This window comes from Apium graveolens, chromosome 9, assembly GCF_009905375.1.
Source record: "Apium graveolens cultivar Ventura chromosome 9, ASM990537v1, whole genome shotgun sequence".
Classification (NCBI taxonomy): Eukaryota; Viridiplantae; Streptophyta; class Magnoliopsida; order Apiales; family Apiaceae; genus Apium; species Apium graveolens.
The window spans coordinates 5,057,140-5,129,228 of NC_133655.1; the positions used below are offsets into that span (position 1 = coordinate 5,057,140).

At 33.4% G+C, this 72,089-nt stretch overlaps 3 protein-coding genes and 1 pseudogene across 3 annotated transcripts; all 4 read left to right on the top strand.

Moving 5' to 3' along the window:
* Window positions 1-30,038: 30,038 nt before the first annotated feature.
* Window positions 30,039-31,241, top strand: LOC141687476 (geraniol 8-hydroxylase-like). The gene is made up of 2 exons (XM_074492768.1): window positions 30,039-30,326; window positions 30,472-31,241. Exons 1-2 carry the CDS (start codon window positions 30,066-30,068, stop codon window positions 31,084-31,086), a joined length of 876 nt encoding a protein of 291 aa, XP_074348869.1. The 5' UTR covers window positions 30,039-30,065; the 3' UTR covers window positions 31,087-31,241.
* Window positions 31,242-31,396: 155 nt separating this feature from the next.
* LOC141687475 (serine carboxypeptidase 1-like) lies at window positions 31,397-33,747 on the top strand (annotated as a pseudogene).
* Window positions 33,748-34,828: 1,081 nt separating this feature from the next.
* LOC141684897 (serine carboxypeptidase 1-like) lies at window positions 34,829-37,229 on the top strand. The gene is made up of 8 exons (XM_074490035.1): window positions 34,829-35,192; window positions 35,350-35,457; window positions 35,564-35,835; window positions 35,929-36,165; window positions 36,266-36,378; window positions 36,485-36,574; window positions 36,657-36,762; window positions 36,856-37,229. The coding sequence occupies exons 1-8, from the start codon at window positions 34,829-34,831 to the stop codon at window positions 37,003-37,005; spliced, it is 1,440 nt and encodes a 479-aa protein (XP_074346136.1). The 3' UTR covers window positions 37,006-37,229.
* On the top strand, window positions 37,200-38,148 carry LOC141684898 (uncharacterized). The gene is made up of 3 exons (XM_074490036.1): window positions 37,200-37,289; window positions 37,503-37,519; window positions 37,611-38,148. The coding sequence occupies exons 1-3, from the start codon at window positions 37,200-37,202 to the stop codon at window positions 38,146-38,148; spliced, it is 645 nt and encodes a 214-aa protein (XP_074346137.1).
* Window positions 38,149-72,089: the final 33,941 nt, after the last annotated feature.

Here is a 72,089-nt window from a genome sequence, read left to right on the forward strand (position 1 = left end):
GCGATATCCTACAAAATGCACTTGTTGATATTTTGCCTCTCGAGGTTGATTGCAGTATCTCATTGCTTTGTGTAATATTCCGTAATTTTTAGAATGAGATTAATAATAGAATAATAGAATAAAAAGAATTAAAATTAGATAAGGACCATGATTTAAAATTTGAATTAGACTAACGGGCCTAAAATTTGGATCAGATTCTAATATGGATGACTTGTGTGTTTCAATATAAAGTCAATTAGAGGCTCAAAAAGGCTAATTAAGATCTGATCGGGTTTTGAGGTAAGTTTTCGATCGATCTTGCTAGTATTTTTGAAATTGTAAGTCATGTGTCTATATTTGATTATCAAAATTTGGGCTAAGTAATGATATATTTGAAAGTATTATGTGTTATGGAATATGTATCGATGTATATGTATGATGTCTAGACGATAATTTGAGATCTCTGATTTATGCTATGGTTTGTGAAAATATCGAATAAGAACTTAGGACCACAGTCGCCGGATTGTAGTGACAATTTTGTGAAAATTTAGGACCGGTATCACCAGTTTGTAGTGATCGTGGCATGGATTATGGATTTTGAATTATTGTTGTTTATGTGATATGTGTATTGTGTGTATCTAATAAGAATAAGAATGTGTATCGAAAGTGTGTGTTTCGTATATCGTATCATATAGTTTATCGTATTTTGTTATATGTGTATATTTTACTTGGCCTACTAGTTGGAACGATTGGTTTCTTGCTGGGATGTTTAGCTCATTACTTACAATTTCAGGTTTCGTCAATTTCGACTGGGATAGCATTGAATTTTCGAGACCTTAAAATTGGAGTAGATTGACTTTTGGACTTCCACTTTTAGTTGCGCTTGTGTAATAGTCTCCTTTGTAATAGAATTTCGTATTAGTATATTTGTTTTGTATTAGTTTTGATTTAAAATTAATAGTCCGGAAGTGCGGGCTGTGATAAAAAAATTTACAGTTGGTATCAAGAGAGTGTATTAGGTATGTGACTAGTACATTCCCTAAGATTTGATCTTGTGGACCATTGATAAGTTTGACCTATAGGATATTAGAGGGAGTAGAAGTATAGATTTATTATGAATTTGGGGACTAAATTCTTTTTATGGAGGATAGTGTGTTATATTCCGTAATTTTTAGAATTAGATTAATAATAAAATAATAGAATTAAAAGAATTAAAATTAGATAATGACTAGGATTTAAAATTTAAATTAGACTAATGAGCCTAAAATTTGGATCAAATTCTAATAAGGATAACTTGTAGGTTAAGATATAATGTTTTGTATCGTTATAAATACACCTTATTCGTCTTCCTCATTTTTATTCATTAAAATTCGTAGGGGCTTTCCTTCATAAATCAGAAGTCTTGTAAAATTCGTAGAAACTTCATCGTAAGTCAGAATTCAGTGATCCTATATTTTTCGGAAAGCTCTTTTCGTTCTCTACAAATTTCTTTTTTTGTTTGTTTCAATATAACGTAGTTTAAAGGGTTAAAAAGGCTAATTCAGATCTGGTCGGGTTTTGAGGCAAGTTTTCGATCGAACTTTCTAGTGTTTTTGAAATTGTAAGTCATGTGTCTATATTTGATTATCAAAATTTTGGCTAAATAATGATATATTTGAAAGTATTATGTGTTATAGAATATGTATCAATGTATATGTGTAATTTCTAGACGATAATTTGAAATCTCTGATTTATGCCATGGTTGGTGAAAATATCGAATAAGAACTTAGGACCGCAGTCACCGGATTGTAGTGACAGTTTTGTGAAAATTTTGGACTGTTATCACCGGTTTGTAATGGTCGTGGCATGGATTGTAGATTTTGAATTATTGTTGTTTATGTGGTATGTGTATTACATATATCGAATAAGAATAAGAATGTGTATCGAAAGTGTGTGTTTCGTATATCGTATCATATAGATTATCGTATTTTGTTATATGTGTATATTTTACTTGGCCTCCTAGTTGGATCGATTGGTTTCTTGTTGGGTTGTTTAGCTCATTACTTACAATTTCAGGTTTCGTCGATTTTGACTGGGATAGCATTGCAGTTTTGAGACCTTAGAATTGGAGTAGTTTAACTTTTGGACTTTCGCTTTTAGCTACTCTTGTTTAATAGTCTCCTTTGTAATAGAATTTCGTATTAGTAAATTTGTTTTGTATTAGTTTTGATTTAGAATTAATAGTCCGAAAATGCAGGGTGTTACAAAAAATTTACAGTTGGTATCAAGAGCATGTTGTCCTTCGAAGTGTATTAGGTATGGGACTAGTACATTCCCTAAAATTCGATCTTGTGGACCATTGTTAAGTTTGACCTATAGGATATTAGAGGGAGTAAATGTATAGGTTTATTGTGAATTTTGGGACCAAATTCTTTTTAAGGAGGGTAGTATGTAATATTTTGTAATTTTAGAATTTATTTAATATAATAATAGAATAAAAAGAATTAAAATTAGATTAGGATTTAAAATTTGAATTAGATTAATGGGCCTAAAATTTGGATCAGATTCTAATAAGGATAACTTGTAGGTTAAGATATAGGATTTTGTATCATTATAAATACACCCTATTCGTCTTCCTCGTTTTTATTCATTAAAATTCGTATGGGCTTTTCTTCATAAATCAGCAGTCTTATAAAATTCGTATGGGCATTTCTTTAGAAAATTCATCGTAAGTCAGAATTCAGTGATGCTGGACTTTTCAGAAATCTCTTTTCATTCTCTACAACTTGCATTTTTTTGGTTTCAATATAACGTCATTTAGAGGGTCAAAAGACTAATTCAGATCTGGCCGGGTTTTGAGGTAAGTTTTCGATCGATCTTGCGAGTGTTTTTGAAATTGTAGGTCATGTGTCTATATTTGATTATCAAAATTTGGGCTAAGTGATGATATATTTGAAAATATTATGTGTTATAGAATATGTATCGATGTATATGTGTGATTTCTAGAGGATAATCTGAGATCTCTGATTTATGTCATGGTTTGTGAAAATATCTAATAAGAACTTAGGACCATAGTCACCAGATTGTAGTGAGAGTTTTGTAAAAATTTAGGACCGTTATCACCAGTTTGTAGTGGTCGTGGCATGGATTGTGGATTTTGAATTATTGTTGTTTATGTGTGTTTGGCCTTTAACCAACTGTAGAGGGGGCTGAATACAGTTAGTATAATCAATTCGAAAAAACTTCAACAGAATCAATAGTTTTTATATAATATGATAAAAACTTATTACACATGAAGTTTCTCGAAAGGATAAATAAATATCCTTGAGAGCTGCTAGGTTATGCGAAAGATATAACAATGTCGCAATGCTTATAGCATGAACCTAAATTATGCTTTATATAGAGCACAACTACCAATGTATAAGGAATCATATTCTATTAACAACAAGGAAACCTATACTATTGCTTCTGAGATAAAGTCCTTCACTGCCTTAAAGTTCTTGTTTCTGTTTCCTCTTCAAAGATCAACTAATATGACAAATAATGATTTCATTATCCATTGACATCATCATCATCCGTCGAAATTGTTATCTGTCGAATACCAACATTGGTTGATGTCATCATCATCCGTTGATGTACTTCATCATCATCCGTTTATGCTTGTAATCATCATCCGTTGATGCTTCTGATAGTTTCTGTTTGATATCATCAATTGCTCCTAACAATCTCCCCCTACTTGTTCATTATGGAATTATGGACAAGTTCCAATTGATGATGTCAAAACTATCTAAATGCAGGAATCAAGTATGCATATCCAATCTTGCTTCAGTGAATATCAGACTTTAATTCTTCATCATGAACTGCTTCTTTAACTTGAGCAATGTTAGAGGTTAATCCCACTTTCTCAGCTTAGAATGCTTCCAGAATCTTCTTTCCTTTGATCAGCTTGGATGATTTCTGCTTCGAATAATTTTTTTTCAGCTTTGTCTTTATTCGTTGAAATTCTTTGACTTTTCTTCCATCTTCTCCTTTCCTTTAAGCTTCATGTCAGCAGTTTCAATAGCTTATGATCTGAGAGATCTTTCATCTTCTACCTGACTGATTTCCCTTATAATTATACCTCTGGTTGGTCTGTTAGAAGGATCATCTTCATAAGGTACTTGAGAACCAATAGCAATATCAACATTTGTTGTCTTCGTAGAATTTTTAAAGTCTTCCTCTGTTTGCCTTAGTTGTTCAAGATCAACTCCAGGATTTTCTTTTGCAAATATTCTTCTACTCACCTCAGAGTCAAATAATTGAATCTTTGGATCCTTATAGAATAGAGTTGTCTTTCTTCATTTAACTTTAAGAGTTTGAAGATATTGGTTTGCTTCAAGACCAGCTTCTTTCTCGAGAATACATTGGTCTTCATCAGCAACAGTTTTGACTCATGAAGATTGTTGTATTTTAATAGTCATAGTCAATTCTTCAACTCTTCTTTCATTCCACTTGCTTTCTCTTTTTTTTCTAGACTTAAATCTAGTGATTGCTTTTGATGAACCACTAAGTCCAACTAGCTCTTCGCCCTTTTTCCTTTTGATCACCTTCTGTTCCCCCTTATTACCTTCATCAGAATTTTCATCATCAATACTTATCAATGACAGTTGTTTACATTTAGATTTATTAATTTTCTCCCACTTTTTGGCATCATCACCAAGTAGTAGAGAAAGAATCATCTCCATTGAATTATGTATTTCGGTAAGTTGATCAGACATTTGAGCTTGATGAGCTTCCAATCTAGCTTGACTGTCTTCAATTGCAATTTGTCTGGTAACTATTGGTGAAATTTGTTTCTGAATTTCCTGATGACTAGTCAGCTTTGAAGCAATAAGTGATTCTTTAATCTGATTGATTTGCGTAGTAGTTGCTTCATGAGCAGTGTGTAAGGATCTGACAACCAAAGTTGATGCTTTCAGATGATTTAGCATATCGGGATTTGTAATCTTTTGTTCTGCTGTTTCCAGATGTTCAACATCTCGATTTCTGGAAATAGGATATGGAGCATCTTTCCAATGAGAATTCCAGAGATTATCAGAATAATCCTGCTTCTTGTTAGCATCTAACTCGTTCATTTTTTTTGGTCTTACATGCATAGGCATATCTTCAGGAAATAAAAGATCATTCTCAAGATCTAACATAGCATTAGATACATGAGTTTCCTTGCCATCATTAGATTCTTCAATAGCAGCTGGATCTTAGACTAATTTCTGAACTTTATCTTCAGCTTCAGTATGCTAAATAGAATGAGAAATTGATCCAGTGGCTTTAGAATCTTCAACACCTTCAGTAGTCATCTCCACATCTTCAAGTATTGTAGATAAATGAATTGGAGCTTCAATAACTTCCAGAACTTCAGTTCTCGTAACATGTTGTGGTGATTCTTAAATGGATGAATCTTTATGAATGGACTTTTATGCTACTACATCTTCAACAACAATAGGGATTTCCTCAGGTGATGGAAAAGTAGAATGAATGGACTATTTTTCAACAAAAATAGGGATTATCTCATATGGTGGAATATTAGAATGTATGGACTGCAAGAAAGTATCAGTACTTAGACTTGTAGGGAGATTAAATACATTTGACACATCAGAGTGTTCCTTAGATTTAACAGACTGTTGTTCAACATCTGTTCCTTTAGTACTCTGAGATTCTGCAAACATATAGCAAATGAAACTTAATCTCTCTATTATTTTACAGTAGTCTCACTACTCTTCACACAAACATCTCATGACTTTTAATAGTCAGAGCTTCCTCACAAAGATTACTAAATCCTATCTCTCATCTACCTATCCTTTTGCCAGGAAGGATCCCGCCTCTCTTAAATTATGTGTTTCTCTCAATCTTTTCACACATATCACAGAAAAAGGCTCAGAAAGATTTTCCTACAGAAATAAAAGGTGGCTAAAAAGGGTGATTTGTGATCATACAACTAGAGGTAGTCCTTAATTAAGGTCTAGATCTAATCATGTCAACACGATTTATATCATGAAAAGCATACTATAAATGATGAAAGAACTAAATCAGTATTTAAAATAAATTTTGATAAAGTAACACTAGTATTTATACGTTGTGAATTCACAATTAGGCTCATAGTAAATACTGTGGTTATTACAGTTGTTGTTCATCAATAATGAGAACCTCCATTTGAATTGGAAAGGATTTGATCAGGTTACTATCATGTACCATGATCTCAAACCTTTGTTCTTTTTGCAAAGAACCAACACTTGAATGTGTTTAATGAAAGCTATCATAGATTCTTCAGCAAAAACTGATGAAACCTCCGTGTCTCTGTTAGATCATCAAGATCTACCTCAGCAAGAAGTCTCTAACCAACTAAAAGTTGTGTCTGAGTGGTGAACATAATTCAAGAATTATGACACTTGATTTTTGGCAATATTTGAGAAAAGTATTCAAGTGTTTCAGTTGTAAGAAGAAATTTAAGATGTAAGATATATGAAATTTGAGATTGAGTGTCGACAACTTTCTTGATCAGGAAAAGAAAGTTTCAAAAGATTTTGAATTGTAAGCAACACTCAAAAAATTATAACCCTTAGTGATTAAAAATTAAATCTTTCCTTAAATCTTCTTCTTCAACAACGGTTACTTCCTGTAGTGCTCAATCTGTATTGAAGTGTCACATGAACTTAAACAGAGATTAGTTTATTCATATGCACTATGAAAAATATCACAAATTTAGCATGCAGTACTGACTTAACATTTAACATTTAAGAACATTTAAGCACACATACAAGAAGTAATTAAGCAATCATTTAATGAAGCAAAAGAAGCTTAAATATTTTTATTAATTAAGAAGTAGAATACAATATTTTCATAAAATTGCAATCTATGAAAGACACTGACGTTTGGGATCTTGTCGACTTGCCTAAAGGCTCAAAACCTATTGGTTGCAAATGGGTATTTAAAACCAAAAGGGATTCGAGTGGTAACATCGAAAGATATAAGGCTCATCTATTCGCTAAAGGATTCACTCAAAAGAAAGGTATCGACTACAATGAGACTTTCTCTCCGGTTTCCACGAAAGACTCATTTAGAATTTTTATGGCACTTCTGTCTCATTATGATCTAGAGCTACATCAGATGGACGTAAAGACGGCGTTTCTCAATGGAAACATTGGCGAGACAATTTATATGGTGCAACCAGAAAACTTTGTCATTGGAGATCCAACGACTGTGGTTTGCAAATTAATGAAGTCCATCTATGGTGTCAGGCAGGCTTCTCGTGAATGGTATCACAAATTTTATCAAGTAATCACATCATATGGTTTCAAAGTGAACTTGGTGGAACATTGTGTATATCAAAAGTTCAGTGGGAGCAAATCTATCTTTCTTCTCTTATACGTTGATGACATCTTACTTGCTACTATTGATATAGGCTTATTGCACGATACCAAGAAATTTCTCACTAGTCAATTTGAGATGAAGGACCTTGAGAACGCCTCCTTTGTATTAGGAATTCAGATACATCGAGATCGCTCTCGAGGTATTCTTGGATTGTCACAAAAGAGCTATATCGAAAAGATCCTGAAAAGGTATGACATGAAAGATTGTGCACCAATGGATACACCCGTGTCTAAAGGAGACAAATTTAGTCTCAAACAGTGTCCTAAGAATGAACTTGAGATAAGGGAAATGCAAAGGATACAATATGCATCAGCGGTGGGAAGCCTAATGTATGCTCAAGTTTGTACTCGTCCTGACATAACATTCATTGTTGAAATGTTGGGAAGATATTTGAGTAATCCGGGAATGGAGCAATGGAAAGCAGTGAAACGAGTCTTACGGTATTTGAAGAAAACAAAAGACTATATGCTCACATACAGGAAATCAGATCATCTAGAAATCATTGGATATTTAGATTCTGACTTTGGAGGATGCAGAGATGAAAGAAAATCTACTTCGGGCTATGTTTATCTACTGGCTGGTGGAGCGATTTAAGGGAGATCTGCCAAACAGACGCTCATAGCTTCATCCACCATGGCTGCAGAATATATAGTATATTTTGTGGCATCCAATCAAGCTTTATGGCTGCGAAACTTTGTCACTGGTTTGCATATCCTTGATGGTGTTGAAAGACCATTAAAGATATTTTGTGATAATAAATCAGCAGTGGAGTATTCAAACAACAATAGGAGCACTACAGATGCATAACATATAGATATTAAGTTCCTAGTTGTTAAGGAAAAGATTCAGAGTGGACAGATTTCGATAGAGCACATTGTACTAACTCCATGATTGCGGATCCGCTCACTAAGGCGTTAACACCTAAGGTCTTTCATAAGCATACTGCTCATATGAGTGTTACCTTATGTGATACTTTGGTTTAGTGGGAGTTTGTATTTTGGTGTTTTATGTAATGAACATTGAGTTATTTATGTTCTACAAAATACAGTTGATGGATTTTTATTAAATGTCACTCTACTTTTGTTCAATTTTCTTATTGTGGTTTAACATTGAGATGAGAAAATTGGAATCAATCTTGTTAGAGATTGCCTAAGAACTAGTTGGAAATAGACATTATATAGATCACATTGCATGTAATTTCCATGCCACTTATCCATGCATTGATTCATGTCGTTGAATATATTTGTGTGGTGACCCTGGAAGGTTTAGTCATGTAAAGTTTGTGACGAATGCCGCCATAATCTCATACATATATAGTAGACGGACCGAATTGTTTTGGTAAAATCTAAGGACGATGAATAGCATAAAGTTGCGCACTAAAGTTTTGTATAATTGATTCTGGATTCATATAAAGCCCAAGTGGGAGATTGTTATTATTATTTTTAATAATAATAATTATTTTATGGGCTACATATAAATATATCAATTATATTTGCTATTTATTATATTGGGTTAAATTAAGTGATCAAATAAGAAACCCAATTAGATTTTAATTTATATATGGTATAGACCTAATAAGTGGATACCTAATACCAGACCCAATTAAATTATAATGGAAGATTTAATTAGGTGGTATATAAAAGGGTTATAGTCCCCAATATATCAAATACACGTAATGGCTTATCTTTTACCCATCAGAGAGAGCCATTGAGAAAATCCTAAGGAGTACTTGGTTAAGGAAGACAATAATCAAGAATATTATTCAGATTCAGATATCGTTACAATTATAGCCTTATGGATTATGGTACGCTTTCATCTTCGGTTTTAATCTCGATAATTAGATACGATGATTACGGTCCTTAGCTCTATCTTAGAGAATTATATGTTTATAGAATTGCTAGATTCTATCACATTCCTCAACAATATTTATCATGATCATTCTCTTTGAGAACAGTTTAAACTTGTCTCTGCAAGTGCCTAACAAATTTCTATCCGTGGATGGAAAAGAAACAAAATGCAATAATTGTATAATCGTATAATGCAATAATTACTAATGAGTTTTTATGTGGTTGGGTTGCTAGAAGAAGTTTGTAGTTTCTGCATAGCCTGGTTAACCTGTCTTGTTTGTAGTTCAGTTTTTCTTTCTAGATAAAATTTATACATGCTCTTCAACTTTTAATTTTTGCCCTTTCTGTTTGGAATATTTAATTGGGCTTAATTAACAAAGGTATTTAAAAATGCTAGCTCTATGTTTGGATGAGAAGTAACCAATCTCATGTAGAAGCACATCTGACACTACAAGAAAATAGGGTAAAACCGACCGGACATAACCGACCGACGTCGATTTGGTCACCTTAAAACCGACCGACGTCAGTGGTCGGTTATATGCCAACTAAATGACACCGTATCGATGACGTGACACACATAAAATTGACCATCCACTGTGGTCGGTTTTATTGAAAAAATGACACCGTTTTATATCCCTCATTTCTTGATTTTGGGCAAAAAATTAAAAAGACACCAGTGATTGAGGATTGAAGTGGAAGAGTTTTAAAAAATTGTAAGTTCTTTCCATATTTTGTAATTAATGTGTGTGTGTGTTTATGTTGGTGTATGTATTAAATGTTGTTGTATGTATTTAATGTTTTTATTTTTTTTATATAGTGTTTGTTGTGAGAATTGAAGTTTGGTAGTAGATAATTTGTAAGTTAGTTTCATTTATTGTAATTATAGTGTGTGTGTATGTATTTTATGAAATACATGAATAACTATGAGATTAATGATAAATTATTTGTTAAATATGTTTTTTTTAATTTTAAAAAATATTATTGTAGATGGAAACCATTGATCGAAGTTGGATTGGTAACCAATTGCAAAGCGATAAAATTTCATTGACCCCGGAATATAGAATTGGTGTAGAAATTTTTTTAAAATTTGCTAGCGAAAATGGAATGGAAGATGGCACAATGAAGTGTCCGTGTAAACGTTGTAAAAATTTGAATTGGTTAAAGATTGATGATGTTAGATTTCATTTACGTTTACCGTGTGGACATAACCGACCACCTACGGTCGGTTATGACTCAGTGCACAGTGACCCCACATTTGAATAAAATGCCCAGGAACTTAACCGACCACTATGTTTGTCGGTTATGAGAGTTAAACCCGACCAAAAGTCATAACCGACCAGGCTAAAACCGACCATGCCCTATGGTCGGTTATGACTATTTTAACCGACCTTGTTGTCTCTTAACCGACCGTTTTTGACTGTCGGTTTTGTCCTGTTTTCTTGTAGTTACACAAGAAATGGAAGCTAAAAGACTTGTTGTTTCGAAATGCATCCGAGGGTCATGAAACCAACAAGAAATATGATTTTCTGAGGAAAATTAAAGACGATGATTCGAAGAATTCGAGCAGAAACAAAAAGAGTAAAGAGAAGGCGCCTTTGTAAGCTCATGAACGGCATTACAGGGTGAACATAGCAGCAGCAGAGGAATTGAAAAGGAGAACTTACTTGCCTTACAAGCAAAACCTGACGATTGGTTGCATGAATATTGATGCTGCTGGTGTTAGAGACCCCTCTAGGACAACAATTAAATCTTAATTATTATAATAATCCCTCCGTCCCACTCAATTCTTTTCCCTCCGCCCCACTGAATTCTTTACATATTTTTTTCTGCGCATTTTAATTCTACTATAAAATATAGTTTTGTCATTTACTTTTAAAATTTTCTTTTTCTGTATAAATTAGATTAAATATTATTTTTTATTTAAAAAAATATTTAAACATACTTAGGAAACCATATTTTACGAGAGGCTTAAAATACGTGGCGAATTCTCGTTCTCCAATGTAAACAACAAGTGGGACCGGTAGAGTATTGTTTATCTAAGATCATTATTCAATATTTGTTATTGGGATTCTTAAATTTGTTATTCACAATCTTTTTGTCCATTGTTGTCCACTTTATATTTAGTACCTATAGTCCAAATGAAATGATCTGGCCATGAAACCAGTAAACACAGAAGATGATATTTTGAATTTATATGTCTTGTATGTAACATCAAAACCGAAAACACCACCAAACTGTAGATCAAAAGGTTTTGATCTTTCTTCTTTTAAAAATGCACTCCTTAATATATTGTATTTAGAAGATCCATTATGAGGTAGTGATTAATATCCATGGAGTCTTATCTTAAAAATGTTTCATAATTTCATAACATTATATCCTACATTATTTTGACTCTTTGATCTCATTTAGTTGTTGCATTCTCTTGAGTCAATAATTAATTCAAAAGAGTCACTCACTACGCCATATATAGATGGTCAGATGTAATTTTGTCCTGTTGTTACATTACACCCTTATAAAATGTTATATTAGGCCTAATACAACGCGTATTGACCATTATACCCGTGAGTGTGTGAGTGCTGCGTTTGATAGCTAATGCAAAGGTTTTGATGTCAAATGTAACCGTAAGTAAAGTATTGGATTAAGGCCCTAAAAACACTAAAATAAATTGATAAAATGTAACACTAAACTGTGTTGTATCAGCTTTCGGATAACCCGATTGAAATGAGTCGAAGTATGGGGCTCACAACTGCCATGGATGCAGTGCCATGTCAGTAGTGGGCCCATATGAAGGATTTGCGTCCAATCTCTCTTTGCAACGTACTTTATAAAGTCATCTCCAAGGTACTTGCAAATTGGCTTAAAAAGATTATTGACGCAATTATTTCGGATACTCAAAGTGCATTCATTCCGGGCCGATTAATTTCTGATAATATTATGATTGCACATGAGTTAATGCATTTTATGAAAAGAAAAACAACAGGAAAACAAGGATGGATGGCTCTCAAGATTGATATGAGCAAAGCCTATGATCGAGTCGAGTGGGACTTTTTGGCTGCAGTATTGATAAAACTGGGCTTTGATCATAGAGTAGTGAGTATGTATATGGCCTGCATTTCTTCAATAACGTACCAGGTTGCTCATGCTGGTAAGGTCTTTGGCTCCATTATTCTTTCTCGAGGCATAAGACAGGGGGATCCCCTCTCTTCATACCTGTTTCTAATATGCATCGAAGGACTAACATCTTTTATTCATAGCTATGAGAGGAGAGGTCTTTTGTAGGGTATTAGGGTTGTCCGTTCAGCCCCATCTGTTTCACATATGTTTTTTTGCAGACGATTGTTATATCTTCTGCAAAGCAGATATCACATGTGCGAGTCATGTTCAAGATATGCTGCAAACCTTTGAGCAGGCCTCAGGGCAGCAGATTAATATCGATAAGTCCTCAGTTATATTCAGCAGAAATGTTAGCAACAACCTGAAGGACAGTTTGTGCCAGCACTTGGGTTTTAAGGAAGCAGGTGAAGATTGCTTGTATTTGGGGTTACCAAGCTTCCTGCATAAAAAGAAAACAGTAGATTTTGGCTATATCAAAGAAAAGCTGTAAGACAAATTACAAGGTTGGGACAAAAAGAAGTTATCACGCGGAGGTAAGGAAATTTTGATTAAGTCTACTGCTCAAACTCTTCCAAACTACACCATGAGTGTCTTTTTGCTTCCTATGGATACATGTAAGGAGCTGGAACGCTCTATGTGTAAATTTTGGTGGAACACGAATGCAGCAACAGGAAAATCTATTCATTGGATGTCATGGGAAAGAATGAGCAATAGAAAGAGTGAGGGAGGAATGGGATTTCGGAGTGTGCATGAATTTAATGTTGCATTGTTGGGTAAGCAGGTTTGGAGGTTATTGGTTCACCCGGATAAGCTTGTATCAAGAATTTTCAAGGCCAGATATTATCCAATGGGCTCGATATTATCAGCAAATCTTGGCAGCAATCCTAGTTACATTTGGAGGAGCGTATTAGCAGCTCAGCATCTGGTGAAATAAGGAGTCTCTTGTTGTGTAGGGAGTGGTCAGTCTATTTTTATAAAGGATATTCAATGGTTGCCAGATGTCCTTGATCCGTACGTGCATACCAGTTCTGAGTCTTTGATTAATCAACCTGTATCCTCTCTTATGATTACAGGTACTAAACAATGGGATGTAGAACTCATTCGAGATATCTTCGATGACAGAGACTCTAATCTTATTTTATCTATACCTTTGGGGGACGATAATGAAGACAACTGGTATTGGAGACACGATAAACTGGGAATCTATTCGGTTAAAAGTGCATATATCACGTTGCAATGCAGTAGGAGGCAGAGTTTGAATGATAATACAAGCTTCTGGAGGAAATTATGGAATCTCAAAGTTCCTCCAAAAGTTAAAAAATTTCTTTGGAGATTGATTTCGAATTGCCTACCCACTAAAGATCTTCTCCGTGTCAAACAAGTTCGCGTTAACAGTTGGTGTCCAGTTTGTAATGAGGATACATAGACCATCTTGCATTCTTTGGTGTTGTGCTCTTTTGCAGAGAACTGTAGGATTGCAGCAGCTCTTCCCGTTATTACAGGCGAGTATCAATCTTTTGGTGACTGGCTTCAGCTGGTGTTTGAACAGTGTGACAATTTCTCAGTCATAGTTTCAGTTATGCTGTGTTGGATGTTGTGGAAGAATCGTAACGATCTAGTTTGGACTCAAAAATGTTTAACAACTATGGAGGTCGTGCAGTCAGCGTTGTCCGTTCTTAATCAATGGCAATTCGTCCAAGACAAATCTTTTGATAACTCTTTGGGTTTTATTCTTCCTGAAGAAGGTCAAGCAACCTGGCAAGCTCCATCATGTAACAAGATTAAGATTAATACTGACGCGGCGCTCTGTAGTAATTTGAACAGATATAGTCATGCTCAGGTCATTCGGGATCATAATGGTGAGTTAGTTAAGGCAATGTCAAAATGCTCTCAGGGCTTAGTCAATCCGAGAAAGATGAAGCAATGGGAATTCGCGAAGCGTTGAGCTGGGTAAAATAAAAACAGCAGCATGATGTGGTAGTGGAAATGGACTGCCTGGTGGTGGTCCAATGGATTCGAAGTTCCTACGCTGCTTTATCCTATTTAGGTAGGCTAATTGACGAGTGTAGGCAACTCTTAGTGGATTTGCAGGATAAAAACGTGATGTTAAGATTTATAAAACGATCTGCGAATAGCGTAGCCCATTATCTAGCGGGTTATAGCTCTTCTTTAGTTGATCGTAGGTGGGAAAAGGAAAATGTCCATTCAGAATTCCCTTCCATTTTATGTAATGATTTGAAGTAATACAAGTTCTCTTCTCTTTCGGCAAAAAAAAAACATGAAGACAACACCGACTGGGGGAGGAGCGTCGGTGGTGATGGTGATTTCGGATAAGACGGTCAAGGAAGAAGAGGGAGGTTGTAAGGTGCGAGGGTGTGGTTATTAATTGGTGTTGTGCTTGTGTTTGTGGTCGAGTGGGAGAGAGTTTGAGTGGGCATGAGGGAGGAAGGGAGATTGAGAAGAGAGATGGGATGGGATGATGATGTGCGTGTGTGTTTTGCAGAAGAGAGGCGGAGCCACCACCGTGGTGGTGGTAGCTATGGCGACGATGACAATAGTTAAAAAAGAGAGAGGAAGGGAAAGAAATTGAAAGAGAAAGGAAAGAAATTGGGAGGAAGCTTCGGCGCCGGTGCCGTCGGCAGAGATGACAGTGATGGTGTCGGCGGTAGAGGGAGGTTGTGGTTATAAAGGAAGAGGAGGGGGTTAAGAAAGAGGTTGTGGTGGAGGAAGATGATGTGAGGAAGGATGATCAGGGTAGCGGAATGGTATTTTTGCAATTTAATTATTTGTAAATTTAAAAAGGTAGTAAATTTACAAGACTTTAAGTAAGGTAGTAGAGTTGCAAATAATTATCCAAAAGTTGCTATATTTGACAAATTCCCTTATTTTTATCATTTTTTATTCCTATATGACTTATAATTCTATATGTTTATTTTTACTCATTTTTTAAATTTTCATAAGCCATGATTTTTTTATTATTTTTATACGTTTGAATCCTTTATTTAATTATATTTTAAAATAAATAATACATAAATTGGCTCAACTAAATAGTTTCCTAGAAATATAAATCACGACCAAGTAAATAGGCCATGTGTTTAAATTGGAATTTTTTAATTTAGAATTTTATAATTTGTTGCTGGAATTCCATTTTAACAAAATGGTATGAATATTAAAAAACTGTATTTTGGTTTCACTACTAGAATCTAATAAAATTGTTCAAACCGCAATATAATTACATTCTATTTTCGTAGAACTCTAAATTATTTATTGATAGTGTACTTGGTTTCATACGGTTACACCATATTTTGGTTTTACACCTATATTTATCTTTCATGTAGAGATCTATGTTGTTTTTTAACAAAATATAAATTGAAATCATATTATAATTACGATATTTATATTTTTCGGAGAATTCTTTTTTATTGTTTATTAAAATAATAAAATGGAATCCGTTAAACAGTGTTATTATTATTAATTAATAAGGAAACCATCTTTTAAGGATACATTTGGTTTCACCACTTTTTGATTTTACGAACTTTTGGTTTCACCCCTTTTTAAATCTTACTATAGTTATAAATATACCCATTTTGTTCTTTTTATTCATATATGACTTATAATTCTATATGTAATATTTTACCTATTTTTTGATTCTTATATATGAAATTCAATGGCTCGATAGATAAAATAATATTCTCACTGTCAAGGCAAAAGGGACAGTCTCTTATGCAAATGGGACAGTCCCTTTACAAATGAGACAATGAATGGGACAGTCTTAATTAACTGCACAAAGTAAATAACAGCAATTAAAATGCAGAATGCTGAAAAACTGAAAAGTAAAAACACTAGAAGTTTTCACTTGGTTCGGCCCCTACACCTAGTCTATGGCCTACATCCAAGTCCTCATGCCAACTAGCATAGAGAATGTATTATATCCACTTAAACAAAGTACTTACAAACTTTTCTTGATTACAAACTTGGCCCACTTGAAAGAAACCTTTCCCTAGCACACAGCTACCTAGCACAAAGCTACTTGGCCTTCCTGTTGTAATCAACCTCCCACAACCCGGGACAAGTGATATAATACACGATTCGGTTACAAGAATATAATGTGAAAGTTTACAACTAAAACTAGGTTTCTTGTTTTTCTGGATATATGTATCTCGGGTATGGAACAAGAAAGTAATTTCAGATGATGGAAGATTCTCGTGAAAGCGTTTGCTACAAATCTGAAATGAAGAGTTGTATTTATAAGCAAAGTTCTAACAGATTTATTTTCAAACACAAGATAAGGTAGATAAGATTTGAAGATAAGTTTGTTTGAAAATATTTGAATGAATACTTGAGAAGCTAATCTGTTAGTAATCAAGTAAAGGATAAGGTTTGAAAGATTTAAACTTGATTTATAAGATAGGGTTTGTTTGAGATAAGGTTTATCCAGATAAACAAGATTTACACAAAACCCTAACCCTTATCTAAACCTGAGATAGCTTCCTGAAATATCTGAGCAAACTGCAATGCTTGAATCTCGGTTACTTGCATTCTGTATATCTGTATTCTGGAAATCATCATAAACCTGAACGTCTAACATTCTCCCCCTTTTATGATGATGACAAAGAAAGTATAAATGCTCCCCCTATCAAAAACACTAAAGGCCTGTAAAACAAAGTTAGATAAAACAGAATATATTGCAGATTATAATATGTGCAACTATTATGAGAATGAGACAACTAAAAAAAATGAATGAGACACTATATCAAGATACATAAAAGAGACAGTCTCAAACATTAAACACTTAAAACATAACAACCCATCCATAAACCAGGATGTCCAGTTGCAAATGTTATCTAATCACATAAAGCACAAACTTCAAACAATCCAATAATCCAGAATATGTCAAATTAACACAAACTAAAACATCCATCAAACTAAAACATCCATCAACAACTAAGTCCAAACACCAACACACCAGCCAAAAACATAGTCTTAAAAACCCAAAAGAAACATCATCGTCTTAAAACACATAAAATCATAAAAATTTCTCCCCCTTCATCATAAAAGGGGTCTCTAATCAGAATCGTCATCAACATTAACTGGAGCTTTGTCTTTGCCTTTGCCTGAACCAGAAGCCTTGTTCTGGGATGAAGGAAACACTGGAGCCGAGCCATACTCTGAGAATAGCTTGTCAAAAGCTTCCTGAGCTGGTGCCTTTCCATCCCTTTCACGAAGCCAGTCAAAAATCTTTGCCTTGTATTCTTCTCTGGACATGCCGAAAACTAAAGGTGGAGGAATGGCAGGAAGTGGCAGAGGAGCAGTGATTTCTTCTAGAGTACAATCTCCAATCCAGTCTCGCTTCTTGTGCCAATACATCTTGCTCTTGTCTTGCATGGCTGACAACTACTGAGATAAAAACTTAGTCTCTGACCCAAGCTTGAAAAACAACTTTACAAACTCCTTTTCCCATGCCTTAGCAGAGGAAACCATCCCTTCTTGCAGAGTCCCAAACTCAAAATCTATGGTCTTAGACAACTTGACATCAGAAGTATGTAATACAGAGAGTTTGGCATTGATATCATCCAAAGAGGAACAAACATACTTCCTAAATAACTCAAAAGAAGCATTTAAAATACTAACTTCTGAAGTTAGTGACCCAAGAGATTTGACAGAAGCAAAATGCTGATTAAGATTAGCCAAAGCATAAGAATTCTCTTCTAACTTTACAAACAACGAATTTAGGACAGTATTGGTGTTTTGATCATTTGGGTCGGACGCATAATGGGGGGATTTGGGCAAACCACCAACAGAACGGTGGGCATCATCAAAAAATAAATCATTTGATTCAGAAACTACGAGACCATTCACAGTTAAAACAGACAAGTCAAAAACAACATTCAATCTTTCTGATTTAGCGGACTCAAAAGGAACACGAAAATACTGAAAAATCTTTGTTAACAAAGCAGGGTATGGAAGATGCATGGATTCATGTTTAGCACAATGATTCATGTTGGAAATAATCAATGAAGCCAAATTACAAGGGGTTTTCTTAACAAACACAGACAAGAGAATAGAATCCTGAAATGTGACTCTATCACGACCGGATTTATGAGGCAAAACATTCGTGTGAAACAATTTAAACAATAATAAGCACATAGGAGTTAAATCAGATATCAACGGTTTGACAGACACAGAAACAAAGTTGTCACCGAGAATAGCTTTGAGTTGTTCCTCATATTGCAATCCAGGAATCTCGTCAAAGGCCTGATGAGTGGTAAACGGGCAGGGGCCTTGATCGGATACTCCTGTAAGCCTGGCCAGCAAATCCGCCTTAAAGCAAACTAGACTTCCTTTCACCGAAGAGAATACAATATTGTCGGCCAAAATTGAAAAATTCGCATAGAACTCCTTCACCAAATCTGGATATATCACGTCTGACGGCGACAATAACCCAGCACACCCAACAGCTTCAAACAATGATGATACGCCAATCCTAGAGAGAAGATCAGTATCACACAACCTTTCTTTCAAAATGGACTTGTGCCATGCCTTAGTAGTGTTTTCCTTTGCATGACGTTCAGAAGAATTAGGAGATGCTTCGCTAGATGCTTCGGAAACAACTGCGGCCACACGACGACGCTTCGAACCAGACGGACCAGGGGTCGGGGTTTGGTTAGCGGTGGATCTCGAACGGCGAGCCATGGAATAGAGAAGATTTTAGGGTTAAGAGAGAAAGGATAGAATTTGGAGAGAATGAGAGAGTAGAATGAGAAAAGAAAATGAAAAGATTAAGAGAGAGAGTTTAAAAAGAAGTAGAAACTGAAGAGTTAGAGATGGAAGAGGAAGTGAAGAGGTGCAAAAACAGAAGTGATGTATTGAATGAATGATACATGCACGAGTTTCAAGGATATGATAAGTCTAATCAAGAGATTTACAAAATCTAACACTATTTACACGCATAAACATATGGACAAATAAAAATAATAAAAAAAATAAAACACAAATTCAGAAACATGAGTATAAGGTGTAATTAACACAGAACCTAATTACTCAAATAATAAATACACACCATATATTTGAATATTATGACATAATTCACATTTAAGCACATAAATTACATAAAATCACGTAATAAATTACAGAGAACACATACCTAATTCATGACGCATTTTACAAAATCTATCTTCAGCTAAGGGCTTAGTGAAGATATCTGCACGCTATTTCTCAGTAGAAAGATAAATAAGCTCAATATTACCTTTAGAAACATTATCTCGTAGAAAATGGTGACGAACATCAATATGCTTAGTACGAGAATGCATAACAGGATTTTTAGAGATATTAATTGCAGAAGTATTATCACAATAAATAGGAATATTTGAGTAAAAAATACCAAAATCCTGCAATGTTTGTTGTATCCACAAAATTTGAGCACAGCAACTTCCAGCTGCAATGTACTCTCCTTCAGCGGTAGAAAGAGCTACTGAAGTTTGCTTTTTGCTATGCCATGCAACTAAACAATCTCCTAAAAATTCACAAGCACCACTTGTGCTTTTTCTATCAATCTATGACCCTGCATAGTCAGCATCTGAAAAACCGATTAAGTCAAAGGAAGAGGAGCTTGGATAAAATAATCCCAAGTCACTCGTACCTTTCAAATATTTAAAAATCCGTTTAACGACATTCAAATGAGATTCTTTAGGTTGAGATTGAAAACGAGCACACAAGCATACACTATACATAATGTCAGGTTGAGAGGCAGTTAAATATAACAATGAACCAATCATACCTCGAAATTTAGTGACATCTACAGGTGTACCTTGTTCATCCTTTATAAGCTTAATTGAAGTACTCATCGGAGTTGATTTAGGTGAGACATGATCAAGTGCAAACCTTTTGAGTAAATCCTTTATGTACTTGCCTTGGTGAATAAATATTCCTGCATTAGACTGATTAATTTGCAAACCTAGGAAGTACTGCAATTCACCCATCAAACTCATATCGAATTCCTTATGCATGCAATCAGAAAACCACTTACACAGAGATTCGTTAGAAGATCCAAATACTATATCATCAACATAAACTTGAACTAAAAGAAAGTTATCACGTTTTTGAAAAATAAAGAGAGTTGGATCGAGTGTACCACGAATGAAACCATTGTTCACAAGAAACTGACTGAGACGCTCGTACCAACAGCGAGGGGACTGTCTCAATCCATAGACAGATTTCTTGAGCTTGTAAACATAGTTAGAGTACTTCTCGTGAATAAAACCTGGAGGCTGCTTCACGTAGACTTCTTCCTTAAGATAGCCATTTAGAAAAGCGCTCTTGACGTCCATCTGATAGAGCTTGAACTTCTTGTGAGCTGCAAAAGCCATTAAGATTCGAATAGCTTCTAAACGAGCTACTGGAGCATATGTCTCATCGTAATCGATTCCTTCCTGCTGGTTGTATCCCTGAGCAACCAAACGAGCTTTATTTTGAATGATATTTCCATCTTCATCCTTCTTATTCTTGAAAACCCAACGAGTACCAATGATCTTGGCATCCTGAGGAGGTGGGACGAGTTCCCAAACATCACAACGCTCGAACTGGTTCAATTCCTCCTGCATTGCCACAAACCAGTGTTCGTCTGCAACTGCTTCTTGAGTATTCTTTGGTTCAAATTCAGCAACAAAAGCACAGAATGCACACAGATTATGAAGTCTGCTTCGAGTAGAAATCCCTTGATCTAAATCAGTAAGAAGATTATCTGGTGGATGATTCTTCACAGTCCTAGAAGATTTGGATGTTGAATATTACTCATCTCTTCCTCATTAGAATTGTCTGCCTGGAAATGAATAAGAGTTGTCTCATTCAAAAGAGACTGCCTCATTTCCGCTTGTGAAGATTTATCCGGAGGAGTAACATAATTCACATTTGAAACACTATCGGGAGTCTTTGGAGAGCCAGAAGATTCATCTGAAGCTTCAGTAAATCCTGAAGAATTATCAGAAGACTGAGATGGACCTGGAGAGTCTTGACTGTTTGACTTGTCAGAATGAGACTGACTCTTTTCAGAATGAGACTGTCTCATTTGGGAATGAAACGATAGATCCGCAGTGTCTTCATCAATTTGAGATATATTCCTTGAGGATTCATTGAACGCAATATTGATGGACTCTTCTACTTTGTTCTTGACAGAATTATAAACACGATAAGCTTTGCTTGATGTAGAATATCCCAAGAAAATTCCTTCCGTAGATTTCGCATCGAACTTGCCTCGATTACTTTGAGTATCTAAAATAAAACACTTGGAACCAAATACTCGAAAATAACTAATGTTAGGAGTCCTTTTGTTAAGCAATTCATACGGAGTTTTAAGCAAAATAGGACGAATAAGTACTCTATTTTTTCTCAAAAAAAAAAGTACTCTATTTAAAACATAACAGGAAGTGTGTACCGCTTCAGCCCAAAATTTTCTTGGAAGCTTACTCTCATGCAGTAGAGTTTTGGCAGTTTCCTGTAAAGTCCTATTCTTGCGTTCTACTACTCCGTTCTGCTGAGGAGTTCGAGGAGCTGAGAATTCATGAGTGATTCCTCTCGATTTGCAGAAGGTTATGAAATCCTTCTCGAATTCTCCTCTATGATCACTACGAATAGTCTTGAGCTTAAATGAATACTTAGTCTCAAGGTTAGTAATAAGATCCTTAAACTCAACAAAAGCTTCATCCTTAGTTCGTAAAAATAATACCCAAGTAAAACGAGAATAATCATCAACTATAACAAAGGCATAATTCTTACCTCCCAAGCTTACATACCTTTCTGGACCGAAAAGATCTAAATGAAGAAGCTGCAAAGGAACAGAAGTTGATACTTTATTCTTAGCAATAAAGGAAGTTTTCACCTGTTTTCCAAGTTGGTATGCTGAACAAGGTTCTATTTTCTTGTACTTCAGCTTTGGTAGACCTCGAACCAGATCATGAGAAGATATCTTCCGAAGAAGATCCATGTGAACATGACCTAGATGTCGATGCCAAAGATTCTGCTGATCTTGAATAGTAGCTAGACAAATTTCCTCCTGCTGTTCATTAAAATCTAACACGAAAATATTTCCTTTTCTTTTGGCAACTAAAGCAAACTCGTTAGTCTTAGTACCAATATAACATACATCTTTATCGAACTTAACCTTATGACCAGCATCAGTAAGTTGACTTACACTAATGAGATTATATTTCAAACCATCAACTAAACGAACATTAGAAATGGCAAACCTGTCATTACCAATGGTGCCTTTTCCAATAATTCTGACGGTGTTTGAATCTCCAAGAGTAACTAAGCCACCTTCCTTGGCAACTAGAGATAGAAACTTGGATTTATCACCTGTCATGTGACGTGAACAACCACTGTCGATGATCCATTATTTTTCGCGGAACATGGACCTTCAAGCAAACCTGCAAGAATTGCTTTATCTCTTAGGTACCCACTTAACCTTGGGTCCTGGTTGGTTAGTATCACAAATCTTATATAAATGTCTATCTGATTTCTTAATCCACATCTGAACAATACTAACAAAAGTATTAGCAGATTTATATCTAGTAGACGATTTATAAAATGAGTTAGAGGAGTGGCCCTTGATACCACATAATCTAGATTCAGATGTAGGATGGCCAGCTTTGCCACAATCTCGACATTTCTCATAAGGCATCTTATATTTCATAGGAGCTCGCTTATACCCTCCTTGAAATGCACATTTCTTGATTGATTCACATCCTAAACCTCCTTTATCAAGAGAAGATTTTTGTTCTCCAAGAAGAGCATTCAAAGTTCCTTCTCCATGGAAACATTTAGCTAAATCCTTTTCAAGCTGTTCGACTTTCTGCTTTAATTCAGGAACCAAGGGATCAGGAGCACTGTATTCTTTAACGGTTTCTAGGTCAACAGATTTTGACTCTTTCTTCAAGGCTTCAAGGCATACATCCTTCATCTCAATCTCATTTTTGAGATATTGATTTTCTTCAGTAAGTTTTGAAACCCTTTCAAGCAATGATTTATTCTCAGCAACTAGGGCTTCTTCCTTCATGGGGTCATCCATTTCACTAAGAACTTCACTTAAAGCTTGCTTTATATAAGCATTCTTTTCTTTCAACTTCTTAACCTGGACCTGCAAATTTAAAATAGATGAAGATATATTTGAATTATACTTAATATTCTGTACCTCATCATTATCATTGAAGTTGTCCTCTAGTCCTGCAAAACAAAGTTGAGCAACTTCATCGTCTGAATCGATCTCCACGTCAGATTCATCATCACTCCAAGTAATTAATGCCTTCTTCTTGTTCTTCAGCTTGTAGTAGTCCTTTTTGAAGTGCCCTTTCTTTCCACACTCAAAACAAGTATCCTTGCTTTGATTCATTTTAACCTCCTTGCTCGGATTAGATTTGAAGTCTTTCTTTGGAAACTGGGACTTCATGGGTCGTTTGGAGGCATTCCGTTTGGCAAGAAATTTATGAAACTTCTTTGTTAGAAGAGCAATCTCTTCATCAGAATCATCAGGAGACTCATCTGCATCTGCATTAAGTGCAAGAGTTTTCTTACGAGGAACTTCATCTTCTTCATCATATCTGCGTAACTGATTTTCGAATTCTTCCAATTCACTGAACAGTGTTAGAGTGTCCATAGTCGAAAGTAGTGTTGAATCCTGCAGAATGGTAACCTTTGGAGCAAACTTCTTTGGCATTGCTCTAAGGATTTTCCTATTGATCTCAGATTGAGGAATGATCCTTTCCAGAAGTGAGATAGAGTTCATCAATGTCAGAAACCTCCCTTGAGCATCTCGCACACTTTCATCTCTTTCCAACCTGAAACCTTCATAGTCACTCATTAGCATACTTAATTTTACTTCACGTACCTTAGACGTGCCTTCGTGGCTGACTTTGATCGTATCCCAAATCTGCTTAGCAGTAGTACATGCTAAAACTTTTCTTAATTCTGTAGCTACCATGCCATTGAGAAGTGAGTTCATAGCTTTAGCATTGGAATTCATTGCGTTCACTTCTTCGGGAGAAAGATCCTTGAGAGATTTTGGCTTCCCTTCTTTCATAGGAATTGTGTAACCATTTTCTACAGCATCCCATTCGAATGCATCACGCTGGAGAAAGATCTTCATTCAAAACTTCCAGTCATTGTAGTTTTCAGCACCATGAAGCAGTGGGGGATAATTGTTTGAATACCTATCTGGTTGAGCCATGGATCGCTAGCAAAATAAACACTAAAAAGAAAATTAAATGCATCTGCTCTGATACCAAATGAAATTCAATGGCTCGATAGATAAAATAATATTCTAACTGTCAAGGCAAAAGGGATAGTCTCTTATGCAAATGGGATAGTCCCTTTACAAATGAGACAATGAATGGGACAGTCTCAATTAACTGCAGAAAGTAAATAACAACAATTAAAAAGCAGAATGCTGAAAAACTGAAAAGTAAAAACACCAGAAGTTTTCACTTGGTTCGGCCCCTACACCTAGTCTATGGCCTACATCCAAGTCCCCATGCCAACTAGCATAGAGAATGTATTATATCCACTTAAACAAAGTACTTACAAACTTTCCTTGATTACAAACTTGGCCCACTTGAAAGAAACTTTTCCCTAGCACACAACTACCTAGCACAAAGCTACACGATTCGGTTACAAGAATATAATGTGAAAGTTTACAACTCAAACTAGGTTTCTTGTTTTTCTGGATATATATATCTCGGGTATGGAACAAGAAAGTAATTTCAGATGATGGAAGATTCTCGTGAAAGCGTTTGCTACAAATCTGAAACGAAGAGTTGTATTTATAAGCAAAGTTCTAACATATTTATTTTCAAACACAAGATAAGGTAGATAAGATTTGAAGATAAGTTTGTTTGAAAATATTTGAATGAATACTTGAGAAGCTAATCTGTTAGTAATCAAGTAAAGGATAAGGTTTGAAAGATTTAAACTTGATTTATAAGATAGGGTTTGTTTGAGATAAGATTTATCCAGATAAACAAGATTTACACAAAACCCTAACCCTTATCTAAACCTGAGATAACTTCCTGAAATATCTGAGCAAACTGCAATGCTTGAATCTCGGTTACTTGCATTCTGTATATCTGCATTCTGGAAATCATCATAAACATGAACGTCTAACAATATACCACATTTTTATATTGTTTTTATATAAATGGAATCGTATATACATTGTAATTTCTAAATTCATACCTAAATTATTCTATTTTAGGACAAAATTCAAATTTATACATATATAATTAATATTTTATTAGAAAAAATTATGCAATTACAAATTATATTAAAACATAAATCCAGCTAACAATAAGAAATTTAATATGCAATATTGCCTCGTCTATGAACCCGGATTCTTTCATTGACAGAAGCTACTTTCTGGTTTATGAACCTCCACTTAACAGAGGGATATAGAAAACAACTAGAATAGTATACTTTAAACCTCAAGTGTAGTATGGAGAGGGACTATAAGATGGCCATAATGGCCATTACTGTTTGCATATTTTGTAAACAGATTAAAGATTTTATATATGTCTGCAAGAACTTTCATATACAACTTAACTAATAAACAATACTTAGCACAAGTGTTACATGTTTTACATACCAGTGATGACAATATTAAAGAGTATTAGAGAAATATTTTATACTCCCTCCATCTCACCTGTCTTATTTTGACTAATATATGATCAAATTAACCAAGTTTTGATCAATAATTATGATAATTTTATATGTTATTTTTAAAAATAAAAAGTACATTTGAAAGACAATTATATATATTTTCTAATGATATTAGTTTTAAAAATTATCTAATTATATTTTATATGTAATTAATAATTTGACCGTTAGACTAGTCAAAATATGACACATAATATGAGATGAAGGGAGTACTACAGATACTTTGTAAACAGGAACTATAGGAATCAGATGTAACAAAAAAACTATAGGAAGCGGTAACCTTAATTCCCAGCACCACTTGCCCCAGAATTGGCAGAATATGGTACTATTACATGGTGCACATTGGAGTACCGGTTTACCTCTCGGGGAAACTCTGCACAAACTTTATGCATAAAATATTTGCAAGGAGCACAACAATAGAATAGGCTCTCAGAAGTTAGAATGGGTTTGACACAACCATCGCAAAGCAATGATATTTCATCATCGTTTGTTCCATCATACCACTCAGTAATTGTAATGAGTTTAAGATCATGTTCTTCATGAGACCAGTGTTTAATACAATTTGTTGCACTAGAGATGCTACTATTGTCACAAGAATAAGATAGAGTAACCTTTTTCTTGATAAATTGTTGCATCAATAGATTTAGGGATAATTCATCAGCTGCTGGGAGATGCACCAAATTAGTGTATATATGTACTCTTGATAGATTGATAGATATAAAAATTGATGTTTAAGCATAGTACCACCTCATAATTGTACTTGATCTTGATCTAGCACATTGAAAATGGGTGAAATATCTCCAGCTGCTATAACAGTAAAGCCATTCTATAGAATGCAGCATTAAGTTTCTATGTAAAATATTAGTTAGGTCTTTCTGACAACAGAGACATAATAATTTTAAATTTCAAAAGAAAAATTGTAATAATAGTATCGTTTTATTTATTATATATTTTAAAGGATAACATAGACATAATAACGTTAAATTTGTTGTTCTAATCAAATTTTAGTTAATGAAAACTATATATAATTTCAAAAGAAAAATTGTAATAATAGTACCATTTTATTTGTTATATATTTTAATTATAATTTAAAATTATTTTTTATAATTATTATTTAATATCGATATTTTAATCTCGATCAACTAGTATAAGTAATACAAGAAGCATGAGTACAGTTCATAAGTCAAGTGTTTATGAGTTTATCCTATGTAATCCACGTCCTGCATTCCATCTGACTCACTCAAAAAATTTATGAGAACATATATTATAAGTCATATTTGTCAAGAAAAAATATTATACAAAGCATATTTGATGGACCAAAAATCAAGATTATTTGATATTTGTTGCAAATGTGGTAAGGATACTACAATCAAGTTAATTATGATAATACAAATACCAGTAATACTAAATAAATTATGAGACATAATTATCCAATACTAAATACTAATTGAAGTTAATTATGTATAACAAAAGCAACTTCAGAAAAAAATTATTAAAATAATGAGGTACATAAGAAAATTTTGAAAAAATACACTTTATCAATATTATAATTAAAAAAACATACATTAAAAAATCAGAATAGTGAAAAAATATATGCACACAATAAATAAATAATTTACTACTCATACAATGATTGACTACGAGGAAAGAGGAAAATTATTATAGCAAACTATACTTACTTTGTTTAAAAGAACTTTCAAACTACTTAGCAAAAAAAAAAAAAAACTTCAAACTTATACTCTCTCATCCCCGAAATATCAGGGAACATCACTCGATACACACTTTACTCTCTTATAAAATGTCGTCAATTAAATTTTTCTAATTTTTTTCTTCTAAATAAAATGTAATGCTCAAATTTGTATGTAAAAAAAATTAAAAAATTAAAAAAATTATGAAATTATACATTATAGTATTCATAAAATAAGTGGGACAAAGGAAATATTTGTGAGTTAAATGTATAGTGTGTACCTCAAGTTTCCACTTCATGCATTTTGTGTACCTTTGTTTTAGTATCTAGCATTTTGTGCACCTTTACTTACAAGATTCTAGCAAACTGTATACTTCAGTTAGATTGTGTTTAACACCGTGAAAACACAGGGGTAGTCTTGTAGTTTCACCATTGCCAACCACTTCACTTAAATACTAACTTATTCTTCTTCTTCTCGGACAGCCATTACAGTTGCAGTTGAAGATACTTTTGCCGCTGCACACATGGCGAATGAAACTCTAATCATTGGTGAGGGGCCATCTAGTGAGGAAACAAGCTACTGCAACATTTCGGTGCTTGCAGGCCTTGTTGATCGTTAACAATTGAGCTCGTGCTAGAAGAATTAAAATGATTAACCAACCAAATCCATATAACCTGAAGGTAATCAATATGCACATGTTGTGCATAGCAGGGGCAGGGAACTAATCAGACCATGAGGGGCCATGGTCTCCCAACTTTTTACCTTAAAGTATAGCTTACTTCACGTTTCTATCTCTCTCTGAGCATACATTTTTAAAACCCAGCACCAGTTGCAGCAGGTCATGCAGAATATGGTATTACATGGTGCACATTGGAAGACCGGTTCACCATGGCTTCGCTCGCCACATGAATTACATCTACGAACCTTTTTGTTCAAAACAAATGTGAGTCCGTGGGGATGGAGTCTGTCCATAGTTATATCAGTAGCCCCAAACTTGACATATTCGTACTGGCGGTAAGATGACTTTTCAAGACAATAAGGATCATATGAAAGATCACATTTACTGCAATGGTAGAACCATGTGTTTGTGTTTATTTCACGAGAGCAGTACTCACAGTCGAAGTCATGCTCGTGATCAGTGACCATTCCAGCATCGTAGGTCAAGTCGAGAGGGTGAGGATCCCACCTGTGCTTCATTGTTCTTGCATAAGTAATACATCTCGCACATATATAGAAATTGCATTTTTCACATCTGTAGTTGAAAACAGAGTTCAAAGTCGAACGGAATGTACCGTCAGAACTTCTGTACCCATATTGATCACGAGACATTCCGCATGCATTACAAGCATGACCGTCCTTCCAAACTTGTTCCAGTTGGTGAGGGTGAGCTTCGTGTTTTATAATTTTCGGTAAGGTCACACATCCGATATGAAGACGGATGATGCCCTTGCTAGGCAGATTCCAAATAAAGAATATACCATTGCAGTCAACTCCACAACCATCACACGTTTCGAACAGAAATGGTTCGCTAGACATATCTGCAAATAGAGTGTTACCTGGCCAAAGGTGGTGTTCAATCTCTCTAGGCAACTCCACACAGAGTTTATGCATAAAAAATTTACAAGGAACACAACCATAGTAGGATTGACCTTCATCAGTTCGGATGGGCTTCACACAACCATCACAAATCAATCGTATATCATCATCATCGTCATGTTTCCCATCACACAACTCGTTAATTGTTATTAGTTTAAGATCATGTTCTTCGTGTGCCCAATGTTTGACATAAGTTCTGCTTCTTAAAATGTTCTACATGCTGGTAAAAATGCCTCCAAATACGCACTAACACATGCGTGTTATCAAAGACATTGAAGGTTATATAAAGCAAAGGCATCTAAGGATATGAACCTCTTCTTAAGGTGGTGTGCACTGTGCAGCGTGCACTTAATACTGATATCAGATTACTCAGTAATCGGCTTATGTCACGGTGAACATGAATGCTGAAGAAGATTAGTTATATCGGAACCGTTAAGTAAACAACTCTCAAGTGAATCTTATATTATTATTATTTTTTTTGAATAAAAGGCGACTTTCATAAACTAAATCATATCCCTTTCCAGTACATCCAAAATAAAAACAGGGGGGCTATCAAACCATTCCCCTCCTTCTGGCATAGAATAGGCGACTTGCGCTAAAGCATGAGCAACACTATTCGCAGAACGATAAGCAAACTTAACTAGTACCAGATTTATGTGCTTTAATAAATTATATAGTTCATATATTTACGAAGTAAAGGAAAAAAGGGATAAATAATAGGTTCAATTGTATGGCCAAGCATGATCTATAACTTCGTATGGTTGAGTCTGGGAAGCCTAATATGGTGGATTACTTTCCTATTCTTCGTTGGATCGATCCACAAGGTATAAGGCGGCGAATGACAGGTCATTTTGAGAAGCTAATCAAGTTATTTGATGGTGTACTTAAGGAACGGTTGGAACTGAGGAGAATGGGGAAGGCTAGCGATAATACCAGTACGACAGACGTGCTTGAAGAACTGCTAAAGATGTTACAAACAGATGAAATCGATGAACCTCAAATCCATAACCTATTTATTGTGAGTTACAAAAGTACATCTTTAGATAATTTTTGTGTCATTGTGTGCGTTTTAAGGATAAGTACCATCGCAAGAACCTGCACGTGTTCTTGTACCTAGCTATGCTAGGATTTAATAAATTTCAGTCATTAAAACAAATCGGCAGGACTTATTTGCTGCAGGAACAGATACAACTTCAAGCACGGTGGAATGGGCGATGTCTGAGATATTACGAAATCCAAAAACAATACTGGTAAAGGTAAAAACTGAGCTGAACCAAGTGATCGGAAAAGGCAAGATTGTACAAGAAACAGACATTTCCAAGTTGGTTTATTTGCAATGTATTTTGAAACAAACTATGAGGTTACACCCCCCAGCCCCCTTCTTAATACCACGCCAAGTAAAAGAAGAAGTTCAGCTCTGTGGCTACACCATTCCAAAGAATTCGCAAGTGCTAGTCAATGCATGGGCTATTGGACGCGATCCTAAGCTATGGATAAATCCCCTGTCTTTTCAACCAGAGAGGTTCATGGACTCTCAAATTGACTTCAACGGGCATGATTACGAGCTTATTCCATTTGGTGCAGGTCGAAGGATATGTCCTGGAATGCCATTGGCTATGAGGATGGTGCCAGTTATGTTAGGCTCACTCATAAATTGTTTTGACTGGGAACTCGAAGGTGGGATTCTGCCAGAGAAGTTGGACATGGAGGAAAAGTTCGGGATCACACTAGCAAAGCTTCATCCGCTTCGTGCTGTAACAACTCTGGTTGTTCTTTAGCTAATTTTGAAAGTATGCTTTTCTTTAAATTTGATTACCTGAAGTTGTTGTATCTTACTTTGTAGCCAGATGACCTGATCAAACTTTCATTTCTTATAAAGTTAAAATAATACTTTCTAAGAACAGCCGGCTTATTCATTGGCCAACAAAAGATTCATTGCTAGTTTGGACAATCGAAATGATGAATTGTAGTTTAAAAGTGTAGCCGCATGGTTTATAAACTATTTAAGCATATGCTGTGAACTCGGCCAGAAGAAGCAATTAGTGAAACTTCCAACAGTTTTAGTACAAAAGTTAGCATGTATAAAAGGACTGTAGTATGAATGTAGTTGCAGCAACCAAGCAAGCTCTTATTTGCACTACTAGCAATCAAGAATGAAAGGCATTACATACCTTTTGTCACTTTCTTTGTTATGCCTGGTGGCTTATGTACAATGTTACGGTGGAAATGGATATAACCCTCTTGAAAAGCATATGAAGGCTCAGAAGGCGAAAAGAATGTCTACTTTCCATGTTGAAGGAACTCAAGAAGACGTTCTAAGAGCTGAGTATTCACCTGTGTATATTGGATCTCAAGATGGATTGAAGGAAGCTGAGAAGGTAGAATCATTGCCAGGGCAACCTGATGGAGCAACTTTTGAACAATACTCGGGATATGTCACAGTTGATCCCGTTGCTGGAAGAGCACTTTTCTACTATTTTGCACAGTCTGAAAATTCTTCTAGCCAGCCTTTGGTTCTTTGGCTAAACGGAGGTAAATATAGATCCCACTAAACTATAGTACTTTCTCAATTTGAAGGTGATCATGCCGGACTGCATGGTACAAAATTTGATTATAATAACTGTAATCGAATTGGATGACAGGGCCTGGCTGTTCTTCATTTGGAAATGGAGCAATGATGGAACTTGGACCTTTTAGAGTAAATAGTGATGGAAAAACATTATCCCAGAACAAGTATGCCTGGAATGATGGTAAGCAGAGTTTCTTTTTTTTTGAAACTCACTAATCTCTTCTTAAAATTATGACAAAAAACCACTAACAATTTAATCTCCTGCAGTGGCAAATGTGTTATTCTTGGAATCACCTGCTGGTGTTGGATTTTCATATTCCAACAGAACTTCAGACTATGCAACTGGAGATAAAAAGACTGCTGAAGATAGTTATACATTTTTAATTAACTGGCTAGAAAGATTTCCCGAATACAAAACCCGAGATTTCTTCATTACTGGAGAAAGCTATGCAGGACACTATATCCCTCAATTAGCTCAACTAATCCTTCACAACAACAAAATCACCAACCAGACTGTCATTAACCTAAAAGGAATTGCAGTAAGTTTTGTACTTGAAGCAATTATGTAACATTAATAGATTACTTCTGGTCACATGCTATGATATCTGATGAAGCTCGTGAGGGCATTTTCCTAAACTGCGACTTTTCACCAAATGTAAATGTTTCAGAAACATGTGAAACTTTTCTTGAACAAGTAGATCTTGGAGATATTGATCCTTATGATATATATGCTCCCTTATGCAGTTCTCAAAATGGTTCATTCTCGGTATGCTTTTTTACCATCTCTTTACAGTAATTTTATCCTTATACAACATATTTGTTCACTTATCTCATTACATTATTATGTTACTTTTACTTGAAATAGACATCAGGATTTGATCCATGCTCAGGTAATTATATCGACACCTACTTAAATACTCCTCAAGTTCAGGCATCACTTCATGTCACTATTCCTCCCAAGTTTTGGTCATCTTGCAGGTACTAAACTCTATCTTTTGTGCACGCACATGTACATAATTAAGTCGCGACTTATAATATATGCATTCAACAACTGTGCAACGCATGAGCTATGACAATGTGCAGGATGATATGATTACCCTGATGAATACATGATGATACTAATACCTTAATGGACTTACAGTTGTAGTTTATGACCTTGTAATAACAGCGCTAAAGTTAACTGGACGGAAGCCCCAGCAACAGTCTTGCCAGTCATCAAGGAACTAATGAACAGTGGCATCAGTATTTGGCTATATAGGTGAAAATAAATTTCTTTTCAGTAACAGATACATTTATGTGTTGATGTTTCAGATAAAAATTGTTAAGAACTTTCTATCAAATTTACAGCGGGGACACGGATGGTGTAGTGGCAGTAACAACAACAAGATATGCAATTGATCTTCTTCAAACATCTGTTAAAACACAATTCTACCCTTGGTACAATCAAGCCGAGGTACAGACACAATATAACGATATTCTACCCTAGTACGAGCACACACAAACTCATCCATGAAATGATTCTCACAATCTGTTATTTTCTTTAACGATATTGTTTAAGGTGGGAGGATATGCGGTTGGATATGAAAATTTGACATTCGTGACTGTAAGGGGATCTGGACATTTCGTTCCAAGTTATCAGCCTTCTCGCGGACTTGCAATGTTCTCTTCCTTTTTGGCTGGAAAGCTTCCTCCGTCCAAAGCCAACTAATTAAAGATTCAAAGTAGTCCATCCAGAAGAGGAGACTTCAAATTCCCTTTACTTTAAAGTACTATGTAGTCTGTACTGATGTTGTCAATGCCAATTCCCTTTACTTTAAGAAATGTTGGGACTCCTAAAACAACTTTAATTAATTGATTCCAGTTAACAATCTGAATGTTTTTACCAGTATAGATACTCAAATATTCATCGTGTCTTCTTGTTCTTGTTGTAAACATACCAAAAAATCTGATCAATGTGCTCAAGTTCATGGTGAGTATCTCATCGAAGACTTTCTATCTAGTTCTAAAGAGTCTATTTAATGGTGATGCTGGTCAGAATGGGCCGCAAGGATTATCCATTTGTTCTCCTTAATGGTATCGCCAGTCATTGCATGAATTACCGATCCATGCATGTGTGCCTTTCACTAAAGCATCAGGACTGAATATTACAACAGAATGTGGGAACCAACTTGAATTTAGAAAATGAATTTTGAATCTGTTCAGTTGACATAAGTTCTAATATTGAATATTTATTATGCAGTTTTGAGATTAATTTACATATTGTATCATCTGTGAGATTCAGATCAGGCCTAGTGCTTAAACAAGATTTAAACTGCTGTGAGATTCATACCAGTTTTTCATCTCCATCTTTTATAATTTCTTCAACTTGCAGAACCATTCCTCAACAATATTTATCATGATCATTCTCTTTGAGAACAGTTTAAACTTGTCTCTGCAAGTGCCCAACAAGTTCCTATCCGTGGATGGAAAAGAAACAAAATGACTGCAGTTTAAACTATATTCATCAGAATTTCTGCATAATCGTATAATGCAATAATTACTAATGAGTTTTTATGTGGTTGGGTTGCTAGAAGAAGTTTGTAGTTTCTGCATAGCCTGGTATTTAAAATTGCTAGCTCTATGTTTGGATGAGAAGTAACCAATCTCATGTAGAAGCACATCTGAGGCACACCTCATTTGCCTCTAAACTTTTAAGTTTTGTAAGTTTTGACTCAGCAGCTTGTGTTTGGAAGTCTGGAAAGATTAAAAACATCGTTCATAAGTAAACCCGCATGGTTTATAAGACCAAGCAAGTAAACTATATAAGCATAGGTTGTAAACTCAACCAGAATAAGAAACAAGTGATACACCCAACAATTTGTTACAAGAAATTACATGTATAAAAGGACAGCCATATTAATGTTACCAACATCAACAAAGCTAGCTATAGTTTCTGTACCTAGCAGTCAAGAATGACAAAGATTGCACATCTTTTATCACTTTCTTTGCTATGCTTTGTGGCTTCTGTACAATGTTATGGTGCAAATGGAAATAACCCTCTTGAAAAGCTTATCAAAGCTCAGAAGTCGAAAAGGATATCTACCTTTCGCGATGAGGTTCTAAATGTCGAGTATTCACCTGTGTATATTGGATCTCAAGATGGATTGAAGGAAGCTGACAAGTTAGATTCATTGCCAGGGCAACCTGATGGAGCAACTTTTGATCAATACTCCGGATATGTCACAGTTGATCCGGTTGCTGGAAGAGCACTTTTCTACTATCTTGCGCAGTCTGAAAATTCTTCTAGCCAGCCTTTAGTTCTATGGCTAAATGGAGGTAAATATAGGATCCTAAAGAAGTATAGTTTCTCAATATAATGTGCATGCCATACTGCATAGTAGAAAATATGAAACTGAAGGCTTTTTCTTCAATCTAGTATGTAAATTAACAATGAACCTCACTCGATAATTACTATGATCTTTTTGAATGACAGGACCTGGCTGCTCTTCCTTTGGGAATGGAGCGATGATGGAACTTGGTCCATTTAGAGTCAATAGTGATGGCAAAACTTTATCCCAGAACAAGTATGCTTGGAACAATGGTAAATAGATTAGTTGTTCATAAATAATTTCAAAATTACTCATCAAACAATAATTTCTAATATGTACATTGTCTGGTCACTAACAATAGTTGAATTTGCAATGCAGAAGCAAACATGTTATTCTTGGAGTCCCCAGCTGGTGTTGGATTTTCATACTCCAACACAACATCAGATTATGTAACTGGAGATACAAAAACTGCAGAAGATGCTTATACATTTTTAATAAATTGGCTAGCAAGGTTTCCCGAATACCAAACCCGAGATTTCTTCATTACTGGAGAGAGTTATGCAGGACACTATATTCCTCAATTAGCTCAACTAATTCTTCAGAACAACAAAATCACCAATCAAACTATTATTAACCTAAAAGGAATTGCTGTGAGTTTCTTACTTGAAGTAATTAAACGATCACATGGTAGCACGTATAAAACATGAACAATGATAACTGACATGGAGTACCTTAATTTGCAGATTGGTAACGCATACATAGACGAGGAAACTCAATTTAAAGGAACAATAGATTACTACTGGTCACATGCTTTACTATCTGATGAAGTTTATGAGGGCATCATCCTAAACTGCAACTTTTCAGCAAATGCAAATATTTCAGAAGCATGTGAAACTTCCCTTGATCAAGCAAATGTTGGCGATATCTTTCCCTACGATATATATGCTCCCTTGTGCGGTTCCTCAACTGATTCACCGTCGGTATGTTCTAATAAAATGGAATTTTTGCAGTACCATAATTTGCATACTGACTAATATTTTGTTTTCCTCACTGTTTTCTTATATTACTATTACTGAACAGATATCAGGATTTGATCCATGCACGGATAATTATATCTACACCTACTTGAACACTCAGCAAGTTCAGACATCACTTCATGTCACTATTCCTCCAAAGACATGGGAATCTTGCAGGTACACATATCTAGTAGATTGTTAAATCACAGCTTATCATCTAATCTTAAAATTATTTGACTTACAATTGGTACTCTGACTAATTATATAACGTTGTTATCTGTAGTGGTGTAATTAATTATACGGAAGCCCCATCAACAGTTTTGCCAGTTATCAAAGAACTTATGAACAGTGGCATCAGTGTCTGGCTATATAGGTGAACAATTTTTTTTCTCGAAATTAGAAACATTATGAACTGTTAAGAATTTGTATGACTAAAATGGAGTTTAAGTATGCAGCGGGGACACGGATGGCGTAGTGTCAGTGACAACAACAAGATATGCCATAGACTATCTTCAAACTACAGTCAAAACACAATGGTACCCCTGGTACACTCAGGCTGAGGTACAAATACTACATTATCAGCAAGCACACACAAAACCCTTCTTCTAATTGTCAAATCACGAATTCTTTCTTTCTTCAATGATGCTTTTCAAGGTGGGAGGATATGCAGTTGGATACGAAAATTTGATATTTGTGACTGTAAGGGGATCCGGACATTTTGTTCCAAGTTATCAGCCTTCTCGTGCACTTGCTTTGTTCTCTTCCTTTTTGGCTGGAGAGCTTCCTCCGTCTAATGAGAACTGAAAAAGATTCAGTGAAATACGGGAGAGGAAACTTTAATTTCTTATTGTAAAGATGATCACAACTGCCATTTGTGCATCTGATTATTTGATGTATGATCTTGTTATATGTCACACTCGCTGAATCAGATACGAATACATCCCAGCAACACATGATTGTTTTTATTCGACAAGTTAATGTATGTCTTAGTATGAAAAATGAATGAATACCCGAAACTAGTCCTAATCTCTGCCTCTCCCAGAGACGATGGACTTGTACAGTTTGATCTTCGTAATCTCCTCAATAACGTAATCTTCATTAAAAATTCAACATAAATTTAACAAGAAGTTGTTTCACGAGTTTATCTGCAGACTGTCTCCAGAATAACAGAATCTATCACTTTAGCACAGATAATATACACACCGGCCAGGCCAACAACATTAGTCCAATTACAAAAGCTGATGATTTTTTTTTCTCTGAATATGACCTTTGTAGTAATGTAATGCAATATTGACAATCAGACTAGGAGCCAGTTCGGGTTTGTTATCAATTGAGATTAAACTTCTTTTAGTGAACTAAACTTTGAAATATAATCATCATCGTGGTTTTGACGAAAAATATGATGACAGTAAGCCATTCGTGTTTATTCCTGGCGATCGCATAGATTTGATTCCTGTTTCTTCAGCTGATGAGCTCTTTGATGGTGGGAAGATCAAACCATTTGAGCCACAACTTCAGAAAATAATCCAGAGTAGCCTGTCTTTTGGCCGGAGTAACAAAGTTCATTCTGAGCCCTTTACAACGGGTAAAGAACACGTAAAAGACTCGTCTTCATCTTCGAGTTTAACTTTCAGTTGGTTACACAAGAAATGGAAGCTAAAAGACTTGTTGTTTCGAAATGCATCCGAGGGTCATGAAACCAACAAGAAGTATGATTTTCTGAGGAAAATTAAAGACGATGATTCGAAGAATTCGAGCAGAAACAAAAAGAGTAAAGAGAAGGCGCCTTTGTCAGCTCATGAACGGCATTACAGGGTGAACAGAGCAGCAGCAGAGGAATTGAAAAGGAGAACTTACTTGCCTTACAAGCAAAACCTGACGATTGGTTGCATGAATATGGATGCTGCTGGTGTTCGAGTCCCCTCTAGGACAACAATTAAATCTTAATTATTATATATTGTAAAAGCACTCCTTAATATATTGTATTTAGAAGATCCATTATGAGGTAGTAATTAATATCCATGGAGTCTTATCTTAAAAATGTTTCATAATTTTATAACATTATATCCTACATTATTTTTACTCTTTGATCTCATTTAGTTGTTGCATTCTCTTGAGTCAATAATTAATTCAAAAGAGTCACTCGCTACGCCATATATAGATGGTCAGATGCAATTTTGTCCTGTTGTTACATTACACCCTTATAAAATGTTATATTAGGCCTAATACAACGCGTATTGACCATTATACCCGTGAGTGTGTGAGTGCTGTGTTTGATAGCTAATACAAAGGTTTTGATGTCAAATGTAACCGTAAGTAAAGTATTGGATTAAGGCCCTAAAAATACTAAACTAAATTGATAAAATGTAACACTAAACTGTGTTGTATCAGCTTTTGGATAACCCGATTGAAATGAGTCGAAGTATGGGGCTCACAACTGCCATGGATGCAGTGCCATGTCAGTAGTGGGCCCATATTATGGGGCCCGCTGAGACCCACCGCTGACATGTCCTTATCGACGTGTCACTGTAGGCCCACCTATCTAATGCAACATAAATCTTTAATCTAATGTGACAGTTTTTTCTCTGATGGAACACTGCAATTTTCTTTATTGCAGTTTTTAGAATCAAAAGTTATACTCTACAGCTTTAATGTAATACTTTTTAACAATCATTAATAAGTGAAACCATTTTTTAGTGGTACACAAGTATTAATTTTGGTTTTACCAATTTTTCGTATCACCAACTTTTGGTTTCATTTATTCATTCATATATATCTTATAATTCTATTTTTTTTATGTCTTTTAATTCTTAAAAACCTTTGGTTACACCTTTATTTTATTAATGTATGTATATTTATACTTCTACATGTTTTATAATTTTATTAAGTTCGATTTTATTTTTGTTATCTTGTACTTCTGTATGTCTTATGATTCTAGTTTTATTTTTGTATTTTTATACTTCTACATGTCTTATGATTTTATTAAGTTTGTTTTTATTTTTATTTCACCTTTTTGGCTTTAACATTTGTGTTTGTAATTCCCTTATGTATTGCTAATTCAATATATTATACATTTTTTTATCGTAGGTAACCCGCAGCCGCTACACTTTGGGTGCGCATTGGGTAAACCCTACGGGCTCACGCAATAGCCTGCAAACCACGCGAACCACGGGCTCACGCAATAGCCTGCAAACCACGCGATCCAAGGTAAACCGCATTTAAGCGACAAACTCTGACTCAGAAGACATTATCATAAATTCTACTCCCGTCGGATTCGAACCTGTGGCCATGAGGATAGTTTCCTCTCTTTAACCAACTGAGAGAACCCTTGCGGGCTATTATACATTTTTGGTTTCATCAACTTTTTATTTCACCCCTTTTGAATTTCATTATAACTCTAAATGTATAATTTTTATTTTTTTTACTTCTATGTGACTTATAACTTATATATATTATTTTACTTATTTTTTAATTGCATTTCTTATATTGATTTCAACTCAGTAACATTATTTGTCATATGACTCAATAGTATATTTTAATAAGATAATAATTATAATCTTTTTATTATAATCATACCACAGATATTGTACTCAACAGTTTGGGCTGCGTTTTCTGAGTAAAAGTTAGAAATTTTGACATGGCGCATATATTATTATGATTTTTAAAAATTATTTAAATAAATTAACTCGGCCTGGATTATCCACTATTATGTAACAGTTTTGCCTTATATTGTTGCAATAGATATTATTTAAAGGTAACAAAAACATTTACTTTTGCAACACTAATACTAGAAGCAAATGTAAGTAGTGAAAATAACATTGGAATACATTATTTGTAAATATGCAATTCCCATTAAATTCAATCATTATTAAATCAATTCACAATCCATTTAAAATCCAACCACCAATTCAAAACATCATCACAATCAGCCACCATTTCACCGATAATAGTCACCATTGCACCAACAATAGTCACCACCCCAACAATAAACTACCACTATTAACTACATCATCAAATCGCAAACAACCCAACAAAACTTATATATAGTCTCAGCAAAATTACAACTAACCTCAAATTTCAAATCAAGCACAAGCACCTAAATCTCTTTGGGTGCTTAAAAGTATGTCATTATCACCTAGTTTTGGGTGTAAGTCCTTAACGAAGAGTGATGATGGGGGATAATGTCGATTTTTACAATTAAGTGTAAACTCCAAATTTTATACTTGTGCAGTCTGGGCCCCAACTTGATTTTTCTAATTTAGTGGGATAATTTGACGATTTGGATTTACGTGCTTGTAAACTGCCACAAACTGAGCATGCCTCACATCCACGTGATTGTAATGCATTTGGTCTTGTTGGAACTTCTGATCATATTTGTGACGATGCTTTTCAAACATGTGATAAAGAGTTCCTACAAGACTAAACACATGGACGTGAGGCATGCATAGTTTATGAAAATTTATAAGAACGTAAATCCAAATGAGAAAATTATGTAACTAAATTAGCAAAACTAAGTATTGGGCCAGACTGCATAATAGTTAAATCATTTCCTCACTTGAGTAAAAAATTATTTTAAAAATTATAAAAATATGTAGAGTTATAAAAACATGTAGCTAACTCTAAATTATTCACCACATAGAATTTAATTCAAAATAAAAATAAATTTTTAATATAAAATTAGTGTAAAGTATTTTAAATTTTAAAAAAAAATTATTTTTGATTTTTTAGGATATTAATAACTTATTTTCAAATAATTTAAAAGATTTATGTAACTTTGAAATTGTAATTGTGAATCAAGCTGAAAATACAATTTTTTGTCATATTTGGAATTCAACATAATAATATACTAAAATAAATCCTAAAATATTACTTATTATCCCATACTCCCTGATCCGGCGGGAGACTTCTAAGATATTTAGTTTTATATTTTTAGTGTTAGTTTATGTCTCTATAATACATGTGCATATCCCAAAACATGAGGTGTTTGGGTGTTGTTTTCAATTCACTCCCATCCCCCAAAGGACGCCTTTGTATGGATATTGTTCGGTAGCATTAAATAAAATATTCGAAATAAAACATAAATTATTTGGAAGATTCAATCTTAATAATTACTTCATATGAACTTTTATCTAATAGCATCGCAAGTCACTATATTTTGTCATACTCGAAAGAGATAATATGTATTTGAAAGACTTTTTGTAATTGACATTTTCATAGGTTCATCTTGATTGATCATAATTGCTTTGGAGGTTTTATTAATTTTGCGTGTCAAAATTGATCAAATAATTATATAAAATATTTTTCGTTTCATCTTCCGGTAATACTCCTTTATATTAAATGTACTGGTCATGATGATTGACACCAATAAATGGAACAACTGATTTTTTAAATTTATTTTTCTTATAGGGGAGGGTGACATCAAAACCTAACATCGCCACCAAATTACAGATAAGAAGTTTTTGACATATTATCCATAAATCGGAGATACATAATATCCCGCTTTCAACAACATCCATTTTAAAGTAGTGATCGTCATTCATGAATATCTTCTCTTAAAAATATTTTAAAATTCTTAACATTCTTTTACTACATTTTTTTCCTTTGACATAGAATAAACTTTGTATTGTCATGCGGTAATATCCACTTCAGCAGAGCCACTAACAAATTTGACCACCTTTGTAATTTTTAAAGATTTTTGACCATTTTGATGTAGTTCAGAAATTAAATTCTTGCATAATGTGACACTCACTATGAGATCTATAATTTATTACTTTTGAGAAAGTGTGAGTAAGGTCGTTATTGTGTATAAAACTTATCAACAATCCACTAACCATTCTCTATTGATATTTTACTTTACAATATATTTTAGTATCTTGGCTATATTTGACATCTTTTACAATTTGTCAGTTAACTTTTGGATATTTTTTTCTTCTTCGCAATATACAATTTTTTTCTTAGAACGTCATTTGTAACTCTTGACCTGACCAAATCACCCATGTAAATTATAATTACCCTTTATAGTGGGTAAGTGCTGAAAAAAGATAAGATTCATTCATCGTGGAAAAAACATATCCAAGTATTGGTTGTATATGTCTGGACATAGCAATTATTATGCTTTTATAAATTTTCTTGAATATATCTAAAATTTGAATTATAACTAACAAATGGTATAAATGTAATTTTTGACCTCAATCTCTTCGATATGCGTCATAAAAAATCTACAAACAAAATTATAGGACATTCTCACAAGTAGTTGGTGCTTACAGCAAAAACAATTAAGATTTGCAAGAAATAAATTTGAGAAAATTAAGGTTAAAAAAATTCAAACAGCCAACAAGTTAGTAAAATTACCAGTATAACAATAAATATGGTAAGCAATCATGCATGTTTTTGTACTTTTGATAAAACTGGATATGAATTCTCGTAAGAAACGATAAGAAATCAAAACTATTTTAGGAACTAGATAATGTAAAATCTAATACAAACAAGACCAAGAGGACGTAAAGACAATTCACCTTAATGTTAATGTTCGTATTATATTATTAAAGAAGTAGTATTTTTTCTACTTGGGTGGATAACATTCTAAAGTGTCATGTATGAACTATTTTCCCTATCATATAAGTTCTTTCGTATGAGCTAGAGGCGTATTTTCAAGCACCGAAAAAGAATTTTAGTGTTTGTGCTTTATTTGAAATTTGAGGAAAGTTGTAATCTTGCTGAAACTACTAGTTTTGTTTTAGAGAATTAATCACAAAGTCTTCATTAAATTGAGAATTACTTAATCTGTTATGTTCGACAAAGTACTCACAGAAAGACAGTATACCACTGTTATCATTGTTTGCATCTCATAATATTAAAATAAGTTTATAATTTAAATATGAAGTTGGACTAGGATTAAGGAAAAGCTTCATGTATTCCTCTTTAACCAGCACTATAACTATGACCTATGTCATAATATCTTGTTGCCTTTTCATATAGTTTTTGTTTTTCTATAGATGCCTAACAATAATTTCTCGGGGTAAGTTCAGATTCATTCATCATGAGTTCAATTATTCATTTCAAAAGTACTTTATTTGCATCCAACTGATGAACAACATCTTCAAATTTTTTGTAAAGCTCTTCCGTCCAAGCACATCTTTTTTAATCAGTTCATCACGAATAAAGCAAATAAAAAGTTTCAAAAAGAATAGTTGAACTCATGAATAAGTCTGAGCTTACTCGGAAAATTATTGTTAGGCATTTTTAAAACTACAAAAACTTTATGAAAAAGCAGCAGGATATCTTAACAAAAGGTCGTATTTATAATGTTAGTCAAAAAATGATACATGAAGTTTTCCTAAATCCTACATCAACTGCAAATTCAAATTATAAAGATATTTGATATTATGAGATGCAAACAATAATAATGGTGACAAAGGTATAATGTCGTTTAGCGAGAATTTTCCAAAATTTAGACACGTTAAGCAATTCTCGACTGAATGAAACCTTTGTGATTGACTCTCTAAACCAACAAAACTTTTGGTATCAATAAAATTAAAGTTTTTCTCAAATATCAAATTAGGGACAAACACCCAACCTCTTTTCGGTGCTTGGAAATACGACATTAGTGGGTGGAAAATCCTAGAGGAAGAGTGATGAAATAAGAAGTTAAATATCAAAACACATATGTTAATTGAAGAGTTTTTGTGTAAGTACAAATATTTATTTACTTTCTCGTTTTAGTACCAAAACCACTTCTTAAATACAAATGACTTTAATATGTTATAGTAATTATTATCCACGCCATTAAATTTTTCATTTAATCTTAGCCAAATTTTGTGCAAAGTGGGCAAAACATTCAATCAAAATGCTTCTAATTTTATCTTGAATTCATTAAGTTGAATTATTTTTGAAATAGAGTCGAAATAGAATAAATTTATGGACAAATAACGGTGTGAGATAAATTTCTTACCTATTAATCACCACGGCCATTCATCATCTTGTTTTGACCCTTTGTTGTTGCCATCCAAATTCCAATAATCGGCATTTCCGTCGCATCAATTCTTTCATTTGAATACATTCTTATTATGATTACACAAAATTGTATCCAATTCTAGAATGGCGAAACCTAGGGTTTTCTAAGACAATAGAAGAAAAGGAACTGAAAAAGATGGAGAAATTGTTGTATCCTTTTCAAAATAGGCGAGAAAACAAAAAAATATATAAATTGTGAGAGTGAAGCGAGCGATGGATCTAGAAGTATCTAGAATTATCGATATTTCTTAGTAATTTATCAGATGGATCTAGAAGCATCTAAAAATTAACATGATGGATCTTGAAGTATCTAGAAGTTTCGGTATTACCAAAATGTGAATAACATGTAAACCGTTACGGTTTACATATTTGTACACAATGATCACTAAAGTTTTAAAAAAATTCATTTCAATCATCAAAGTATATATCTTTATACACTTTAAACATTATTTGCCTCGAGGAACCAAAGTTTCTAGTTTTATTTTCGTTTTCTTTTAATGGTTTTTCCAAAACAAAGGATCCCTGCTTATAATCCCATCTTTCACCTTTCCACCATCCAACTGAAGTAAACAAATGAATGTACAAAATTATTGTATATTTAGAGTATTAATTTAGTTATTAAATAGATTATATGTAGTTTGCCAGCGATATCCTACAAAATGCACTTGTTGATATTTTGCCTCTCGAGGTTGATTGCAGTATCTCATTGCTTTGTGTAATATTCCGTAATTTTTAGAATGAGATTAATAATAGAATAATAGAATAAAAAGAATTAAAATTAGATAAGGACCATGATTTAAAATTTGAATTAGACTAACGGGCCTAAAATTTGGATCAGATTCTAATATGGATGACTTGTGTGTTTCAATATAAAGTCAATTAGAGGCTCAAAAAGGCTAATTAAGATCTGATCGGGTTTTGAGGTAAGTTTTCGATCGATCTTGCTAGTATTTTTGAAATTGTAAGTCATGTGTCTATATTTGATTATCAAAATTTGGGCTAAGTAATGATATATTTGAAAGTATTATGTGTTATGGAATATGTATCGATGTATATGTATGATGTCTAGACGATAATTTGAGATCTCTGATTTATGCTATGGTTTGTGAAAATATCGAATAAGAACTTAGGACCACAGTCGCCGGATTGTAGTGACAATTTTGTGAAAATTTAGGACCGGTATCACCAGTTTGTAGTGATCGTGGCATGGATTATGGATTTTGAATTATTGTTGTTTATGTGATATGTGTATTGTGTGTATCTAATAAGAATAAGAATGTGTATCGAAAGTGTGTGTTTCGTATATCGTATCATATAGTTTATCGTATTTTGTTATATGTGTATATTTTACTTGGCCTACTAGTTGGAACGATTGGTTTCTTGCTGGGATGTTTAGCTCATTACTTACAATTTCAGGTTTCGTCAATTTCGACTGGGATAGCATTGAATTTTCGAGACCTTAAAATTGGAGTAGATTGACTTTTGGACTTCCACTTTTAGTTGCGCTTGTGTAATAGTCTCCTTTGTAATAGAATTTCGTATTAGTATATTTGTTTTGTATTAGTTTTGATTTAAAATTAATAGTCCGGAAGTGCGGGCTGTGATAAAAAAATTTACAGTTGGTATCAAGAGAGTGTATTAGGTATGTGACTAGTACATTCCCTAAGATTTGATCTTGTGGACCATTGATAAGTTTGACCTATAGGATATTAGAGGGAGTAGAAGTATAGATTTATTATGAATTTGGGGACTAAATTCTTTTTATGGAGGATAGTGTGTTATATTCCGTAATTTTTAGAATTAGATTAATAATAAAATAATAGAATTAAAAGAATTAAAATTAGATAATGACTAGGATTTAAAATTTAAATTAGACTAATGAGCCTAAAATTTGGATCAAATTCTAATAAGGATAACTTGTAGGTTAAGATATAATGTTTTGTATCGTTATAAATACACCTTATTCGTCTTCCTCATTTTTATTCATTAAAATTCGTAGGGGCTTTCCTTCATAAATCAGAAGTCTTGTAAAATTCGTAGAAACTTCATCGTAAGTCAGAATTCAGTGATCCTATATTTTTCGGAAAGCTCTTTTCGTTCTCTACAAATTTCTTTTTTTGTTTGTTTCAATATAACGTAGTTTAAAGGGTTAAAAAGGCTAATTCAGATCTGGTCGGGTTTTGAGGCAAGTTTTCGATCGAACTTTCTAGTGTTTTTGAAATTGTAAGTCATGTGTCTATATTTGATTATCAAAATTTTGGCTAAATAATGATATATTTGAAAGTATTATGTGTTATAGAATATGTATCAATGTATATGTGTAATTTCTAGACGATAATTTGAAATCTCTGATTTATGCCATGGTTGGTGAAAATATCGAATAAGAACTTAGGACCGCAGTCACCGGATTGTAGTGACAGTTTTGTGAAAATTTTGGACTGTTATCACCGGTTTGTAATGGTCGTGGCATGGATTGTAGATTTTGAATTATTGTTGTTTATGTGGTATGTGTATTACATATATCGAATAAGAATAAGAATGTGTATCGAAAGTGTGTGTTTCGTATATCGTATCATATAGATTATCGTATTTTGTTATATGTGTATATTTTACTTGGCCTCCTAGTTGGATCGATTGGTTTCTTGTTGGGTTGTTTAGCTCATTACTTACAATTTCAGGTTTCGTCGATTTTGACTAGGATAGCATTGCAGTTTTGAGACCTTAGAATTGGAGTAGTTTAACTTTTGGACTTTCGCTTTTAGCTGCTCTTGTTTAATAGTCTCCTTTGTAATAGAATTTCGTATTAGTAAATTTGTTTTGTATTAGTTTTGATTTAGAATTAATAGTCCGAAAATGCAGGGTGTTACAAAAAATTTACAGTTGGTATCAAGAGCATGTTGTCCTTCGAAGTGTATTAGGTATGGGACTAGTACATTCCCTAAAATTCGATCTTGTGGACCATTGTTAAGTTTGACCTATAGGATATTAGAGGGAGTAAATGTATAGGTTTATTGTGAATTTTGGGACCAAATTCTTTTTAAGGAGGGTAGTATGTAATATTTTGTAATTTTAGAATTTATTTAATATAATAATAGAATAAAAAGAATTAAAATTAGATTAGGATTTAAAATTTGAATTAGATTAATGGGCCTAAAATTTGGATCAGATTCTAATAAGGATAACTTGTAGGTTAAGATATAGGATTTTGTATCATTATAAATACACCCTATTCGTCTTCCTCGTTTTTATTCATTAAAATTCGTATGGGCTTTTCTTCATAAATCAGCAGTCTTATAAAATTCGTATGGGCATTTCTTTAGAAAATTCATCGTAAGTCAGAATTCAGTGATGCTGGACTTTTCAGAAATCTCTTTTCATTCTCTACAACTTGCATTTTTTTGGTTTCAATATAACGTCATTTAGAGGGTCAAAAGACTAATTCAGATCTGGCCGGGTTTTGAGGTAAGTTTTCGATCGATCTTGCGAGTGTTTTTGAAATTGTAGGTCATGTGTCTATATTTGATTATCAAAATTTGGGCTAAGTGATGATATATTTGAAAATATTATGTGTTATAGAATATGTATCGATGTATATGTGTGATTTCTAGAGGATAATCTGAGATCTCTGATTTATGTCATGGTTTGTGAAAATATCTAATAAGAACTTAGGACCATAGTCACCAGATTGTAGTGAGAGTTTTGTAAAAATTTAGGACCGTTATCACCAGTTTGTAGTGGTCGTGGCATGGATTGTGGATTTTGAATTATTGTTGTTTATGTGTGTTTGGCCTTTAACCAACTGTAGAGGGGGCTGAATACAGTTAGTATAATCAATTCGAAAAAACTTCAACAGAATCAATAGTTTTTATATAATATGATAAAAACTTATTACACATGAAGTTTCTCGAAAGGATAAATAAATATCCTTGAGAGCTGCTAGGTTATGCGAAAGATATAACAATGTCGCAATGCTTATAGCATGAACCTAAATTATGCTTTATATAGAGCACAACTACCAATGTATAAGGAATCATATTCTATTAACAACAAGGAAACCTATACTATTGCTTCTGAGATAAAGTCCTTCACTGCCTTAAAGTTCTTGTTTCTGTTTCCTCTTCAAAGATCAACTAATATGACAAATAATGATTTCATTATCCATTGACATCATCATCATCCGTCGAAATTGTTATCTGTCGAATACCAACATTGGTTGATGTCATCATCATCCGTTGATGTACTTCATCATCATCCGTTTATGCTTGTAATCATCATCCGTTGATGCTTCTGATAGTTTCTGTTTGATATCATCAATTGCTCCTAACAATCTCCCCCTACTTGTTCATTATGGAATTATGGACAAGTTCCAATTGATGATGTCAAAACTATCTAAATGCAGGAATCAAGTATGCATATCCAATCTTGCTTCAGTGAATATCAGACTTTAATTCTTCATCATGAACTGCTTCTTTAACTTGAGCAATGTTAGAGGTTAATCCCACTTTCTCAGCTTAGAATGCTTCCAGAATCTTCTTTCCTTTGATCAGCTTGGATGATTTCTGCTTCGAATAATTTTTTTTCAGCTTTGTCTTTATTCGTTGAAATTCTTTGACTTTTCTTCCATCTTCTCCTTTCTTTAAGCTTCATGTCAGCAGTTTCAATAGCTTATGATCTGAGAGATCTTTCATCTTCTACCTGACTGATTTCCCTTATAATTATACCTCTGGTTGGTCTGTTAGAAGGATCATCTTCATAAGGTACTTGAGAACCAATAGCAATATCAACATTTGTTGTCTTCGTAGAATTTTTAAAGTCTTCCTCTGTTTGCCTTAGTTGTTCAAGATCAACTCCAGGATTTTCTTTTGCAAATATTCTTCTACTCACCTCAGAGTCAAATAATTGAATCTTTGGATCCTTATAGAATAGAGTTGTCTTTCTTCATTTAACTTTAAGAGTTTGAAGATATTGGTTTGCTTCAAGACCAGCTTCTTTCTCGAGAATACATTGGTCTTCATCAGCAACAGTTTTGACTCATGAAGATTGTTGTATTTTAGTAGTCATAGTCAATTCTTCAACTCTTCTTTCATTCCACTTGCTTTCTCTTTTTTTCTAGACTTAAATCTAGTGATTGCTTTTGATGAACCACTAAGTCCAACTAGCTCTTCGCCCTTTTTCCTTTTGATCACCTTCTGTTCCCCCTTATTACCTTCATCAGAATTTTCATCATCAATACTTATCAATGACAGTTGTTTACATTTAGATTTATTAATTTTCTCCCACTTTTTGGCATCATCACCAAGTAGTAGAGAAAGAATCATCTCCATTGAATTATGTATTTCGGTAAGTTGATCAGACATTTGAGCTTGATGAACTTCCAATCTAGCTTGACTGTCTTCAATTGCAATTTGTCTGGTAACTATTGGTGAAATTTGTTTCTGAATTTCCTGATGACTAGTCAGCTTTGAAGCAATAAGTGATTCTTTAATCTGATTGATTTGCGTAGTAGTTGCTTCATGAGCAGTGTGTAAGGATCTGACAACCAAAGTTGATGCTTTCAGATGATTTAGCATATCGGGATTTGTAATCTTTTGTTCTGCTGTTTCCAGATGTTCAACATCTCGATTTCTGGAAATAGGATATGGAGCATCTTTCCAATGAGAATTCCAGAGATTATCAGAATAATCCTGCTTCTTGTTAGCATCTAACTCGTTCATTTTTTTTGGTCTTACATGCATAGGCATATCTTCAGGAAATAAAAGATCATTCTCAAGATCTAACATAGCATTAGATACATGAGTTTCCTTACCATCATTAGATTCTTCAATAGCAGCTGGATCTTAGACTAATTTCTGAACTTTATCTTCAGCTTCAGTATGCTGAATAGAATGAGAAATTGATCCAGTGGCTTTAGAATCTTCAACACCTTCAGTAGTCATCTCCACATCTTCAAGTATTGTAGATAAATGAATTGGAGCTTCAATAACTTCCAGAACTTCAGTTCTCGTAACATGTTGTGGTGATTCTTAAATGGATGAATCTTTATGAATGGACTTTTATGCTACTACATCTTCAACAACAATAGGGATTTCCTCAGGTGATGGAAAAGTAGAATGAATGGACTATTTTTCAACAAAAATAGGGATTATCTCATATGGTGGAATATTAGAATGTATGGACTGCAAGAAAGTATCAGTACTTAGACTTGTAGGGAGATTAAATACATTTGACACATCAGAGTGTTCCTTAGATTTAACAGACTGTTGTTCAACATCTGTTCCTTTAGTACTCTGAGATTCTGTAAACATATAGCAAATGAAACTTAATCTCTCTATTATTTTACAGTAGTCTCACTACTCTTCACACAAACATCTCATGACTTTTAATAGTCAGAGCTTCCTCACAAAGATTACTAAATCCTATCTCTCATCTACCTATCCTTTTGCCAGGAAGGATCCCGCCTCTCTTAAATTATGTGTTTCTCTCAATCTTTTCACACATATCACAGAAAAAGGCTCAGAAAGATTTTCCTACAGAAATAAAAGGTGGCTAAAAAGGGTGATTTGTGATCATACAACTAGAGGTAGTCCTTAATTAAGGTCTAGATCTAATCATGTCAACAAGATTTATATCATGAAAAGCATACTATAAATGATGAAAGAACTAAATCAGTATTTAAAATAAATTTTGATAAAGTAACACTAGTATTTATACGTTGTGAATTCACAATTAGGCTCATAGTAAATACTGTGGTTATTACAGTTGTTGTTCATCAATAATGAGAACCTCCATTTGAATTGGAAAGGATTTGATCAGGTTACTATCATGTACCATGATCTCAAACCTTTGTTCTTTTTGCAAAGAACCAACACTTGAATGTGTTTAATGAAAGCTATCATAGATTCTTCAGCAAAAACTGATGAAACCTCCGTGTCTCTGTTAGATCATCAAGATCTACCTCAGCAAGAAGTCTCTAACCAACTAAAAGTTGTGTCTGAGTGGTGAACATAATTCAAGAATTATGACACTTGATTTTTGGCAATATTTGAGAAAAGTATTCAAGTGTTTCAGTTGTAAGAAGAAATTTAAGATGTAAGATATATGAAATTTGAGATTGAGTGTCGACAACTTTCTTGATCAGGAAAAGAAAGTTTCAAAAGATTTTGAATTGTAAGCAACACTCAAAAAATTATAACCCTTAGTGATTAAAAATTAAATCTTTCCTTAAATCTTCTTCTTTAACAACGGTTACTTCCTGTAGTGCTCAATCTGTATTGAAGTGTCACATGAACTTAAACAGAGATTAGTTTATTCATATGCACTATGAAAAATATCACAAATTTAGCATGCAGTACTGACTTAACATTTAACATTTAAGAACATTTAAGCACACATACAAGAAGTAATTAAGCAATCATTTAATGAAGCAAAAGAAGCTTAAATATTTTTATTAATTAAGAAGTAGAATACAATATTTTCATAAAATTGCAATCTATGAAAGACACTGACGTTTGGGATCTTGTCGACTTGCCTAAAGGCTCAAAACCTATTGGTTGCAAATGGGTATTTAAAACCAAAAGGGATTCGAGTGGTAACATCGAAAGATATAAGGCTCATCTAGTCGCTAAAGGATTCACTCAAAAGAAAGGTATCGACTACAATGAGACTTTCTCTCCGGTTTCCACGAAAGACTCATTTAGAATTTTTATGGCACTTCTGTCTCATTATGATCTAGAGCTACATCAGATGGACGTAAAGACGGCGTTTCTCAATGGAAACATTGGCGAGACAATTTATATGGTGCAACCAGAAAACTTTGTCATTGGAGATCCAACGACTGTGGTTTGCAAATTAATGAAGTCCATCTATGGTGTCAGGCAGGCTTCTCGTGAATGGTATCACAAATTTTATCAAGTAATCACATCATATGGTTTCAAAGTGAACTTGGTGGAACATTGTGTATATCAAAAGTTCAGTGGGAGCAAATCTATCTTTCTTCTCTTATACGTTGATGACATCTTACTTGCTACTATTGATATAGGCTTATTGCACGATACCAAGAAATTTCTCACTAGTCAATTTGAGATGAAGGACCTTGAGAACGCCTCCTTTGTATTAGGAATTCAGATACATCGAGATCGCTCTCGAGGTATTCTTGGATTGTCACAAAAGAGCTATATCGAAAAGATCCTGAAAAGGTATGACATGAAAGATTGTGCACCAATGGATACACCCGTGTCTAAAGGAGACAAATTTAGTCTCAAACAGTGTCCTAAGAATGAACTTGAGATAAGGGAAATGCAAAGGATACAATATGCATCAGCGGTGGGAAGCCTAATGTATGCTCAAGTTTGTACTCGTCCTGACATAACATTCATTGTTGAAATGTTGGGAAGATATTTGAGTAATCCGGGAATGGAGCAATGGAAAGCAGTGAAACGAGTCTTACGGTATTTGAAGAAAACAAAAGACTATATGCTCACATACAGGAAATCAGATCATCTAGAAATCATTGGATATTTAGATTCTGACTTTGGAGGATGCAGAGATGAAAGAAAATCTACTTCGGGCTATGTTTATCTACTGGCTGGTGGAGCGATTTAAGGGAGATCTGCCAAACAGACGCTCATAGCTTCATCCACCATGGCTGCAGAATATATAGTATATTTTGTGGCATCCAATCAAGCTTTATGGCTGCGAAACTTTGTCACTGGTTTGCATATCCTTGATGGTGTTGAAAGACCATTAAAGATATTTTGTGATAATAAATCATCAGTGGAGTATTCAAACAACAATAGGAGCACTACAGATGCATAACATATAGATATTAAGTTCCTAGTTGTTAAGGAAAAGATTCAGAGTGGACAGATTTCGATAGAGCACATTGTACTAACTCCATGATTGCGGATCCGCTCACTAAGGCGTTAACACCTAAGGTCTTTCGTAAGCATACTGCTCATATGAGTGTTACCTTATGTGATACTTTGGTTTAGTGGGAGTTTGTATTTTGGTGTTTTATGTAATGAACATTGAGTTATTTATGTTCTACAAAATACAGTTGATGGATTTTTATTAAATGTCACTCTACTTTTGTTCAATTTTCTTATTGTGGTTTAACATTGAGTTGAGAAAATTGGAATCAATCTTGTTAGAGATTGCCTAAGAACTAGTTGGAAATAGACATTATATAGATCACATTGCATGTAATTTCCATGCCACTTATCCATGCATTGATTCATGTCGTTGAATATATTTGTGTGGTGACCCTGGAAGGTTTAGTCACGTAAAGTTTGTGACGAATGCCGCCATAATCTCATACATATATAGTAGACGGACCGAATTGTTTTGGTAAAATCTAAGGACGATGAATAGCATAAAGTTGCGCACTAAAGTTTTGTATAATTGATTCTGGATTCATATAAAGCCCAAGTGGGAGATTGTTATTATTATTTTTAATAATAATAATTATTTTATGGGCTACATATAAATATATCAATTATATTTGCTATTTATTATATTGGGTTAAATTAAGTGATCAAATAAGAAACCCAATTAGATTTTAATTTATATATGGTATAGACCTAATAAGTGGATACCTAATACCAGACCCAATTAAATTATAATGGAAGATTTAATTAGGTGGTATATAAAAGGGTTATAGTCCCCAATATATCAAATACACGTAATGGCTTATCTTTTACCCATCAGAGAGAGCCATTGAGAAAATCCTAAGGAGTACTTGGTTAAGGAAGACAATAATCAAGAATATTATTCAGATTCAGATATCGTTACAATTATAGCCTTATGGATTATGGTACGCTTTCATCTTCGGTTTTAATCTCGATAATTAGATACGATGATTACGGTCCTTAGCTCTATCTTAGAGAATTATATGTTTATAGAATTGCTAGATTCTATCACATTCCTCAACAATATTTATCATGATCATTCTCTTTGAGAACAGTTTAAACTTGTCTCTGCAAGTGCCTAACAAATTTCTATCCGTGGATGGAAAAGAAACAAAATGCAATAATTGTATAATCGTATAATGCAATAATTACTAATGAGTTTTTATGTGGTTGGGTTGCTAGAAGAAGTTTGTAGTTTCTGCATAGCCTGGTTAACCTGTCTTGTTTGTAGTTCAGTTTTTCTTTCTAGATAAAATTTATACATGCTCTTCAACTTTTAATTTTTGCCCTTTCTGTTTGGAATATTTAATTGGGCTTAATTAACAAAGGTATTTAAAAATGCTAGCTCTATGTTTGGATGAGAAGTAACCAATCTCATGTAGAAGCACATCTGACACTACAAGAAAATAGGGTAAAACCGACCGGACATAACCGACCGACGTCGATTTGGTCACCTTAAAACCGACCGACGTCAGTGGTCGGTTATATGCCAACTAAATGACATCGTATCGATGACGTGACACACATAAAATTGACCATCCACTGTGGTCGGTTTTATTGAAAAAATGACACCGTTTTATATCCCTCATTTCTTGATTTTGGGCAAAAAATTAAAAAGACACCAGTGATTGAGGATTGAAGTGGAAGAGTTTTAAAAAATTGTAAGTTCTTTCCATATTTTGTAATTAATGTGTGTGTGTGTGTTTATGTTGGTGTATGTATTAAATGTTGTTGTATGTATTTAATGTTTTTATTTTTTTTATATAGTGTTTGTTGTGAGAATTGAAGTTTGGTAGTAGATAATTTGTAAGTTAGTTTCATTTATTGTAATTATAGTGTGTGTGTATGTATTTTATGAAATACATGAATAACTATGAGATTAATGATAAATTATTTGTTAAATATGTTTTTTTTTAATTTTAAAAAATATTATTGTAGATGGAAACCATTGATCGAAGTTGGATTGGTAACCAATTGCAAAGCGATAAAATTTCATTGACCCCGGAATATAGAATTGGTGTAGAAATTTTTTTAAAATTTGCTAGCGAAAATGGAATGGAAGATGGCACAATGAAGTGTCCGTGTAAACGTTGTAAAAATTTGAATTGGTTAAAGATTGATGATGTTAGATTTCATTTACGTTTACCGTGTGGACATAACCGACCACCTACGGTCGGTTATGACTCAGTGCACAGTGACCCCACATTTGAATAAAATGCCCAGGAACTTAACCGACCACTATGTTTGTCGGTTATGAGAGTTAAACCCGACCAAAAGTCATAACCGACCAGGCTAAAACCGACCATGCCCTATGGTCGGTTATGACTATTTTAACCGACCTTGTTGTCTCTTAACCGACCGTTTTTGACTGTCGGTTTTGTCCTGTTTTCTTGTAGTTACACAAGAAATGGAAGCTAAAAGACTTGTTGTTTCGAAATGCATCCGAGGGTCATGAAACCAACAAGAAATATGATTTTCTGAGGAAAATTAAAGACGATGATTCGAAGAATTCGAGCAGAAACAAAAAGAGTAAAGAGAAGGCGCCTTTGTAAGCTCATGAACGGCATTACAGGGTGAACATAGCAGCAGCAGAGGAATTGAAAAGGAGAACTTACTTGCCTTACAAGCAAAACCTGACGATTGGTTGCATGAATATTGATGCTGCTGGTGTTAGAGACCCCTCTAGGACAACAATTAAATCTTAATTATTATAATAATCCCTCCGTCCCACTCAATTGTTTTCCCTCCGCCCCACTGAATTCTTTACATATTTTTTTCTGCGCATTTTAATTCTACTATAAAATATAGTTTTGTCATTTACTTTTAAAATTTTCTTTTTCTGTATAAATTAGATTAAATATTATTTTTTATTTAAAAAAATATTTAAACATACTTAGGAAACCATATTTTACGAGAGGCTTAAAATACGTGGCGAATTCTCGTTCTCCAATGTAAACAACAAGTGGGACCGGTAGAGTATTGTTTATCTAAGATCATTATTCAATATTTGTTATTGGGATTCTTAAATTTGTTATTCACAATCTTTTTGTCCATTGTTGTCCACTTTATATTTAGTACCTATAGTCCAAATGAAATGATCTGGCCATGAAACCAGTAAACACAGAAGATGATATTTTGAATTTATATGTCTTGTATGTAACATCAAAACCGAAAACACCACCAAACTGTAGATCAAAAGGTTTTGATCTTTCTTCTTTTAAAAATGCACTCCTTAATATATTGTATTTAGAAGATCCATTATGAGGTAGTGATTAATATCCATGGAGTCTTATCTTAAAAATGTTTCATAATTTCATAACATTATATCCTACATTATTTTGACTCTTTGATCTCATATAGTTGTTGCATTCTCTTGAGTCAATAATTAATTCAAAAGAGTCACTCACTACGCCATATATAGATGGTCAGATGTAATTTTGTCCTGTTGTTACATTACACCCTTATAAAATGTTATATTAGGCCTAATACAACGCGTATTGACCATTATACCCGTGAGTGTGTGAGTGCTGCGTTTGATAGCTAATGCAAAGGTTTTGATGTCAAATGTAACCGTAAGTAAAGTATTGGATTAAGGCCCTAAAAACACTAAACTAAATTGATAAAATGCAACACTAAACTGTGTTGTATCAGCTTTCGGATAACCCGATTGAAATGAGTCGAAGTATGGGGCTCACAACTGCCATGGATGCAGTGCCATGTCAGTAGTGGGCCCATATTGTGGGGCCCGCTGAGACCCACCGCTGACATGTCCTTATCGATGTGTCGCTGTGGGCCCACCTATCTAATGCAACATAAATCTTTAATCTAATGTGACAGTTTTTCTCTGATGGAACACTGCAATTTTCTTTATTGCAATTTTTAGAATCAAAAGTTATACTCTACACCTTTAATGTTATACTTTTTAACAATCATTAATAAGTAAAACCATTTTCAAGTGGTACGCAAGTATTAATTTTGGTTTTACCAATTTTTTGTATGACCAACTTTTGGTTTCATTTATTCATTCATATATATCTTATAATTCTATTTTTTTATGTCTTTTAATTCTTAAAAACCTTTGGTTACACCTTTATTTTATTAATGTATGTATATTTATACTTCTACATGTCTTATAATTTTATTAAGTTCGATTTTATTTTTGTTATCTTGTACTTCTGTATGTCTTATGATTCTAGTTTTATTTTTGTATTTTTATACTTCTACATGTCTTATGATTTTATTAAGTTTGTTTTTATTTTTATTTCACCCTTTTGGCTTTAACATTTGTGTTTGTAATTCTCTTTTGTATTGCTAATTCAATATATTATACATTTTTTTATCGTAGGTAACCCGCAACCGCTACACTTTGGGTGCGCATTGGGTAAATCCTACGGGCTCACGCAATAGCCTGCAGACCACGCGAACCACGGGCTCACACAATAGCCTGCAAACCACGCGAACCAAGGTAAACCGTATTTAAGCGACAAGCTCTGGCTCAGAAGACATAATCATAAATTCTACTCCCGTCGGATTCGAACCTGTGGCCATGAGGATAGTTTCCTCTCTTTAACCAACTGAGACAACCCTTGCGGGCTATTATACATTTTTGGTTTCATCAACTTTTTATTTCACCCCTTTTTGAATTTCATTATAAATCTAAATGTATAATTTTTATTTTTTTTACTTTTATGTGACTTATAACTTATATATATTATTTTACTTATTTTTTAATTGCATTTCTTATATTGATTTCAACTCAGTAACATTATTTGTCGTATGACTCAATAGTATAATTTAATAAGATAATAATTATAATCTTTTTATTATAATCATACCATAGATATTGTACTCAACAGTTTGGGCTGCGTTTTCTGAGTAAAAGTTAGAAATTTTGACATGGCGCATATATTATTATGATTTTTAAAAATTATTTAAATAAATTAACTCGGCCTGGATTATCCACTATTATGTAACAGTTTTGCCTTATATTGTTACAATAGATATTATTTAAAGGTAACAAAAACATTTACTTTTGCAACACTAATACTAGAAGCAAATGTAAGTAGTGAAAATAACATTGGAATACATTATTTGTAAATATGCAATTCCCATTAAATTCAATCATTATTAAATCAATTCACAATCCATTCAAAATCCAACCACCAATTCAAAACATCATCACAATCAGCCACCATTTCACCGATAATAGTCACCACCCCAACAATAAACTACCACTATTAACTACATCATCAAATCGCAAACAACCCAACAAAACTTATATATAGTCTCAGCAAAATTACAACTAACCTCAAATTTCAAATTAGCACAAGCACCTAAATCTCTTTGGGTGCTTAAAAGTATGTCATTATCACCCAGTTTTGGGTGTAAGTCCTTAACGAAGAGTGATGATGGGGGATAATGTCGATTTTTACAATTAAGTGTAAACTCCAAATTTTATACTTGTGCAGTCTGGGCCCCCACTTGATTTTTCTAATTTAGTGGGATAATTTGACCTTTTGGATTTACGTGCTTGTAAACTGCCACAAACTGAGCATGCCTCACATCCACGTGATTGTAATGCATTTGGTCTTGTTGGAACTTCTGATCATATATGTGACGATGCTTTTCAAACATGTGATAAAGAGTTCCTACAAGACTAAACACATGGACGTGAGGCATGCATAGTTTATGACAATTTATAAGAACGTAAATCCAAATGAGAAAATTATGTAACTAAATTAGCAAAACTAAGTATTGGGCCAGACTGCATAATAGTAAAATCATTTCCTCACTTGAGTAAAAAATTATTTTAAAAATTATAAAAATATGTAGAGTTATAAAAACATGTAGCTAACTCTAAATTATTCACCACATAGAATTTAATTCAAAATAAAAATAAATTTTTAATATAAAATTAGTGTAAAGTATTTTAAATTTTAAAAAAAACTTATTTTTGATTTTTTTAGGATATTAATAACTTATTTTCAAATAATTTAAAAGATTTATGTAACTTTGAAATTATAATTGTGAATCAAGCTGAAAATACAATTTTTTGTCATATTTGGAATTCAACATAATAATATACTAAAATAAATCCTAAAATATTACTTGTTATCCCATGCTCCCTGATCCGGCCGGAGACTTCTAAGATATTTAGTTTTATATTTTTAGTGTTAGTTTATGTGTGTATAATACATGTGCATATCCCATAAACATGAGGTGTTTGGGTGTTGTTTTCAATTCACTCTCATCCCCCAAAGGACGCCTTTGTATGGATATTGTTCGGTAGCATTAAATAAAATATTAGAAATAAAACATAAATTAATTTGGAAGATTCAATCTTAATAATTACTTCATATGAACTTTTATCTAATAGCATCGCAATCACTATATTTTGTCGATAACATATTTTCTCGTAAACTAGTCCACCTACTTTTGAAATCTTTAATAGCTTTACTAAACACCTATTTAGAAAATATTTTCTCAGTATGCCAAACACAATATGATTAAATATTCTCAATAACATGCTTGTAACTTGCCATACTCGAAAGAGATAATATGTATTTGAAAGACTTTTTGTAATTGACATTTTTATAGGTTCATCTTGATTGATCATAATTGCTTTGGGTGTTTTATTAATTATGCGTGTCAAAATTGATCAAATAATTATATAAAATATTTCGTTTCATCTTCCGGTAATACTCCTTTATATAAAATGTACTGGTCATGATGATTGACACCAATAAATGGAACAACTGATATTTTAAATTTATTTTTCTTATAAGTGAGGGTGACATCAAAACCTAACATCGCCACCAAATTATAGATAAGAAGTTTTTGACATATTATCCATAAATCGGAGATACATAATATCCCGCTTTCAACAACATCCATTTTAAAGTAGTTATCGTCATTCATTAATATCTTCTCTTAAAAATATTTTAAAATTCTTAACATTCTTTTACTACATTTTTTTCCTTTGACATAGAATAAACTTTGTATTGTCATGCGGTAATAACAACTTCAGCAGAGCCACTAATAAATTTGACCACCTTTGTAATTTTTATAGATTTTTGACCATTTTGATGTAGTTCAGAAATTAAATTCTTGCATAATGTGACACTTACTATGAGATCTATAATTTATTACTTTTGAGAAAGTGTGAGTAAGGTCGTTATTATGTATAAAACTTATCAACAATCCACTAACCATTCTCTATTGATATTTTACTTTACAATATATTTTAGTATCTTGGCTATATTTGACATCTTTTACAATTTGTCATTTAACTTTTGGATATTTTTTTCTTCTTCGCAATATACAATTTTTTTCTTCGAACGTCATTTGTAACTCTTGACCTTACCAAATCACCCATGTAAATTATAATTACCCTTTATAGTGCGTAAGTGCTGAAAAAAGATAAGATTCATTCATGGTGGAAAACACATATCCAAGTATTGGTTGTATATGTCTGGACATAGCAATTATTATGCTTTTATAAATTTTCTTGAATATATCTAAAATTTGAATTATAACTAACAAATGGTACAAATGTAATTTTTACTTCAATCTCTTTGATATGCGTCATAAAAAATCTACAAACAAAATTATAGGACATTCTCACAAGTAGTTGGTGCTTACAGCAAAAACAATTAAGATTTGCAAGAAATAAATTTGAGAAAATTAAGGTTAAAAAAATTCAAACAGCCAACAAGTTAGTAAAATTACCAGTATAACAATAAATATGGTAAGCAATCATGCATGTTTTTGTACTTTTTATAAAACTGGATATGAATTCTCGTAAGAAACGATAAGAAATCAAAACTATTTTAGGGACTAGATAATGTAAAATCTAATACAAACAAGACCAAGAGGACGTAAAGACAATTCACCTTAATGTTAATGTTCGTATTATATTATTAAAGACGTAGTATTTTTCCTACTTGGGTGGATAACATTCTAAAGTGTCACGTATGAACTATTTTCCCTATCATATAAGTTCTTTCGTATGAGCTAGAGGCATATTTTCAAGCAGCGAAAAAGAATTTAAGTGTTTGTGCTTTATTTGAAATTTGAGGAAAGTTGTAATCTTGCTGAAACTACAAATTTTGTTTTAGAGAATTAATCACAAAGCCTTCATTAAATTGAGAATTACTTAATCTGTTATGTTCGACAAAGTGCTCACAGAAAGACAGTATACCACTGTTATCATTGTTTGCATCTCATAATATTAAAATAAGTTTATAATTTAAATATGAAGTTGGACTAGGATTAAGGAAAAGCTTCATGTATTCCTCTTTAACCAGCACTATAACTATGACCTATGTCATAATATCTTGTTGCCTTTTCATATAGTTTTTGTTTTTCTATAGATGCCTAACAATAATTTCTCGGGGTAAGTTCGGATTCATTCATCATCAGTTCAATTATTCATTTCAAAAGTACTTTATTTGCATCCAACTGATGAACAACATCTTCAAATTTTTTGTAAAGCTCTTCCGTCCAAGCACATCTTTTTTAATCAGTTCATCACGAATAAAGCAAATAAAAAGTTTCAAAAAGAATAGTTGAACTCATGAATAAGTCTGAGCTTACTCGGAAAATTATTGTTAGGCATTTTTAAAACTACAAAAACTTTATGAAAAAGCAGCAGGATATCTTAACAAAAGGTCGTATTTATAATGTTAGTCAAAAAATGATACATGAAGTTTTCCTAAATCCTACATCAACTGCAAATTCAAATTATAAGGATATTTGATATTATGAGATGCAAACAATAATAATGGTGACAAAGGTATAATGTCGTTTAGCGAGAATTTTCCAAAATTTAGACACTTTAAGCAATTCTCGACTGAATGAAACCTTTGTGATTGACTCTCTAAACCAACAAAAGTTTTGGTATCAATAAAATTAAAGTTCTTCTCAAATATCAAATTAGGGACAAACACCCAACCTCTTTTCGGTGCTTGGAAATACGACATTAGTGGGTGGAAAATCTTAGAGGAAGAGTGATGAAATAAGAAGTTAAATATCAAAACACATATGTTAATTGAAGAGTTTTTGTGTAAGTACAAATATTTATTTACTTTCTCGTTTTAGTACCAAAACCACTTCTTAAATACAAATGACTTTAATATGTTATAGTAATTATTATCCACGCCATTAAATTTTTCATTTAATCTTAGCCAAATTTTGTGCAAAGTGGGCAAAACATTCAATCAAAATGCTTCTAATTTTATCTTGAATTCATTAAGTTGAATTATTTTTGAAATAGAGTCGAAATAGAATAAATTTATGGACAAATAACGGTGTGAGATAAATTTCATACCTATTAATCACCACGGCCATTCATCATCTTGTTTTGACCCTTTGTTGTTGCCATCCAAATTCCAATAATCGGCATTTCCGTCGCATCAATTCTTTCATTTGAATACATTCTTATTATGATTACACAAAATTGTATCTAATTCTAGAATGGCGAAACCTAGGGTTTTCTAAGACAATAGAAGAAAAGGAACTGAAAAAGATGGAGAAATTGTTGTATCCTTTTCAAAATAGGCGAGAAAACAAAGAAATATATAAATTATGAGAGTGAAGTGAGCGATGGATCTAGAAGTATCTAGAAATATCGATATTTCTTAGCAATTTATCAGATGGATCTAGAAGCATCTAAAAATTAACGTGATGGATCTTGAAGTATCTAGAAATTTCGGTATTACCAAAATGTGAATAACATGTAAACCGTTACGGTTTACATATTTGTACACAATGATCACTAAAGTTTTAAAAAAATTCATTTCAATCATCAAAGTATATATCTTTATACACTTTAAACATTGTTTGCCTCGAGGAACCAAAGTTTCTAGTTTTATTTTCGTTTTCTTTTAACGATTTTTCCAAAACAAAGGATCCCTGCTTATAATCCCATCTTTCACCTTTCCACCATCCAACTGAAGTAAACAAATGAATGTACAAAATTATTGTATATTTAAAGTATTAATTTAGTTATTGAATAGATTATATGTAGTTTGCCAGCGATATCCTACAAAATGCACTTGTTGATGTTTTGCCTCTCGAGGTTGATTGCAGTATCTCATTGCTTTGTGTAATATTCTGTAATTTTTAGAATGAGATTAATAATAAAATAATAGAATAAAAAGAATTAAAATTAGATAAGGACCACGATTTAAAATTTGAATTAGACTAACGGGCCTAAAATTTGGATCAGATTCTAATATGGATGACTTGTGTGTTTCAATATAAAGTCAATTAGAGGCTCAAAAAGGCTAATTAAGATCTGATCGGGTTTTGAGGTAAGTTTTCGATCGATCTTGCTAGTATTTTTGAAATTGTAGGTCATGTGTCTATATTTGATTATCAAAATTTGGGCTAAGTAATGATATATTTGAAAGTATTATGTGTTATGAAATATGTATCGATGTATATGTATGATGTCTAGACGATAATTTGAGATCTCTGATTTATGCTATGGTTTGTGAAAATATCGAATAAGAACTTAGGACCACAGTCGCCGGATTGTAGTGACAATTTTGTGAAAATTTAGGACCGGTATCACCAGTTTGTAGTGATCGTGGCATGGATCGTGGATTTTGAATTATTGTTGTTTATGTGATATGTGTATTGTGTGTATCTAATAAGAATAAGAATGTGTATCGAAAGTGTGTGTTTCATATATCGTATCATATAGTTTATCGTATTTTGTTATATGTGTATATTTTACTTGGCCTACTAGTTGGAACGATTGGTTTCTTGCTGGGATGTTTAGCTCATTACTTACAATTTCAGGTCTCGTCAATTTCGACTGGGATAGCATTGAATTTTCGAGACCTTAAAATTGGAGTAGATTGACTTTTGGACTTCCACTTTTAGTTGCGCTTGTGTAATAGTCTCCTTTGTAATAGAATTTCGTATTAGTATATTTGTTTTGTATTAGTTTTGATTTAAAATTAATAGTCCGGAAGTGCGGGCTGTGATAAAAAAATTTACAGTTGGTATCAAGATAGTGTATTAGGTATGTGACTAGTACATTCCCTAAGATTTGATCTTGTGGACTATTGATAAGTTTGACCTATAGGATATTAGAGGGAGTAGAAGTATAGATTTATTATGAATTTGGGGACTAAATTCTTTTATGGAGGATAGTGTGTTATATTCCGTAATTTTTAGAATTAGATTAAAATAAAATAATAGAATTAAAAGAATTAAAATTAGATAAGGACTAGGATTTAAAATTTAAATTAGACTAATGGGCCTAAAATTTGGATCAGATTCTAATAAGGATAACTTGTAGGTTAAGATATAAAGTTTTGTATCGTTATAAATTCACCTTATTCGTCTTCCTCATTTTAATTCATTAAAATTCGTAGGGGCTTTCCTTCATAAATCAGAAGTCTTGTAAAATTCGTAGAAACTTCATCGTAAGTCAGAATTCAGTGATCCTATATTTTTCGGAAAGCTCTTTTCGTTCTCTATAAATTTCTTTTTTTGTTTGTTTCAATATAACGTAGTTTAAAGGGTTAAAAAGGCTAATTCAGATCTGGTCGGGTTTTGAGGCAAGTTTTCGATCGATCTTTCTAGTGTTTTTGAAATTGTAAGTCATGTGTCTATATTTGATTATAAAAATTTGGGCTAAATAATGATATATTTGAAAGTATTATGTGTTATAGAATATGTATCAATGTATATGTGTAATTTATAGACGATAATTTGAAATCTCTGATTTATGCCATGGTTGGTGAAAATATCGAATAAGAACTTAGGACCGCAGTTACCGGATTGTAGTGACAGTTTTGTGAAAATTTTGGACTGTTATCACTGGTTTGTAATGGTCGTGGCATGGATTGTAGATTTTGAATTATTGTTGTTTATGTGGTATGTGTATTACATATATCGAATAAGAATAAGAATGTGTATCGAAAGTCTGTGTTTCGTATATCGTATCATATAGATTATCGTATTTTGTTATATGTGTATATTTTACTTGGCCTCCTAGTTGGATCGATTGGTTTCTTGTTGGGTTGTTTAGCTCATTACTTACAATTTCAGGTTTCGTCGATTTTGACTGGGATAGCATTGCAGTTTTGAGACCTTAGAATTGGAGTAGTTTGACTTTTGGACTTTCGCTTTTAGCTGCTCTTGTTTAATAGTCTCCTTTGTAATAGAATTTCGTATTAGTAAATTTGTTTTGTATTAGTTTTGATTTAGAATTAATAGTCCAAAAATGCAGGGTGTTACAAAAATTTACAGTTGGTATCAAGAGCATGTTGTCCTTCGAAGTGTATTAGGTATAGGACTAGTACATTCCCTAAAATTCGATCTTGTGGACCTTTGTTAAGTTTGACCTATAGGATATTAGAGGGAGTAAATGTATAGGTTTATTGTGAATTTTGGGACCAAATTCTTATTAAGGAGGGTAGTATGTAATATTTTGTAATTTTTAGAATTTATTTAATATAATAATAGAATAAAAAGAATTAAAATTAGATAAGGACTAGGATTTAAAATTTGAATTAGATTAATGGGCCTAAAATTTGGATCAGATTCTAATAAGGATAACTTGTAGGTTAAGATATAGGATTTTATATCATTATAAATACACCCTATTCGTCTTCCTCATTTTTATTCATTAAAATTCGTATGGACTTTTCTTCATAAATCAGCAGTCTTATAAAATTCGTATGGGCTTTTCTTTAGAAAATTCATCGTAAGTCAGAATTCAGTGATGCTGGACTTTTCAGAAATCTCTTTTCGTTCTCTACAACTTGCATTTTTTTGGTTTCAATATAACGTCATTTAGAGGGTCAAAAGGCTAATTCAGATCTGGCCGGGTTTTGAGGTAAGTTTTCGATCGATCTTGCGAGTATTTTTGAAATTGTAGGTCATGTGTCTATATTTGATTATCAAAATTTGGGCTAAGTGATGATATATTGAAAATATTATGTGTTATAGAATATGTATCGATGTATATGTGTGATTTCTAGAGGATAATCTGAGATCTCTGATTTATGTCATGGTTTGTGAAAATATCTAATAAGAACTTAGGACCATAGTCACCAGATTGTAGTGAGAGTTTTGTAAAAATTTAGGACCGTTATCACCAGTTTGTAGTGGTCGTGGCATGGATTGTGGATTTTGAATTATTGTTGTTTATGTGTGTTTGGCCCTTAACCAACTGTAGAGGGGGCTGAATACAGTTAGTATAATCAATTCGAAAAACTTCAACATAATCAATAGTTTTTATATAATATGATAAAAACTTATTACACATGAAGTTTTCTCGCAAGGATAAACAAATATCCTTGAGAGCTGCTAGGTTATGCGAAAGATATAACAATATCGCAATGCTTATAGCATGAACCTAATTATGCTTTATATAGAGCACAACTACCAATGTATAAGGAATTATATTCTATTAACAACAAGGAAACCTATACTATTGCTTCTGAGATCACCGCCTTAAGTTCTTGTTTATGTTCCTCTTCAAAGATCAACTAATATGACAAATAATGATTTCATTATCCATTGACATCATCATCCGTCGAAATCATTATCTGTCGAATACCAACATCGGTTGATGTCATCATCATCCGTTGATGTACTTCATCATCATCCGTTGATGTACTTCATCATCATCCGTTTATGCTTGTAATCATCATCCGTTGATGCTTCTGATAGTTTCTGTTTGATATCATCAATTGCTCCTAACAATCTCCCCTCTACTGTTCATTATGGAATTATGGACAAGTTCCAATTGATGATGTCAAAACTATCTAAATGCAGGAATCAAGTATGCATATCCAATCTTGCTTCAGTGAATATCAGACTTTAATTCTTCATCATGAACTACTTCTTTAACTTGAGCAATGTTAGAGGTTAATCCCACTTTCTCAGCTAGAATGCTTCCAGAATCTTCTTTCCTTTGATCAGCTTGGATGATTTCTGCTTCGATAATTTTTTTTCAGCTTTGTCTTTATTCGTTGAAATTCTTTGACTTTTCTTTCCATCTTCTCCTTTCCTTTAGCTCATGTCAGCAGTTTCAATCGCTTATGATCTGAGAGATCTTCATCTTTACTGACTGATTTTCCTTATAATATACCCTCTGGTTGGTCTGTTAGAAGGATCATCTTCATAAGGTATTGAGAACAACAGCAATATCAACATTTGTATCTTCGTAGAATTTTTAAAGTCTTCCTCTGTTTGCCTTAGTGTTCAAGATCAACCTCCAGGATTTTCTTTTGCAAATATTCTTCTATTCACCTCAGAGTCAAATAATTGGAATCTTTGGATCCTATAGAATAGAGTTGTCTTTCTTCATTTAACTTTAAGAGATTGAAGATATTGGTTTGCTTCAAGACCAGCTTCTTTCTCGAGAATACATTGGTCTTCCTCAGCAACATGTTGTGACTCATGAAGATGTTATATTTAGTAGTCACAGTCCATTCTTCAACTCTTCTTTCATTTCCTCTGCTTTTCTCTTCTTTTTCTAGACTTAAATCTCGTGATATTGTTTTGATGTGAACCACTAAGTCCACTAGCTCTTCGCCTTTTTTCCTTTTGATCACTTCTGTTCCCCCCTTATTACCTCATCAGAAATTTTCATCATCACTACTTATCAATGACAGTTGTTTAATTTAGATTTATCAATTTTCTCCCCCTTTTTGGCATCATCACCAAGTAGTAGAGAAAGAAATTATCTCCATTGAATTATGTATTTCGGTAAGTTGATCAGACATTTGAGCTTGATGAGCTTCCAATCTAGCTGGACTGTCTTCAATTGCAATTTGTCTGGTAACCTATTGGTGAAATTTGTTTATGAATTTCCTGATGACTAGTCAGCTTTGAAGCAATAAGTGATTCTTTAATCTGATTGATTTGCGTAGTAGTTGCTTCATGAGCAGTGTGTAAGGATCTGACAACCAAAGTTGATGCTTTCAGATGATTTAGCATATCAGGATTTGTAATCATTTGTTCTGCTGTTCCAGATGTTCAACAGCTCGATTTCTGGAAATAGATACGCAACATCTTTCCAATGAGAATTCCAGAGATTATCAGAATAATCCTGCTTCTTGTTAGCATCTAACTCGTTCATTTTTTGTTGTCTTACATGCATAGGCATATCTTCAGGAAATAAAAAGATCATTCTCAAGATCTGACATAGCATTAGATACATGAGTTTCCTTACCATCATTAGATTCTTCAATAGCAGCTGGATCTTAGACTAATTTCTGAACGTTATCTTCAGCTTCAGTATGCAGAATATAATGAGAAATTGATCTAGTGGCTTTAGAATCTTAACACCTTCAGTAGTTATCTCCACATCTTCAAGTATTGTAGATAAATGAATTGGAGCTTCAATAACTTCCAGAACTTCAGTTCTCGTACTACATGTTGTGGTGATTCTTAATGGATGAATCTTTATGAATGGACTTTTGTGCTACTACATCTTCAACAACAATAGGGATTTCCTCAGTGATGGAAAAGTAGAATGAATGGACTATTTTTCAACAAAAATAGGGATTATCTCATATGGTGGAATATTAGAATGTATGGACTGCAAGAAAGTATCAGTACTTAGACTTTAGGGAGATTAAATACATTTGACACATCAGAGTGTTCCTTAGATTTAACAGACTGTTGTTCAGCATCTGTTCCTTTAGTACTCTGAGATTCTGCAAACATATAGCAAATAAAACTTAATCTCTCTATTATTTTACAGTAGTCTCACTACTCTTCACACAAACATCTCATGACTTTTAATAGTCAGAGCTTCCTCACAAAGATTACTAAATCCTATCTCTCATCTACCTATCCTTTTGCCAGGAAGGATCCCGCCTCTCTTAAATTCTGTTTTTCCTCAATCTTTTCACACATATCACAGAAAAAGGCTCAGAAAGATTTTCCTATAGAAATAAAGGTGGCTAAAAAGGGTGATTTGTGATCATACAACTAGAGGTAGTCCTTAATTAAGGTCTAGATCTAATCATGTCAACAAGATTTATATCATGAAAAGCATACTATAAATGATGAAAGAACTAAATCAGTATTTAAAATAAATTTTGATAAAGTAACACTAGTATTTATACGTTGTGAATTCACAATTAGGCTCATAGTAAATACTGTGGTTATTACAGTTGTTGTTCATCAATAATGAGAACCTCCATTTGAATTGGAAAGGATTTGATCAGGTTACTATCATGTACCATGATCTCAAACCTTTGTTCTTTTTGCAAAGAACCAACACTTGAATGTGTTTAATGAAAGCTATCATAGATTCTTCAGCAAAAACTGATGAAACCTCGTGTCTCTGTTAGATCATCAAGATCTACCTCAGCAAGAAGTCTCTAACCAACTAAATGTTGTGTCTGAGTGGTGAACATAATTCAAGAATTATGACACTTGATTTTTGGCAATATTTGAGAAAAGTATTCAAGTGTTTCAGTTGTAAGAAGAAATTTAAGATGTAAGATATATGAAATTTGAGATTGAGTGTCGACAACTTTCTTGATCAGGAAAAGAAAGTTTCAAAAGATTTTGAATTGTAAGCAACACTCAAAAAATTATAACCCTTAGTGATTAAAAATTAAATCTTTCCTTAAATCTTCTTTTTAACAACAGTTACTTCCTGTAGTGCTCAATCTGTATTGAAGTGTCACATGAACTTAAACAGAGATTAGTTTATTCATATGCACTATAAAAATATCACAAATTTAGCATGCAGTACTGACTTAACATTTAACATTTAAGAACATTTAAGCACACATACAAGAAGTAATTAAGCAATCATTTAATGAAGCAAAAGAAGCTTAAATATTATTAATTAAGAAGTAGAATACAATATTTTCATAAAATTGCAATCTATGAAAGACACTGACGTTTGGGATCTTGTCGACTTGCCTAAAGGCTCAAACCTATTGGTTGAAATGGGTATTTAAAACCAAAAGGATTCGAGTGGTAACATCGAAAGATATAAGGCTCATCTAGTCGCTAAAGGATTCACTCAAAAGAAAGGTATCGACTACAATGAGACTTTCTCTCCAGGTTTCGCACGAAAGACTCATTTTAGAATTTTATGGCACTTCTGTCTCTTATGATCTAGAGCTACATCAGTATGGACGTAAAGACGGCGTTTCTCAATGGAAACATTGGCGAGACAATTTATATGGTGTAACCAGAAAACTTTGTCATGGAGATCCAATGACTGTGGTTTGCAAATTAATGAAGTCCATCTATGGTGTCAGGCAGGCTTCCGTGAATGGTATCACAAATTTTATCAAGTAATCACATCATATGGTTTCAAGTGAACTTGGTGGAACCATTATGTATATCAAAAGTTTCAGTGGGAGTAAATCTATCTTTCTTTCTTATACGTTGATGACATCTTACTTGCTACTATTGATATAGGCTTATTGCACGATACCAAGAAATTTCTCACTAGTCAATTTGAGATGAAGGACCTTGGTAACGCCTCCTTTGTATTAGGAATTCAGATACATCGAGATCGCTCTCGAGGTATTCTTGGATTGTCACAAAAGAGCTATATCGAAAAGATCCTGGAAAGGTATGACATGAAAGATTGTGCACCAATGGATACACCCGTGTCTAAAGGAGACAAATTTAGTCTCAAACAGTGTCCCAAGAATGAACTTGAGATAAGGGAAATGCAAAGGATACAATATGCATCAGCGGTGGGAAGCCTAATGTATGCTCAAGTTTGTACTCGTCCTGACATAACATTCATTGTTGAAATTTGGGAAGATATTTGAGTAATCCGGGAATGGAGCAATGGAAAGCAGTGAAACGAGTCTTACGGTATTTGAAGAAAACAAAAGACTATATGCTCACATACAGGAAATCAGATCATCTAGAAATCATTGGATATTTAGATTCTGACTTTGGAGGATGCAGAGATGAAAGAAAATCTACTTCGGGCTATGTTTATCTACTGGCTGGTGGAGCGATTTCATGGAGATCTGCCAAACAGACGCTCATAGCTTCATCCACCATGGCTGCAGAATATATAGTATATTTTGTGGCATCCAATCAAGCTTTATGGCTGCGAAACTTTGTCACTGGTTTGCATATTTGATGGTGTTGAAAGACCATTAAAGATATTTTGTGATAATAAATCAGCAGTGGAGTATTCAAACAACAATAGGAGCACTACAGATGCATAACATATAGATATTAAGTTCCTAGTTGTTAAGGAAAAGATTCAGAGTGGACAGATTTCGATAGAGCACATTGTACTAACTCCATGATTGCGGATCCGCTCACTAAGGCGTTAACACCTAAGGTCTTTCATAAGCATACTGCTCATATGAGTGTTACCTTATGTGATACTTTGGTTTAGTGGGAGTTTGTATTTTGGTGTTTTATGTAATGAACATTGAGTTGTTTATGTTCTACAGAATACAGTTGATGGATTTTTATTAAATGTCACTCTACTTTTGTTCAATTTTCTTATTGTGGTTTAACATTGAGTTGAGAAAATTGGAATCAATCTTGTTAGAGATTGCCTAAGAACTAGTTGGAAATAGACATTATATAGATCACATGCATGTAATTTCCATGCCACTTATCCATGCATGATTCATGTCGTTGAATATATTGTGTGGTGACCCTGGAAGGTTTAGTCACGTAAAGTTTGTGACGAATGCCGCCATAATCTCATACATATATAGTAGACGGATCGAATTATTTTGGTAAAATCTAAGGACGATGAATAGCATAACACTAGTACAAATTTAGCTTTCAGCGTCGGTCAAAATAGGTATAAGGCGTCGGTTATTAGGCGTAGTATATGCAGGAGACGCTATAGATACTTACTTTAGGCCACGGTTAATTAAGCGACGTTAAAACTTAGTCTGTGATGGTTTAATAACCGACGCAAGAGGGCATATAACGACGCAAGAGGGCATATAACCGACGCAAAAGGGTGTACAGCAGCGT

Excerpts from the sequence above, each read along its gene's own strand:
- LOC141687476 (XM_074492768.1), top strand. The coding sequence starts at position 30,066 with ATGGTTGAGTCTGGGAAGCCTAATATGGTGGATTACTTTCCTATTCTT. Across the intron at positions 30,327-30,471 it reads AAATCCATAACCTATTTATT|GACTTATTTGCTGCAGGAAC; the intron begins GTGAGTTACAAA and ends ACAAATCGGCAG.
- LOC141684897 (XM_074490035.1), top strand. The coding sequence starts at position 34,829 with ATGACAAAGATTGCACATCTTTTATCACTTTCTTTGCTATGCTTTGTG. Across the intron at positions 36,166-36,265 it reads CCTCAACTGATTCACCGTCG|ATATCAGGATTTGATCCATG; the intron begins GTATGTTCTAAT and ends ATTACTGAACAG. Across the intron at positions 36,379-36,484 it reads AAGACATGGGAATCTTGCAG|TGGTGTAATTAATTATACGG; the intron begins GTACACATATCT and ends TGTTATCTGTAG.
- LOC141684898 (XM_074490036.1), top strand. The coding sequence starts at position 37,200 with ATGAATGAATACCCGAAACTAGTCCTAATCTCTGCCTCTCCCAGAGAC.